Source organism: Helianthus annuus, chromosome 8 (genome assembly GCF_002127325.2).
Source record: "Helianthus annuus cultivar XRQ/B chromosome 8, HanXRQr2.0-SUNRISE, whole genome shotgun sequence".
In the NCBI taxonomy this organism is placed as follows: Eukaryota; Viridiplantae; Streptophyta; class Magnoliopsida; order Asterales; family Asteraceae; genus Helianthus; species Helianthus annuus.
In genome coordinates this window covers 81,323,268-81,395,356 of record NC_035440.2, presented here as the reverse complement: position 1 = coordinate 81,395,356, position 72,089 = coordinate 81,323,268, and the positions used below count along the sequence as shown (strand labels likewise).

The 72,089-nt window shown below is 38.8% G+C and overlaps 5 protein-coding genes across 7 annotated transcripts; 4 read left to right on the top strand and 1 right to left on the bottom strand.

Annotated features, from left to right (window-relative positions):
• The first annotated feature begins 25,328 nt into the window (after window positions 1-25,328).
• Window positions 25,329-25,938, top strand: LOC110873182 (histone H2B). Its single transcript, XM_022122110.2, has one exon. It carries the CDS (start codon window positions 25,404-25,406, stop codon window positions 25,827-25,829), a length of 426 nt encoding a protein of 141 aa, XP_021977802.1. The 5' UTR covers window positions 25,329-25,403; the 3' UTR covers window positions 25,830-25,938.
• Window positions 25,939-55,271: 29,333 nt separating this feature from the next.
• Window positions 55,272-60,149, top strand: LOC110873177. The gene is made up of 9 exons (XM_022122101.2): window positions 55,272-55,414; window positions 55,749-56,325; window positions 57,105-57,628; window positions 58,689-58,739; window positions 59,161-59,268; window positions 59,351-59,446; window positions 59,520-59,618; window positions 59,689-59,748; window positions 59,827-60,149. The coding sequence occupies exons 2-9, from the start codon at window positions 55,788-55,790 to the stop codon at window positions 59,890-59,892; spliced, it is 1,542 nt and encodes a 513-aa protein (XP_021977793.1). The 5' UTR covers window positions 55,272-55,414; window positions 55,749-55,787; the 3' UTR covers window positions 59,893-60,149.
• A 454-nt stretch (window positions 60,150-60,603) lies between these two features.
• On the bottom strand, window positions 60,604-63,380 carry LOC110873178 (premnaspirodiene oxygenase). Its single transcript, XM_022122102.2, has 2 exons — window positions 62,537-63,380; window positions 60,604-61,282 (listed from the first exon to the last, which is right to left on the bottom strand). Exons 1-2 carry the CDS (start codon window positions 63,149-63,151, stop codon window positions 60,785-60,787), a joined length of 1,113 nt encoding a protein of 370 aa, XP_021977794.2. The 5' UTR covers window positions 63,152-63,380; the 3' UTR covers window positions 60,604-60,784.
• Window positions 63,381-67,316: 3,936 nt separating this feature from the next.
• On the top strand, window positions 67,317-67,995 carry LOC110873181 (histone H2B). The gene has a single exon (XM_022122109.2). It carries the CDS (start codon window positions 67,386-67,388, stop codon window positions 67,809-67,811), a length of 426 nt encoding a protein of 141 aa, XP_021977801.1. The 5' UTR covers window positions 67,317-67,385; the 3' UTR covers window positions 67,812-67,995.
• Window positions 67,996-68,093: 98 nt separating this feature from the next.
• On the top strand, window positions 68,094-71,497 carry LOC110873179. 3 transcript variants are annotated; one of them, XM_022122105.2, is made up of 6 exons: window positions 68,094-68,213; window positions 68,300-68,571; window positions 68,831-69,133; window positions 69,270-69,371; window positions 69,471-69,582; window positions 69,674-71,497. In XM_022122105.2, exon 6 carries the CDS (start codon window positions 70,039-70,041, stop codon window positions 71,350-71,352), a length of 1,314 nt encoding a protein of 437 aa, XP_021977797.1. In that variant the 5' UTR covers window positions 68,094-68,213; window positions 68,300-68,571; window positions 68,831-69,133; window positions 69,270-69,371; window positions 69,471-69,582; window positions 69,674-70,038; the 3' UTR covers window positions 71,353-71,497. The 3 variants fall into 3 exon arrangements, with proteins under 3 accessions (XP_021977797.1, XP_021977795.1, XP_021977799.1); XM_022122103.2 differs by having other exon boundaries at window positions 69,245-69,371; XM_022122107.2 differs by having other exon boundaries at window positions 68,937-69,371.
• The last annotated feature ends 592 nt before the right edge of the window (window positions 71,498-72,089 follow it).

Here is a 72,089-nt window from a genome sequence, read left to right as displayed (position 1 = left end):
GCCTTATTTGGATAAATCTGTCATTGTCTTCATCGATGACATCCTTATCTACTCGAAGAGTCAAGCTGACCACGAAAAGCATCTTTGATGTATCCTTAAACTGCTTCATCAAGAAAAGCTTTATGCCAAGTTCTCTAAATGTGACTTTTGGCTACAAGAGGTCCAGTTCCTTGGACATGTAGTCAGCGAGTGTGGTATGCAGGTGGATCCCGCTAAAGTTAAAGCCGTCATGAACTGGCAGGAGCCGAAGACACCTACGGAAATTCGCAGTTTCCTAGGTCTAGCAGGATACTACAGACGCTTCATCGAAAACTTTTCAAGAATTGTTGCACCCCTAACTTCTTTAACTAGAAAGAAAATAAAGTTCAATTGGGGCCATAAGCAGCAAGAAGCTTTTGATATCCTCAAACAAAAGCTGAGCAATGCTCCAGTGTTGTCATTACCAGACGGAATGGAAGAATTTGTCGTATATTGCGATGCATCGCACACCGGTATGGGTTGTGTGCTTATGCAGAGGGGCAAGGTGATTGCCTATGCTTCACGACAATTGAAAGTGCATGAAAAGAACTACACCACCCATGACTTGGAGTTGGGTGCCGTTGTATTTGCACTAAAGCTTTGGAGGCATTATCTTTATGGCATTAAATTTGTGATCTATTCTGATCACAAAAGCCTTCAGCATCTGTTCAATCAGAAGGATCTGAAAATGAGGCAGCGACGTCGGATGGAAACTCTGAACGACTATGACTGTGAAATAAGATACCATCCAGGCAAGGCCAATGTAGTCGCGGATGCCTTGAGCAGGAAAGAAAGAGTGAAACCAATAAGGATCAATGCCAAGAGCATTGAAATCAAGAACAGTCTGAATGAACGATTGTTAGCTGCACAGAAAGAAGCTGTGTTAGAAGCTAACTATCCAAACGAAAAGCTAGGGGTAACTGAGGAGCAGTTATCTTATGGCAAAGATGAAATTCTGAGATTGAATGGAAGGATATGGGTTCTTGTTTATGGAGGTCTTCGTGACGTTATTCTTCAGGAAGCCCATAGTTCCCGATATTCCGTTCATCCTGGTGCTGATAAAATGTACCAGGACTTGAAGGCGAATTTTTGTTGGATAGGCTTGAAAAAGTCTATAGCCACCTATGTAGCAAAGTGCTTGACTTGTGCACAAGTAAAAGCCGAGCATCAAAAGCCGTCAGGCTTGCTACAACAGCCTGAACTTCCCGAGTGGAAATGGGAAATGGTGACGATGGATTTCATCACCAAATTACCAAAGACAAAGAAGGGAAACGATACAATATGGGTAATAGTTGATAGACTGACCAAGTCAACACATTTCCTACCCATAAAGGAGACTCATAGCTCCGATATATTAGCCCAGTTGTTTGTAGACAAGATTGTAGCCCTTCATGGAGTGCCTGTGTCTATCATCTCTGATAGAGATACCAGGTACACATCACACTTTTGGAGAAGCTTCCAACAATCTTTGGGTTCACGTTTGAATTTCAGTACGGCTTACCACCCTCAGACAGATGGACAGAGTGAGCGTACGATCCAAACGTTAGAAGACATGCTTCGTGCATGTGCAATCGACCTAGGTGGCAGTTGGGATAACCACCTACCCTTGGTCGAATTCTCCTATAACAACAGCTACCATACAAGCATTAAGGCTGCACCTTTTGAAGCTTTATATGGTAGAAAATGTAGAACGCCCGTTTGTTGGGCAGAAGTTGGAGATGTCCAGATGACAGGACCTGATATAATAATTGAAACAACGGACAAGATTGTCCAAATTCGCAATCGATTGAAAGCTGCCCGAGACAGGCAGAAGAGCTACGCGGATTTGAAACGTAAGCCTTTCAATTTCGAAGTAGGCGACAAGGTATTACTTAAGGTATCACCCTGGAAGGGGGTGATGCGATTCGGTAAGAAAGGCAAACTAAGCCCGAGATATATTGGACCTTTCGAGGTAATCAACGTGTCGGATCGGTTGCCTACAAATTAAACTTACCGGAAGAGCTCAATGGTATCCACAATGTGTTCCACATCTGTAACCTGAAGAAGTGTTTCATTGACGAATCACTGGTTATACCGCATACAGATGTACACATCGACGAGAGCTTAAAATTCGTTGAGAAACCTGTGTCGATCGAGGATCGACAGGTCAAGAAACTTCGCAGGAAGTATATACCGATTGTGAAGGTGAAATGGGATATCCCGTAGAGGTCCCGAGTACACGTGGGAGGTAGAGTCCACGACGAAGGAGAAGTACCCTCATCTATTCCAATAGATCTAGAGGTCGAGATTTCTTTTAAGGGGGTGAGGATGTAACACCTCGAAATTTTGCATCCAATAATGTATTGACACGTGTCTTGAGTTTACACGTGGTGGTAAATACTAAATAAAGGACTAAAGTTGACAAACATTGAAAGTATGTAAATTCAAGGGTTAAAAATGTCAACAAAGGATAAATACACTGTACAGTAACCCTAAATAATGCTCGTACCTTCAAACAGATAAATCATGGATCGTACGGAACGAAATGCGGAAGAAAGTGAGAGATTACAAACTACAGGGGTTAATTGTGTCAACATGTTTAAGTTATACCTCTGAGTGACCCTTTAACATACCCGAGGCTTTCTAACAGTAAATTACGCTCACTAGAATATACGATATAAATTTCGCGAAGTTCCGTTTTAAACGAGAAAGTTATGATCAATTTCGTATGCGAGGGGTTAGAAGCGTTAACAATGAAAGTTAGGGCTTTTCGGATAGTGATTAAACTAACCGGGGACTTAACGATGCGGGTAAAAGTCGCGAGGCCCTTATTCGTAAATAAACAAGGCCCAAAACGCAAAGTTACCCCTTCGGAACCGAAAGGTCAGGCTAATAATGGCAAAAGATTTGAAAATCTTGAATTACAGGCCTCAGGCGGGCCGCGTTAGAGAAACAAGGAAGCTCACGCGGGCCGCGAGCCATGTGAAGATCCGGTTCCTGACATAAGGATTCAGGCGGCCCGCGTAAGGGTAGCCTGATCCTTAATGCGGGCCGCGTCAAGGTGCCAGATGCAGAAAACGGGGACAGGTTCACTGTTTGCTAATTTAACCGACTTATATGGCAATTATGGCAGCATGGGCGCCCCCTAAACGTCCCCTAGCACTCAGGGACACATGTTGATCATCCATGAACAATTATAGCCCTTGTTGTCATGATCTAATGCACAATTTTTCATTATAATAGGCCATGTAATGCACACATTTGAAACACACCTCAAACCTGTTTTCTTGATCACTTCTGGAGCTCAAGAGCATTCTTCTAACATCTCTGGTCGTGCACCAAGCTTCTGTAAGTTTGCCTAACCCTTTGTGGTTTAGTTTTTACATAGTTTTCGCTTAAAAGTCAATCCGTCGTAATTAACGATTGACTTAGCGATAAATCACAAATGGTCCATTGGTTTGTCGAATCAAAGGTAGTTATATGTTGGTAATCATGTGGGCTTCAAACCCCTAAAAGGGCACCCTCTGATTCCCACTCTAACTAGTCCGAATGTCGAGTCAAACTTGCTTAGAAAAAGTCAACAGAATGCTATTTTGCGATTTTATGCATAATCAGTAATGTAGATGGCGTGTAACCTGTTTTAACACTCATATAACATGATAATAAGTATATTAACTAGTCTAAGCTTGTTTGATCCGACTGTTTTCTGTTTGACCCGGTTCGGAACCGAAAGTCGCAAAACTTTGACTTTTGCTTTGACTTCAGTTCTGACCCGTTTTGGTATGATTTAGATATGCCTTAGGACTCTCTTAGGACCAGGTTACATGATGGTATAACCCTCTGTGACCGGTTCGTTGTTTGTCCGAGTCTTTAGCACATTTCCGTTAAATGCTTAAAAGTTGACCGTAACGCCCTTTTCACTTTAAAACGAGAATTTTGGACATGTGAAAGGACAATAATCTTAGTTACTGATTTCTAAGCATGTCCCTAAAATTTCACGTCAATCCGAGGTCTAGAATGGGAGTTATGCTAAATAGCGCAATTATGAAAACTTTAGTAATTAAATGGCGCAATTAGCATAACGCCTATCTAAACCCAGATTTTGACACCAAACCTTTTACACACTGATGTAAAATAATATTTTGGAATTTTTAAAGATTTTAATTATTTTTAACCTGCTCATAACCTGCGGTTATGGCATCGGGTCGGTAAATACCGAATATACCCTTTTCGAGCATAACTTGAGTTCTACAAGGTATTTTGACCCGATTCCAGTTGCTACTGATTTTAAATAATAAATAAAGTATTTTGGACTTTATAAACTATTCGGAAAACTAAATTTCCTGTAGAACTCAGAAACCTCTTTTATAATCTTTAAAAATGACCGAAATACCCCTACGGGGCATATAATGGATTTAAACTCGTTACGGGCATTATGGAAGGTATCCTACTGATACCACAACCTCTTTAAAGCACATTGACTTAGGAAACCTGTGTAGGACTCTTACGGTTACCCGTTACGCCTTTTGCGCGCACGGTTCGGTTTATGTAACTAGTTTACATAAACAAGCCGAAATGGGTCAAACCTTATCGTTTTCACCTCAAAATCCAGAGTGTGATTATATTACCCATATGAAACAAGTCTTCAAACTTGTTGGGTCCAAATCACATTCCATTCCCGGTTTTCGCCTTTCACGCGATTAAGCCGTAATTATCCTTTGAAATCAACCGGCCTAGCTAAGGCTACATTAAAGACCCGTTAGGATTCTAATAGGTTGTTATAAACCTTCGTTCCAGAGTAGGAGACCAGTAAAAGATACTTGCATTTATTTGATTGAGGATATTACTTGCAGAGGTAAATACTTTTAACTTATTTTCCGTTATACGGGCTTGGGTTACGGTATATAAAATACCGCTTGGTCGGGCATTAAATCTTCCATCGTTTGGTGGTTAATTGAATAATTTGATCGGCTCGTTTAAACAGTTTTGTTTGCTTAAACGCCTTTGGGGGGTTAATGACCATGTCCTGGATATCCTTGGCAGCATTTTACGAAATGGCCACGACCTAAGCGCGGAGTGTAGGCGTACACTCGTCAGTGCATAAATAGTTGATGTGGTGTGTCTATTGATCTTTAACCTGGTACGTCCGGGCTACTGAACGCATAAGGAACATGTAATTCGTTCACAAGATTATAAATTTAAATAATTCTCCCAAGTTATAAAGAGTTTGTGCCTTGTGCATTCAAATCAATTTTTATTAAACCTTTTACAAAAAGTGTCGGTTGAATGTATTTACCAGTGTAAATTGACGTATTTTCCCAAAAAGATTAAATGCAGGTACTAAGCGTAATTGGCTGGATATTTCTCCTTAGCATCAATAAAGAGTCTCGCAAGCTTAAGATGCCTACGTCTGTTGAACAATACTTATATTTTATTTTGATCCTCTATGGATTATATTTCGACGATTGTGATACTTTGATATTACATTCAATGGTTGAAATATAATTATCTTTATGCTTCCGCTGTGCATTCATATTTTGTGTGGTTTGACTATATTGTTGCCAACTACGTCACGGTAATCCTCCACCGGGCCCACCGGTGAAACACGTGGAAATCAGGGTGTGACACAAATGCACCTGCCGCATTCATGGATATCATGAATCGCGTTTGTAAGCCTTATTTGGATAAATTTGTCATTGTCTTCATCGATGACATCCTCATCTATTCAAAAAGTCAAGCTGACCACGAGAAACATCTTCGATGTATTCTCAAACTGCTTCATCAAGAAAATCTTTATGCCAAATTGTCTAAATGTGAATTTTGGCTACGAGAAGTCCAGTTCCTTGGACATGTAGTCAGCGAGCGTGGTATCCAGGTGGATCCCGCCAAAGTTGAAGCCGTCATGAACTGGCAGGAGCCGAAGACACCTACGGGGATTCGCAGTTTCCTAGGTCTAGCGGGATACTACAAACGCTTCATCGAAAACTTTTCAAGAATTGCTGCACCCCTAACTTCCTTGACTAGGAAGAGTATAAAGTTCAATTGGGGCCCTAAGCAGCAAGAAGCTTTTGATATCCTCAAACGAAAGCTGAGCAATGCTCCAGTGTTGACATTGCCGGAAGGAATGGAAGAATTTGTCGTATATTGTGATGCATCGCACACCGGTATGGGTTGTGTGCTTATGCAGAGGGGCAAGGTGATTGCCTATGCTTCGCGATAATTGAAAGTGCATGAAAAGAACTACACCACCCATGACTTGGAGTTGGGTGCCGTTGTATTTGCACTAAAGCTTTGGAGGCATTACCTTTATGGCATTAAATTTGTGATCTATTCTGATCACAAAAGCCTTCAGCATCTGTTCAATCAGAAGGATCTGAATATGAGGCTTGAAAAATGTATCAGGATTTAAAGGCGAACTTTGGTGGATAGGCTTGAAAACGTCTATAGCCACCTACGTAGCAAAGTGCTTGACTTGTGCGCGAGTGAAAGCTGAGCATCAAAAGCCGTCAGGCTTGCTACAACAGCCTGAACATCCCGAGTGGAAATGGGAAATGGTGACGATGGATTTCATCACCAAGTTGCCAAAGACAAAGAAGGGAAACGATACAATATGGGTAATAGTCGATAGACTGACTAAGTTAGCACATTTCCTACCCATAAAGGAGACTCATAGCTCTGATATATTAGCCCAGTTGTTTGTAGACAAGATTGTAGCCCTTCATGGCGTACCTGTGTCTATTATCTCTGACAGAGATACCAGGTACACGTCACACTTTTGGAAGAGCTTCCAGCAATCTTTGGGTACACGTTTGAATTTCAGTACGGCTTACCACCCTCAGACAGATGGACAGAGTGAGCGTATAATCCAAATGTTGGAAGACATGCATCGCGCATGTGCGATCGACTTAGGTGGTAGTTGGGATAACCACCTACCCTTGGTCGAATTCTCCTATAACAACAGCTACCATACGAGCATTAAGGCTGCACCTTTTGAAGCCATATATGGTAGAAAATGTAGAACGCCCGTTTGTTGGGCAGAAGATGGAGATTTCCAGATGACAGGACCTGATATAATATTCGAAACAACGGACAAGATTGTCCAAATTCGCGATCAATTGAAAGCTGCCCAAGACAGGCAGAAAAGCTACGCAGATCTGAAGCGTAAGCCTTTCAATTTCGAAGTAGGTGACAAGGTTTTGCTTAAGGTGTCACCTTGGAAGGGGGTGATGCGATTCGGTAAGAAAGGCAAGTTAAGCCCGAGATATATTGGACCCTTCGAAGTAATCGAACGTGTCGGATCGGTTGCCTACAAATTAGACTTACCAGAAGAGCTCAGCGGTATCCACAATGTGTTCCACATCTGTAACCTGAAGAAGTGTTTCGCTGACGAATCACTGGTTATACCGCATACAGATGTACACATCGACGAGAGCTTAAAGTTCGTTGAAAAACCTGTGTCGATCGAGGATCGACAGGTTAAAAAGCTTCGCTGGAAGTATATACCAATAGTAAAGGTAAAATGGGATGCCCGTAGAGGTCCTGAGTACACGTGGGAAGTAGAGTCCACGATGAAGGAGAAGTACCCTCATCTATTTCAATAAATCTCGAGGTTGAGATTTCTTTTAAGGGGGTGAGGATGTAACACCTCGAAATTTTGCGTCCAATGATGTATTGACATGTGTCATAAGTTTACACGTGGTATTAAATACTAATTAAAGGACTAAAGTTGACAAACATCGGAAGTATATAAATTCGAGGGTTAAAAATATCAACGAGGGATAAATATACTGTACAGTAACCCTAAATGATGCTAGTACCTTCAAACGAATGAATCATGGATCGTACGGAACGATTTGTGGAAGAAAGTGAGGAATTACAAACTGCAGGGGCCAAATGTGTCAACATGTTTAAGTTATACCTCTGAGTGACCTTTGGGCATACCCGAGGCTTTGTAATGGTAAATTATACTCGCTAGAAGGCGTGATTCAAATTTCGCGAAGTTCCGTTTTAAAACGAGAAAGTATGATCAAATTCGTTAAAAAGGGTTGAAAGCGTCAAACATTGAAAGTTATGACTTTTCGGGTAATAATAAATTAACCAAGGGTTAATAATCTGGGTAAAAGTTCCGAGGCCCTTATTCGTAAATAAACGAGGCCCTAAAACGCAAAGTCACCCCTTCGAAACCGAAAGGTCAGGGCAATAATGGCAAAAGATTTGAAAATCTTGAAAATCAAGTCTAAAGCGGGCCGCGTTAGAGTTGCAAGTGATCTTACGCGGGCCGCGAGCCATGTGTAGATACGGTTCCTGACATTAGGATTCAGGCGACCCGCGTAAGGGTAGCCTGATCCTTAACGCGGGCCGCGTCAGACCGCCAGATGCAGAATACGGGGACAGGTTCACTGTTTGCTATTTTAACCGCCTTAGAATGCCATTATGAGAGCATGGGCGCCCCCTAAACGACCCCTAGCACCCAGGGACACATGTTGATGATCAAGGAGCCCTTGTAGCCTTAGTTGTGATGATCTTGTGCTTCCATTTTCACTATAAAAGGCCATGAGTTGTACACTTAGTAAACACACCTCAAACCTGCTTTCTTGATCACTTCTGGAGCTCAAGAACACTCTTCTATCATCTCTGGTCATGTACCAAGCTTCTGTAAGTATTCCTAACCCTTTGTGGTTTAGTTTTTACATAGTTTTAGCTTAAAAGTCAATCTGTCGTAATTAACGATTGACTTTACGATAAATCACAAATGGTCCAGTGGTTTGTCGAATCAAAGGTAGTTATATGTTGGTAATCATGTGGGCCTTAAACCCCTGAAAGGGCACCCTCTGATTCCCACTCTAACTAATCCGAATGTCGAGTCAAACTTGCTTAGAAAAAGTCAACAGAATGCTATTTTGCGATTTTATGCATAATCAGTAATGTAGATAGCGTGTAACCTGTTTTAACACTCATATAACATGATAACAAGTTTATTAACTAGTCTAAGCTTGTTTGATCCGACCGTTTTCTGTTTTGACCCGGTTCGGAACCGAAAGTCGCAAAACATTGACTTTTGCTTTGACTTCAGTTCTGACCCGTTATGGTATGAGTTAGATATGCCTTAGGACTCTCTTAGGACCAGGTTACATGATGGTATAACCCTCTGTGACCGGTTCGTGGTTTGTCCGAGTCTTTTACACATTTCCGTTAAAAGCTCAAAAGTTGACCATAACGCCCTTTTCGCTTTAAAACGAGAATTTTCGACAGGTGAAAGGACAACAACCTTAGTTACTGATTTCTAAACATGTCCCTAAAAATTTCATGTCAATCCGAGGTCTAGAATAGGAGTTATGCTAAATAGCGCAATTACGGAAACTTTAGTAATTAAACGGCGCATTTAGCATAAAGCCTATCTAAACCCAAATTTCGACACCAAACCTTTTACACACTGATGTAAAATAATATTTTGGGATTTTTAACGATTTTTAATTATTTTTAACCTGCTCATAACCTGCAGTTATGGCATCGGTTCAGTAATTACCGAATATACCCTTTTCATAACATAACTTGAGTTCTACATGGTATTTTGACCCGATTCCAGTTGTTACTGATTTTAAATAATAAATAGAGTATTTTGGACTTTATAAACTGTTCGGAGAACTCAGATTTCCTGTAGAACTCAGAAACCTCTTTTATAACCTTTAAAATGACCAAAATACCCCTACGGAGCATATATTGAATTTAAACTCGTTACGGGCATTATGGAAGGTATCTTACCGATACCACAACCTCTTTAAAGCATATTGACTTAGGAAACCTGTGTAGGACTCTTACGGTTACCCGTTACGCCTTTTTGCGCACGGTTCGGTTTATGTAACCACTTTACATAAACTAGCCGAAACGGGTCAAACCTTATCGTTTTTACTTCAAAATCCAGAGTGTGGTTATATTACCCATATAAAACAAATCTTCAAACTTGTTGGGTCCAAACCACATTCCATTCCCGGTTTTCGCCTTTCACGCGATTAAACCGTAATTATCCTTTGAAACTGACCGGTCTAAGCTAAGGCTGAATTAAAGACCCGTTAGGATTCTAATAGGTTATTTTAAACCTTCGTTCCAGAATAGGAGACCAGTAAAAGAAACTTGCATTTATTTGATTAAGGTTACTACTTGCTCAGGTAAATACTTTTAACTTGTTTTCCGTTATACGGGCTTGGTTACGGTATTTAAAATACCGCTTGGTCGGGCAATTGACCACAACTCATTAGTAGTTGGGTGTTTTCAATGTGACCCGTTTAAAAAAATGGCCGCGACCCCGGCACGACCCGACAATGTGTCTATATTATTAAAGGTATAACCGTTGGTTTTCCCGCCACAGATTTATGCTTTGTGGCGTGTCTATTAACCTTAAACCCGGCACGACCCGGGCGACCGAACGCATAGTGAACATGTAATTATTTTACAAGATTTAATTATAAATTATCCCAAGTTATAAGAGTTTGTGCCAGGTGCATTCAAATCAATTTTATTAAACATTTTACAAAAGTGTCGGTTGAATGTATTTACCAGTGTAAACTGACGTATTTTCCCCAAAAAGGTTAATGCAGGTTCTACTCGTAATAGGCTGGCCACTCCTTAGCATCGTTATAGTATCGCAAGCTTGGGATGCCAATATCTGTTGAACAATATTTTATATTTTTTTTGATCCCCTGTGGATTTGTTTCGACTACTCGTGATACTTGGATATTACAATCAGTGGTTAAAATATAATTTGTCTTTATGCTTCCGCTGTGCATTTAAATGTTGTGGTTTGACTATATTGTTGCCAACTACGTCACGGTAATCCCCCACCAGGCCCACCGGTGAAACACGTGGAAATCGGGGTGTGACAATCGTGCCCAATCCGCATCCGAATAACCTAAGATAGAAGGCGTAGTGGGACGCGTAAATAGTAACTCGTGAGAGATAGTTCCCTTGACATAACGAAGTAGCCGCTTAACCAGTTGGAAGTGTTTTTCGGTGGGTGAATGTAAGTGTTGGCAAGCTTGATTCACTGCATAGGATAAATCGGGTCGAGTGATGGTTAAGTATTGAAGCGCACCAACAAGGGAGCGATAATTTAGTAGCGGAGTCCAAGCTAGCAAGTATCTCCGCAAGGAATACAACGCCTTCTTGGCTAACATTGTAGTAGCGGAGAAGGAAAAGAAAAAGAAGGTTGAAGTCAAAGACATCCCAGTGGTTCGTGAATTTCCTCAGGTGTTCCCTGATGATCTTCCCGGACTACCGCCAAGTCGTGATATCGACTTTCGTATCGACCTTATTCCTGGAGCTAACCCTGTTGCTAAAGCCCCTTATCAACTCGCGCCATCCGAAATGAGGGAACTCTCAAACCAACTCCAGGAGTTACTTGAAAAAGGCTTCATTCGCCCGAGCACCTCTCCTTGGGGCGCGCCAGTCCTTTTCGTTAGAAAGAAGGATGGGACGTTCAGGATGTGCATCGACTATCGAGAATTGAATAAGCTGACCATCAAGAACCGTTACCTTTTGCCTCGAATCGATGACTTATTTGACCAGCTGCAAGGTGCCAAGTGTTTCTCGAAGATCGATCTACGTTCAGGCTATCATCAGTTGCGCATACAAGAGGAAGATATACCCAAAACAGCCTTTCGTACTCGTTATGGCCATTATGAATTCGTTGTTATGCCTTTTGGTCTAACCAACGCACCCGCAATTTTTATGGATCTGATGAATCGCGTGTGTAAGCCTTATCTTGATTGTTTCGTCATCGTGTTCATCGACTATGTCTTGATTTATTCCAAATCGAAAACTGAACACGCGCAACATCTACGTTTGGTTCTCGAGTTACTCCAGGGGAACCAACTCTACACCAAGTTCTCCAAGTGCGAATTCTGGTTGGAGGATGTTCAGTTTCTGGGTCACATCGTGAATAGTCAGGGTATTCATGTCGATCCCGCGAAGATTGAAGCAGTCAAAAGCTAGATTACGCCAAAGAACCCGTCTGAAATCCGATCATTTCTTGGATTAGCGGGCTATTATCGACGATTCCCCAAGCTGGATTACGCCAAAGAACCCGTCTGAAGTCAAAAGCTGTAAGATCGCTGTGCCGCTTACCGCTCTTACCCAGAAAGACAGGTCTTTTGTTTGGGGAACCGAACAAGAATCTGCTTTTCAAACCCTTAAGCGCAAGCTCTGCAATGCTCCCGTTCTCACGTTGCCGGACGGAAACAACGATTTCATTGTCTACTGTGATGCATCCAACCTTGGTCTCGGCTGTGTTCTCGTGCAACGGGACAAGGTTATAGCTTACGCATCTCGTCAGCTCAAAATCCACGAGAAGAACTACACAACCCACGATCTCGAGCTAGGCGCAATTGTTTTTGCACTGAAGATTTGGCGACACTACCTGTATGGTACCAAGTATACGATCTTCACCGATCACAGGAGTTTACAACACATCTTTAATCAGAAAGAACTTAATATGCGTCAACGCCGATGGGTAAAACTTCTTAACGATTACGACTGTGAGATTCGTTATCACCCAGGCAAGGCAAATGTTGTAGCCGACGCACTCAGCAGATAGAGTTATTTGCTCAGTATTCGTAATACCCAAGCCCAGCACAATCTCAAAGCTCTCATCCGCTGTCACACCCCAACCAATGGCGGAAACATCGGGATGAGACGAAGTGTGAAGATTGCTCGAGACATCATAACGCTAATAATTGTGACAAGCATTTAAATAATCATTTCATTCCATTTCTAAAGAATCAATTACAAGGTTTTGAAACAAAATACAACAACATGAATGATAAAATAACACAATATGAATACAATTCTTTTTAGGTGTGTATCTAAGCATCCTACTAGATTCCATGCATCGTCAACATCCACCTGTAACATGTTAAAATAAAGTCAATGCAAAAGCAAAGGCGAGTACACAAGGTTTAAATAGTATAACATAAGTATAAAAGCGTTTTACTCGAATCCACATGGCAATTTGTAAGCAAGGTAATTAGCATGCATATCATTACATTTAAACCCAAAGTGTCCACTAGTATTTAGCATCCCTCGCCACAAAAGTGACGAGACCGTATAGTATAAAGACCTAACAATCCCCCGTCGGGTGGTGTGCTACTCCTATAGCGCTATAATTGTTAAGCGAGGGTATAACATAGTAATGGCATAAAGCATGTATTATCTAGCATAACAAGTAGCATGTATAACGGATTGAGTTCATAAAGCATGTTTATGTGTGTGAAAGTGTAATTTTGTATGGTAACATGTTACAACCCAAAAGTGGTTTAAAATGTAAATGGGTCGAGTGTACTCACATTGGTTGCGTTGCGATTTCTTTTAAGATAACGCACGAATAAATGGATAAGGATTTGGGAACTTGAAACAATGCGGGTTATCCTAAAACAAGAGTTTGGAATGCGCTCAATAAAATACATAAGTTTAATAATAAAATTAATCCTATTTTATATTCATATGTTGGGTACGACTTGTGACACCAAGATATCCTAGATCCGATGGACAGGGGTGAGATCAGAGGTCGTCACCACTTATGAGGTTAGGGGTTTTCCCGACCATATTCCGTTACGTATATATATAAGATTATTTTATAAGATACCGACATCATTTATTGGGTATTTTATAATAATTTAACGTTTTTTTTATTCCAATTGTAGGGATTGTAATAATGTATGAATTGACCAGGAATATACAATTATAAAGTCTGATCTATGTATGTATATAAATGTAACCCTGTATAAATTAGTTTATATATCTTAATATATATAAATATATATAAATTGATTTTTTTAGGTAAAAATATAAACTGGTTTGTATACACATAACAATGTATAATCTGTTTTTAAATGTTAACATATCTGAATAATAGTATAATATGTTTATATATATATATATATATATAGATATTACTGATTTATAAATGTATAAATATATAATTTGTTTTACATGTCACTGACTTATGTATTAATAACAAAAAAATAAAATAAAATTGACAAGCATGGGGTAGGGTCGAACCCCTGACCTCCTTTGTTTTTGTTTAACCAATCAACAACATAACTAACCAAACTTTTGAATAGGCATTATTTATCATCATCTTCAACAATATAACCAAACCAAAAATGGTAACCCACTGTTAGAAATTATTTTTTTTTTGTTTGGTTAATAATGTCTTGAATCCTTATTTGATTCATGAATAGAAGGGAAATAAAGCGAAAAGATTCAATGGCGAAAGGTATACCGACACTACGAATAAATCTCTGGCGGCAATACGAGTTCCGGCTACATCGATGTATGCCTCTGGCCACCGTTGTGGTTTTCCCCGGCTCCTCTCGCTCTCCAATGAAACTTTCGACATGTTCCTTTCTTCATCATTCACAGGAACGGCCCCACAGCCGTTAGTTTATTTTCTCATCTTTCGGTTTAAAATCGTAATGTCGTGAACCCGAACCGGTTTCCGATCTCCGGCGAGGTCGGAACGGCGACAATGTGTCCCGTTGTGATCTCCGTACGGCTCCTTGTGACGTCTCTGGTGAGCTCCGAACTCTGGCGTTTTGCGGGTTTTTCCACAGTACGAGCGTGATGTATTAGAGAGTGGGAGAGGGAGATAGAGTGCGGTTGAGAGGTGTCCGAGGCGGATTTGTGAGGGGTGGTGGTTGTCGTGGTTGTTTGTGGCGGTTCAAGAAGGGAAGGAGAAGGGTTGCGTTGTTTTTAAGAATGGAGAGGGGAGTGGTTTATGTGCTTGGAAGCCATGGATGTCAAGGTTTAGTATTTGGGCGGCAACATTTTAAAAGGAAACCTGCTGTACTAAATGAATGGTGTGAGCTTTAATAGATTAACATAGAAATCGGTGAGACCAGGTGTGCGCGTCGTTTGGTTAATCGGGAGACCCGAGTTCTGAAATTTGGACAATAGTCCCTGTGGTTTATTTTAGTAATTTGCACAAACAATCCTAACTTGGCTTACTAACTATTATTATTATTATTATTATGATTATTATTATTATAGTAAAAAAAAGATAAAACTTTTAATTGTATCTTTAGTTAATTTAATAAATTAAAGTAATGAATTTATAACGAACTAAACGATTAATTATTTTGCGACGCTCTCGAGCCTCAAGGGTTAGGACCCAAAATTCATAATGGGTCGGATTTCAACAATCCATTTTTTTTTACGGATGTTACAATCTCCCCTATTTTAGGAGATTTCGTCCTCGAAATCTAAGAGGAAGAATATTGAAAGGAGGACATCTAAAGATTCAAAAAAAAAAAAAAAGAATGGATGAGACTTGATCATAATGTTTGCTTAAGAAAATTTGTTTTCATGAATGCTAGCACATAATTTCGCATAGCATATAAAAGGTTCAAAAGGTCTGCAAAACACTGAATTTCTCATGGCACGTTTTACGAAAGTTCAGTAATATGGTGAAAACACTTATATATAGGATACCAACGGCGTATCCACCATGTTTTGACCATCTGACATCCGTTTCGTTATTTGGTGTCATGTTACGTTCCGTGTCTCACCATACACAGTAGTACACTCTATGGTTCTCATACGCTTATCACTATAATCTCGTGTGCACCCGTGATTATATTGATCGTCGCATGATCCGCATAGCTTGTACTAGTTGTGTATGAATTTGGGTAGGTACACAAAAAAAAAATAAGAATGTGTTCGTATAAGAATAAAGTATGTAAGCAAGTCCATGCTTAAGTATGTATAGAACCCACGTAAGCGAATCCCTCGGATTCCGCTCGTGTATGGGTACGAATGTATGAATCACTAGTATGAATGAATGTATGAACCTAAGTATAAGTGCAAGTGTAAATACGCATGTGGGTATAAGTATAAATATAAAACATATGGGTATGAGTGTAGGTACGAATAATGAAAATTGTGTATATAGTATATGTTGAAGCATCGCGAATTTAGACATATAAAGTGTTTGAGAAATTTGAGTACATAAACGGATAAATGTGAATATAAACTGTAAATCATATAGATGTGAGTATAAATATTAGTACGTATATAACATAAATTGTATAAATGAATATAAGTGAAGACATAACATGTATAAGTATAAATGCAAGGAATAATGATTTTGCTTATAGTATAAATCGAACTACACGAGTTTATGTGCGTAAACGTTTAAAAGTTTTGAGTATGAAAGAAAAGTGAACGAGTGACACGCGTGAGATTGTTGTGAGAAATTGACTAAAACGTGTAAAATGGTATGCATATGTAGTTGTTTGCGTAAAACGTGAAGTTAAATAGATTGAGTTGTCATGAAATGCAGAATCTAGTTTGTGAATGTTAGGGATTATAAAACAGCGGTTGGTTACGTGAAACGTGCTTTGTAAAAAGAACGGGAATGCTACTACGGTTTTAAAAGAGATTACATAACTTGAAAATTTGTCGGTCCTTTTGAAGTTTCCTTGCCCACGTGTTTTGAAGTTAATTGACGTATCGAGTGAGGTTTTGAAAAGTTCTAGAGATTAATAAGTCTGCGCCGTTTTAAGTAACTTTGTATTAGAAAGTTTCGAAGTTTACGGATTTTCGTGAAAAGTTGATCCTTAGGAAAAGGAATTTGGTACATGAACTTAGTGCTTGTTGAAAAATATTTCATTGGTTTTGAAAAGGAGTTTTAGCAAATGCTTAAATATTACTGGTAATGTTTTATAGGTGTGTGCGAAAATGTTGATTTGATTCCCTATTGAAAATATAAAATCTCTAGTTTAATGATATGTAATGAGCTTGTTTCAATAGTTATGTTGAATACAAAATTTCGTGGGCAATGGATTTGTTAGACCGACTAAGTTAATGAATAGCATTTCGTGAAGTTTTGAAATTTGAGGAACAAGCGTCCGTGGAAATGTTAAGAATTTCATGTGTGTGAGCTATATAAAGATAGATTGTAGGGTAGGAAATTCGTTTATATTAAACAATGCATTTTGAAATAATTAGAGATTTGACTAATGATAAATGATTTAGATGTATAAATGATCGTGTTTACATAACATAGTCCATTAAAAGAAAGTATCAGTAACGATCACCTAGGTAAGGGAATCACCCCTAACCCATTGGTGAGGTCGTTGCAAGATGAGAAAAAGAAGCGGAGTTAATCGTCAAGTTAAGGAAATCACTCCCATCTCGATGATATGTCTCTGCTCGTTGTTACAAAAGCGTAAATAAAATTACGTGAAATCATTCATGCTAATAATGTATAATCGTATGAAAAGTAAGAGTATGATGTTGCGCAAAAAAAAATGAAATCTCGAAAAATTGTTCAAAATTGACAAAAGATCGAAAATAATAAAGCGTGAGCTCGAATAAAACTTGGATTGTTCCAAACGGAACATTGACTAACCAAAGTGGTCGAAAAATCTTTCGAGCTTGGGGAGCATGCTTTGGCCTAATAGGTGGAATACTCTCGCCGACAAGTCGGTTAACGGTATTTACCCTTCCGGTTACTACATGTCCCCATTCAATCGAAATTTCGAGACTTGGCGAGATTAAAAAAAAATCAAGGAGTGGAACTAGTCGACAAGGTGCGGGTTTCACCCCTAACTTGGCGATTTCGTATCCTAAGTGTGGTTGGTACTCGTCGGGTCAAAATTTAATTTCAACACTTTGACGAGGGTCCACTAGAATTTGAGATTTGAAATTTCCGTTAAGATGTGGATTTCACTCCTAACTTAATGGTGAATTTCGTGCAAAAATAGAATCAAGCGGGGTGAGAGTCGTTTACCAAATTGTGGGTTTCACGCCTATTTTGGTAAACTCGTCTCGTTCGTATAATATGAGTGTTTTCGAGTTTAAGAAAAGAAAAAAAAATCGAGTAAAATGCCTTGTGAAAAGGCGTAGATTAAAGGAAATAGCGAACAAGTATAAGCACGTAAAAGGCATGTTGAGAATAACACACAAAGAATAGATCAATAAATCAAAGTATCGACACATAGTAAACGAGTATTGACACATAAGAATAGCAATTCAAGTATTAACACACAAGCGACCTACATGTTTAAAAGTCAAGGCGAATAAATGGGAAGCGAGTAAAGTAGCATGCAAGTAATTTCAAGCGATACACGAGAATAAAGCTCTTAAAACTATAAACTAGGTTAAAGCATTCCTACTTTTCCTAATTCCCTATAGTTATGGCTCTGATACCAATCTGTCACACCCCAACCAATGGCGGAAACATCGGGATGAGACGAAGTGTGAAGATTGCTCGAGACATCATAACGCTAATAATTGTGACAAGCATTTAAATAATCATTTCATTCCATTTCTAAAGAATCAATTACAAGGTTTTGAAACAAAATACAACAACATGAATGATAAAATAACACAATATGAATACAATTCTTTTTAGGTGTGTATCTAAGCATCCAACAATGTGTCCCGTTGTGATCTCCGTACGGCTCCTTGTGACGTCTCTGGTGAGCTCCGAACTCCGGCGTTTTGCGGGTTTTTCCACAGTACGAGCGTGATGTATTAGAGAGTGGGAGAGGGAGATAGAGTGCGGTTGAGAGGTGTCCGAAGCGGATTTGTGAGGGGTGGTGGTTGTCATGGTTGTTTGCGGCGGTTCAATAAGGGAAGGAGAAGAGCTGCGTTGTTTTTAAGAATGGAGAGGGGAGTGGTTTATGTGCTTGGAAGCCATGGATGTCAAGGTTTAGTATTTGGGCAGCAACATTTTAAAAGGAAACCTGCTGTACTAAATGAATGGTGTGAGCTTTAATAGATTAACATAGAAATCGGTGAGACCAGGTGTGCGCGTCGTTTGGTTAATCAGGAGACCCGAGTTCTGAAATTTGGACAATAGTCCCTGTGGTTTATTTTAGTAATTTGCACAAACAATCCTAACTTGGCTTACTAACTATTATTATTTTTATTATTATTATTATGATTATTATTATTATAGTAAAAAAAAGATAAAACTTTTAATTGTATCTTTAGTTAATTTAATAAATTAAAGTAATGAATTTATAACGAACTAAATGATTAATTATTTTGCGACGCTCTCGAGCCTCAAGGGTTAGGACCCAAAATTCATAATGGGTCGGATTTCAACAATCCATTTTTTTTTACGGATGTTACATCCGCGAAGCCCAGCATGCTTGTTTTAATGAACGCACCTTGAAGAAGGAGAGAATCTACCACGATGGAGCTCAGCTTGTAAGCAAAGCAGATGGGATTTTCTATTATCTGGATCGAATTTGGATCCCTAAGCGGACCGATTTGCAAAAGATGATAATGAACGAAGCCCACAAGTCCCGATACTCTATTCATCCCGGTGCCGATAAAATGTACCAGGATCTTCGTTACAAGTACTGGTGGCCGGGTATGAAACGGGATATCGCCCTCTATGTTGGAAGTTGCCTGACTTGTGCGAGAGTTAAGGCTGAACATCAAAGACTTTCTGGCTTACTCGAACAACCTCCAATCTCATATGGAAGTGGGAGAGTATAGCTATGGATTTCATAACCAAACTTCCGCCCACGCCATCAGGTCATGACAGCATTTGGGTTATAGTGGATCGTCTGACCAAATCAGCCCACTTTTTGCCAATACGGGAAGACTACAAGGTGGAACGACTAGCCCGAATCTACACCGACGAGATCATTTGTAATCATGGTACGCCTCGTGACATCATCTCAGACCATGACGCTCGGTTTACTTCGTGATTGTGGGAAACGTTTCAAGCGGCCCTTGGTACGTCGCTTAACCTAAGTACTGCATTCCATCCTCAAATTGACGGACAGACTGAAAGAACGATTCGTACTCTTTAAGACATGCTCCGTGCGTGTGTCATAGACTTCGGTGGTAGTTGGAACAAATACCTACCGTTAGTCGAATTCTCGTACAACAACAACTATCATGCCAGCATACAAATGGCACCATTCGAGGCTTTATATGGAAGAAGATGTCGTTCGCCTATTGTGTGGCACGAGATCAGGTCACTCGCAATTAACCGGTCCCGAGTTACTACAAGAAACGACTGACAAAATCCTGTAGATTCGAGACAACTTGGCAAAGGCCAGGGATAGACAGAAAAGTTACGCCGATAGAAGACGCAAGCCCCTTGAATTTGACGTTGGCGACTACGTACTCCTAAAGGTATCACCTTCGAAGGGTGTAGTCAGATTCGGCAAGAAAGGGAAACTAGCGCCTCGATATGTTGGACCTTTTAAGATTCTAGAAAGGATCGGAAAAGTCGCCTACAAACTCGAACTACCGGAGGAACTCAGTAACGTCCACCCGACTTTCCATGAGTCGAACCTCCGAAAATGCCTAGCTGACCATGATTTGATTGTACCCCTCGATGATCTGCAGGTCAACGAAACGCTACACTTCGTGGAAAAGCCTGTCGAAATCATGGATCGCCAAACCAAGCAACTCAGGCGCTCGCGCATCCCTATAGTGAAAGTCCGATGGGAAGGCAAACGAGGCGCGGAGTTCACTTGGGAACTCGAAAGCGACATGAAGGCCAAGTACCCGCAGTTGTTCAAATAAAGATCTGGAGCGTCAAATTGGTAATTCACGGTGCCATGCGGCTTCGAGCCTAATTTCGGGACGTAATTCCCTAAACAAGGGGAGGCTGTAACACCCCGTGTTTTCAAATGTCAAAGTCAAAGTCAAAGTCAAAGTCCAAGTCAACTTTGACTTTCTTTGACTATAAGTAGCCTATTTTTGTGTTTGTATTATGTGGAGTAAGTGTTGTAATCAAGAAAGAATCAAAGTAATTGAATGTTTTATCGACGCGAACCGATTTACGACTGTGAATAATAGGAAGTAACAACGCGATAAAGTTAATCAATCAGTAATCAAGCTAATCAAGTTATCAATCGAACTCGACTCTCGAACTATGCGAACTTGGTGTTATATTACTTGTGTGTGTGCCTTATGTGTTACCTGTGCGTGCTTACTTTATGTTTTGTGTGGTATTCAATCGAATCAATCGAAACTCGAATCCCAAATCAAATGCAATCGAAATCGAAGTACGGCGAATAGTAATGTAAGGATAGGATGAAATATAGATAATTGTATATTAGATATAGTAGTTGGGACTGAAAGTAATTTGAATAGGAAACTCTATCGCATTCGTACCATCTTCAATCGAAATCGAAATATCAAAAATCGTCGCACCGAACACTCGAACCAGGCTGTGATCGATCAGGCTGTCAGCCGATCGAACAGCCCAGCCGATCGGACAGACTGTCCGATCGAGCAGGCTGTCCGATCGGGATGCCTGGCCGATCGGCCAACCCTTTCCTCTTTTGGAGCCTATAAATAGGGCTGTCATTGTCATTCTTTCCACTTTTGGAAACTCCCTGACCGACTAGCTCGTGCTCCTCACTTTTTCTCAGATTTCTTCCGATTCCGGTAAGTTTTCATCCTAAATCTTGTACTTTCTTGATCAAAACATGCTCCTACACCTTTCTATCTTTCAAATCTTGATTTCTAACCGTGAAATCATCAAGATCTAAGCATTCTTGGATGATGTCATCATGGTGTTCTTCAAGAACATCATGTTTTGGCTTCAATCCACCATGAATAGCTCGGATCTAACCGATTTCCACATAAACAAGCTAAGATCTATCAAGGATCTAAATATTTACATGATGTGAAGGATTGAAAGAAGGAATTCCAACTTTCTTTCAACTCTTTTACACTCAATGCCTTCAAACCGGTAGAACGGAGCTTGAGTCAACTCACCAAAACATTCTAGTGGATGAGTGGTTCAAGATTCGGATTCTATCTACAAGGTTCACCGACTTCGGGTACGTGAAACTGCCATCCCGAACCGTTCACCAGCCGGACTTGGGTGATTCCTGTCCGAGCAGGAGAAACAAGTAAGGACGAAGGTTCCCCGGTTAAGCTCGTTGTCAAACTACCTCAACATAACGTCAAATAACCAGAACAGCCAAGTGTTAGACGAACAGGCCGACCAGGTCAGGATGCTGGCCAAACGGTTAGGTTGTTCGAACGAACAGCCCAACCGATCGGACATGCCAGCCGATCGACCAGGCCAGCCGATCGGCTAGCATATGGCCCCACACTTTGACAATTTCATGAAGTATGGTATTGAACGAGATGATGTTCGATCGAACGAGCTGTTTGATAACATTACTCATCGGATCATGAGATACTATGCTTCAACACTTATTCGATTTTCAATTCGTTGGACGTATAGGAATGCCACCCGATCGAGCATGCTGTTCGATCGAGTATGCTATTCGATCGAGTATGCTGTTCGATTAAGTGACATCCTACTGAGGACTACTACTGAAGTTCCTAACCGATCGGTTAAGCCGGCCGATCGAACAGACCGTTTGACCGATCAACCTGAAAGGTAAGAACACTTCAGTGTTCTCAAATACTACAACGAAAACTTCAAAAGTTCAAACCATCATACACAAACACATCCTACTCAAAGGAAGAAACAATCCACTCGAACAGTCCAGCCGATCGAGCCTACCGGCCGATCGAACGGACTGTCCGAACAAACTGTCTAGCCGAACGAACAACCCATTCGATCGAACCTACTGTTCGATCGACCAGGCTGTTCTACCCACTTACACTCATTCTACGTGTTACTCATCGTCATGCTATCGAACTGTTCAGGCTAACCCTACTCTCAAGCGCCCCCTTCAATCCATCAATCAATCGCTGTGAGTGTACTCGATCCCTTTTTTCTTTTAGCACTTTTGGGTGTTACATACGTTACTTATATCAAAACACAATCGATCACGCTACTCAAACTATTTGAACACTAACCAATGTGCATGTATTACGTGACTAAATGAATGCTTGTTGATTGTGTTTACACGTGGAATGTTGTCTACCTGTCTTAACGACGTAGTACTATAGTTTGGACTCAGCACCCGTTCACACGGGGGTTGTTAAGGACAATTACTTGCATGGATTACGGTGGTAATCATGTATTGCGAACCATCTCGGACGGTCAACCCGCAGTCATTGGTATCGATAGGTCCATGTCGATAATTAACATGCTTCGTTTTCCTCTGTGTACGTGCTGGTTATGCGTAAACTATTCGAACTCTATTATGCTATTATCAAACTTGTATGCTCACCTTTACATTATATGTATTGACTGTATTTTAACGTATGTTACAGGTGTTTAAGATGTTTGCTTGCTACGAAAGCGAGGCTATAATAAAGCTCTAGAGACCCCCAACAAATAGTTGTCTGTCAGGAAAAAGCAACTAGAGCATAGTTGTCTGTAGATCTTGTCAGTCTGGGTCTTTAGGAGCATTTAAACAATTTTCATTTGTCTTATTTAAATCTGAGTTGTCGGAACAGAATATTTGACTAGTTGTTATCTGTAATAATTTGTTTGTTATTTGGGACACGGTATGGGACGTGTTATTTAAACTAAATAGTGATGATAATTGTTATGGAAACTTCTGGACAATCTGTTTCGCTCAGTGCCATGCCCCGATGATTCCGCCATTGGTTGGGGCGTGACAACATCAAACAGGACAACCAAAGTGAATCTTCTCCAACGGTGGGGGGAGGGGGTCTGTAATGGGGGTTTGGTTTTGGACGAGGTGTGTGTGTAAGTCGTTGTTGATGCTCTAAGTCTAATCTTCACATATTATATTCTTGTAGCATAATGTTTTATATTCTTATAGCACATGGTAATAAGGTGTTGGGAATGTGTTATTGCTTATAATTTTGAAAGTGCTAGTCTCGTAATAGAAAAAATGTGTAAATTTAAGAGTAGAATTAGTTGGTCTATAAGTTAACCGTTCTAAAAAAATTTATTCTCATCTTTGTCACTAATTTTACCGACCATCTGATGATCGAAATTGTTTGTGAAAATGGGTTTTCATCGTCTCTACTTGCCATTGTTGGAATTGGTGTCCAATTATCGATTATTAACGTTGTTATTAAGGTACGATCCAAGGAGTTACACCTTGAACGATTAATTAATTATAATATTTAAGGGTTAAATATTATAAATCGTAAAAGGCGATTAATTGTGGAAGACAAAGTATTTAGTAGTATAATGAAAGAATTAATTGTTTACGAAACAATTAGTTTAGCGGGAACAGTTGGTGACGTTTAAAACGAAGATGAAAAAAAAATCGAACTTAACCACGAAAGTTGAGGAGTATCTTAGACTACCCCTGAGTCCCACATAGATCTGCCCCTGGGCCCTCTACTGTTTCTATGGTTATACGGGTTTATATATAAATTGTTCAGGTGTTCGTATGGTTATACGGGTTCGTATGTATATATATATATATATATATATTATTCGTGTGTTCATATGGTTATATGGGTTCGTATATATTGTTCGTGTGTTTGTATGGTTATACAAATTTAAATTTGAAAGAAAAATATTTTTGGTAAAATGCAAAGTTGTAAAATCTATACTGTATAATAAAAGAAACCAATGAGTGGACACATGTCATTCATTAGGAATCTGATGCCGTCTGCCTAAAAGAGTAAAAGTGATATAACCACAGGGGCCAAAATTGTAATTTACTATATAAATTAATATAATATAAAGAGTTAAATGTCATTTTAGTCCATGTGGTTTTGGTCACTTTGTCAGTTTAGTACAAATGTTTTATAATACACATGGTTTATAAAGATATAACTTTTTATTGAATGGTATATAAAAGTACACGTGTTCAACCCATACAATACATAAGGTTCTTAAAAATGTAATTTTTTTTTGTATTATTTAATATATAAAATTAAATTTACTCAACTCATACAATACACGGGGTTCTTAAAGATATAATTTTTTTATTATTTAATATATAAAATTATATTTATTCAACACATGTAATAAACGGGATTTTTAAAGATATATTGTTTTATTATTTGATATATAAAATTACATTTATTCAACCCGTGTAATAAACGAGGTTTTTAAATATATATATTTTTTATTATTTGACATATAAAATTATATTTATTCAATCAGTGTATTATACGGGATTCTAACTTAGGTTTGTAAAAGAATGATAAGCTTTTAGCGGTATTTTTATAATGATTTTTTTTCCCCATACCACAAAGTTGCAATAGGGGTTTACTCTAAAACTTTTATAATTGCCAAATTACGAAAAAATTAAATAAAAATATATTTGATATCCGTTTCGATTGATGGGAGATCAGAGATGCAATCCACGCTTCACAACAAATCTGAACAACACCACCCATCCATTCTCACGCCACGTCACCGATCCGCGTAACAACCCAATCATCCAATTAAAACCCATTCACGTCTACTTTATAACCGGATCCCTTAACCTCTTTCAATCACACACAGTCAATCAATCAATCCCCCCAAATTACAAACCCTACAATTTCAATTTCCCTCAAAAAACCTAATGGCGCCAAAGGCAGAGAAGAAGCCCGCCGAGAAGAAGCCAGCGGAAGAGAAAGCACCGGCGGAGAAGAAGCCAAAGGCCGGAAAGAAACTGCCGAAAGAAGCCGGATCTGCAGCCGCTGATAAGAAGAAGAAGAGAACGAAGAAGAGCGTGGAGACTTACAAGATCTACATCTTCAAGGTGTTGAAGCAGGTGCATCCTGACATCGGAATCTCCAGCAAAGCCATGGGAATCATGAACAGTTTCATCAACGACATCTTCGAGAAACTCGCTCAGGAGAGTTCCAGACTCGCACGTTACAACAAGAAGCCCACCATCACGTCTCGGGAGATCCAGACTGCTGTGCGGCTTGTTCTTCCTGGTGAATTGGCCAAACACGCTGTTTCTGAAGGCACAAAGGCGGTTACGAAATTTACAAGCTCTTAGGGTTTCAAAATGTTAGGTGTTTTATGACTCATAGTTTTAATCTAGATTTGTTTGAATCTGTTTGTCCAATGCAAAGTTAATGAAATATGTTTGTTCGAATTTTGTTTTACCAGTGATATATAATTTGTTTCTGTTCTTCACAATTTGTTCAATTGGTTTGGCTGTTCTTGATCTCAAGTTTACAGAGCGGATTAATGTTGAAGCCAGCTGTAAATCAGTTGTTAATTTCGAACATTATTTATTTTTTCCATCAGATGTACACTGTGTTTATTAATTTGATTAAATGAGTAGGCGTCTGGTCGGTGCCATGTGTTAGGATAAATCCGGGTTGTCAAGTTAGCCACAACGGATAGTCTAATCTGTTTGTTCTCTATTCATTATTTTCTTATCGGTCATTGCCGCCCAATCTGCAATCTCCTGCTTGCCGTTGTAAGTTGTTACAACTCCGATTTCAGTTTTTATTATACTACTTCTATGTTAATATTGTGCATTTAGTTAACAATTTTGAGATTTGATAGTTTGTGTTTGTGGTCTGGTAACACTTAACAGGTGGTAGTATCAGTTTCGGTTATGATTCTCCAGAAGCTAAATTTGAACCAGAAGTTAACCGGCACTAAACTCAGATCCGAGGAATTTATCTTCGAAGGTAATAATATTCCATGTTTTTTTTAATTACTCGCTTGAACGAATCATTTTCTTTCGTTTTGACTGTCAGCTTCATTTTTAAGAATTTTGATTTTATTGCTTTACAATGTAGAATTTTTAACATAGGTTGCCATCTTCCTAATGTTAATTTGATACATGACACTTAAATACTAACAATTCAATGATATATCAGTGATATATCGCAGAATATTGTTACCGATATTCTAACCAATATTTGACACTGATATTTTACATTGGGACCGATAACTGATATATCACCGATATTAACTGCACAGATCTCAGGTATATTTTGTTGCATATAACACAGAAGAAACTTATGCGAGCTCAAAGTAAACTATCTTTTACTTATGGCGCATGATATTACCCTTGACAAGGACTTCAGGCTCGTTTTCATGGTTCGTTAAGTATTTTTGATATCCAATGCGCTGATAATTTATGATATTTCTTTGTAACGTATAGCCTTACTTACTTCTCTATCACTAACTTTAGAAATTAGGTTGTGTTACTTTGAAGAGCATTTTACCTGCAAATCTGCAACTAAAACCTACTGAAGGGTTGTTTGGACTTTGGAATGTGATTATGTGATACTAAATAAGTTTAGATTCATAATCAGATTGTCAGTTGCAGTAAAAGGGATAGCGGTCAAAAAAGATAATCAGAAGAAAAAAAGAAATGTCTATTCAAATGGGAATGAAGTCTCCCATATATACCTGCAAAGTTGTTCATGATTTTAACATAAATGCGATATGTAGAATATACTTCTGAGGTTTCAAATCTTGTAATGTTTAGTTACAACACAAGCTCAAAACGGGCTCCTCCTAATCAGTGGCGGACCCAGGAATTTTTCCATAGGGGTGCGGAACATTTTTAAAAATTTTAGGCCCCTAGGTATATAAGTAAAAAAATCGGTTAGTATCAGGTCGGGTCGGGTCATGTAAAATAAATGAACATCAAACTAAATTTATATAATCATCAAAAATATGTCAAACCTTGTTACAAACATAATTAAAACGTCGACGCCCTACGGGTTTTCATTTTTTGAAATCTATCCAAAATATCATCTAAAACTAATTTCTTAAGCAATTCTTTCTTTATATAACATAAGTTCATCGCTCCATAACATAATGTTTCAATTTTAGCTTTCAACTATTCAAGCCCTAGAAATCATAACGTAAGTTGTAATCATCCTAAAAAATATATAAACAACATAATCACCCTAAAAATATATAAACAACATAATCACCCTAAAAATCATCTAAACAACCATAAACAACGTCAAAACACATAAAATTTCAAACCTATTTAACAACTTTATTACCTTTTTTTCTTCTATAATATCAACCAAAATCATCAAAATAACAAAGAAACTTACCCGTGTTCGGATTCCGATTAGATTTGGTGTCAAACGACGGTGGTATGGTGGCTGATTACGGTGGTTGCTGGCTGCTGGACTGTTGTCGCTGGGTGATGTTGTTCGTTGGCAGTGCAGGGACGCAAGAGAGAGAGAGAGCGGGAGAGAATTTCTAAAGGTTTTGAGCTTTAATTATTTTATTATAGTTTGAAATATTGTTGGGTTTGGTTAATGGGCTAAGACTTAGTGGGCTAACTAGTTAGGAATTATAAGTGGGTAAAGGTATGGGTATTTGGGTTTAAAATATAAATTGATAACACTTTTTACCTAAGGGGTGCGGACGAAAAATTTCAAGGTTGCGGTCGAAAAATTCCAAGGGGTGCGGACGGGATTTTCGACGGAATTTAGCACTAAACTTTTTTTTCCCCGGGGGTGCGCCCGCCCACCTTGGGTTGACTTTAGGTCCGCCCTTGCTCCTAATATGCTATGCAAGGATAAGTTTTTGCTTCAAAGTGCAGTTGCACGTCTTGGAACTGCCCCAAAAGATATTACTCGTGTGCCGGACGCCGGTAGTTAATTAGCTCATTAGATCGTAAGGTTCAAATAGAAAATAGTGATAACTAAGGTTCATTATAATGGAAGTTTGGTGAGGAAGTCTTTATTTTTTTTTATGAAATAAATAAGTTGATTAAGAGCTGTAAGATTTGTTGGTTGTTACAATGAGGTCAGTTACAGGTAGGTGAGTCGTATCAGAAACTTGACCAAGGGATCATTACTTACAAATCATCAGTAGTCACATTGTAGAAATGTATCTATTGGGAACCCTAGAATATAATTGATTCTATTGGCATTCTAATTTTTACCTCCATTGTTTGATTTGGTGTGGTATTTTCTCTATGCCATCAGGATACCGTATAATAAGTACTTGATTATCTTGTTTGTAAGTTCAAATAGAAGATGTTCATTCTCTTGTTATCACCATGATCATAGTCACATGGTTCGTTGTCACACCCCGATTTCCGATGGGCCCGGATGGGTACAATCGTGACAGTTGGATAAAACTTATCACAATAAAATAATATGCAACGGAAGTATTGGATTAAAAATATTAAAATAAAGCTTGAATGTATAAATATATTACAAGCGTTCGATACAGGCCCACAGGCAGGATCCAAATAAACAGAGTTTCGACATCATAGGCCTTAAGCATCAGGAGTGCAAATTCCTTAGCCTTCATTCTAGCCGACCCGTAATCCCAGACTATAATAAGGTTCGGTACCTGCTGTTCAATCTTTTGAAAATACGTCAACCAAAGCTGGTAAATACAATTAACTGACTCTTTGGAAAATAATTTTTTAAAAAGAGTTTTTATACATATAGATAACCCGTAGGTGATCCTTCAAATATATCTTGGGATTATTCTTGTTACGAAATTATATACTTGATTATCCCATTGGGTTGTCCGGACATGGTATCAATAACCCACCAAATTACAGTAATTATCAAGCAAACGGATTAAACCGTATTCCTACACTTTTGCGCAATCATAGGCGACTTACTTGTGTGATAACCGTCCCAAGAGGCATATTTGCCATCCCAAGTTTACACTAAAATAAGTCAAGAGTATTTACCTTATTGCTAGCTTCCAATCAACAAGACTATATTTGGTAAAAAGCCGCAAGTCTAAATATATTGACCCAAGTCCGATTATCTAGGGGGGGGGGGTACTATAGTCTGGAATGAACAGATTTATTATCTCTTAGAATGTATACGGGCCAAAGGTAGTTCCTTTAGATATGACCCGATACTTAAGAATAGGTTCGCTAAATTAAGCGTATACCGAATAGAATGTAGTTTAAACCCAACAAGTACTAGGACTTGTATGATATGGGTAAACATAATACATTCTGGATTTTGAGATCAAAACGATAAGGTTAAACCCCTTTTCGGTAAACTTATGTAAACTAGTTACGTAAGTTAGGGCTGGCATATCGTGTATACCCGTACACGATAAGACACGACACGATAAGACACGACACACGAAATCCCATACACGAACACGACACGATATACACGAAAATTACCTGTTAATACCTGTTAACATGACTATTCGACTGTTATACACGAAAATTACCTGTTAATACCTGTTAACACGAATAAAAACACGAACACGACGTGCTATCTGAGAGTTACAGAGGGAGTTTAGGGTTTTATTTTTTTTTTAATTGAATGTGGAATGAAAATAGAAAGGAATTAAGGAACCCACACGCACATGGCTGATGAGTTTTATTTAATTTAATTTAATTTAATTTCTTATCGTGTATTAACAGGTATTAACAGGTAAACAGGTATTTAACATGTTTATACACGAAAATTAACAGGTAATCTCGTGTCTACCTGTTTGGTACACGATACCTGTTAAGGCCATACACGATACCTGTTAAGTTCGTGTAGGTTCGTGTCGTGTGTTCGTGTAAAATTGTCGGCCCTAACGTAAGTCTAACCGTACGCGTATAAGCGATAACGGGTAACCGGATGAGTCATGAACAAGTTCCATATGCCAATACACTTTAAACAAGTTATAATATCAGTAGGATATCAACTTGTATGCCCGTTAAGGTTTTAAAAATCAAATATGCCTTATAAGGGCATTTTGGTAATTTTACAATTTATAAAAGGAGCTTGCGAATAAACTGATGCTATGGTCATAAACATTCTGTAGAAATGGTTTAATTATGATATCATATCAGTAGGATATCAAATATATGTGTGGTTTACACTTTAAGACCAAACTATGCACCATAGGGGCATTTTGGTCATTTCACACATACTTTGAGAATTTATTTGGGATTCTGAGTTCATGACTTATACCTACTGTGAAAATATTTAAAATGATCTATAAAATCAGTAGGTAACAAATCTTTGTTCATAAATATGGTTTAAAACCATATTATGCGCCTAAACGACGTTAAAGTCGTTAAATGACAATTTATGTGAAGATTTATGAAATCTGATGTTATAACCAGCTTTGAGTAGTTAAAATATTTTATTTTTCATAACATGTTAGTAAACAAAAGGTTTGGTTTGAATATTAAGCTTAAAACGCATTTTATGTGCCATAAGGGCATTATCGTCATTTATCGGCATTATTTACGAAACTGAAGTTAAACTCAGTTTACAATCTGACTTAGTATCCCAAATAATCCTAATAATAATATCACATCAGTAGGTAATTGAGTTTTATAACAAAATTATGTTTAAAACTCATTTTAGACTTAAAAGGGGCATTTTAGTCCTTTTAAAAGCCTAGTTTACGATTATATGCGTAAACTCAGTTTATGACAGATTATAAACATCAAATAAACATGTTAACATATCAGTACAAAATTCAATTGCAAGCTTATTTGTGTCTAAAACCTTATTTTTGCTAAAAAGGGCATAAAGGTCAAAGTATGGCATAAATACGGAAACTTGCATAAAACTCAGATTCCTAGTCTGATCGTGTAATATAACCTTATAGGATTATACTACATTATATTTCAATCATAACGGAACCTAAAATCAATAGCATACTAGTCTAATTCGGTTTATAACCAAAAGTCAACGTAGAAGTCAAACTACGCAACTTTCGGTTGCGAACCGATCCTAAAACGGGAATTGACGAACCGAACATGTTTACACATGTTCTAATAATTATTACCGAGTTGTTTAAGTGATAAAACATATTTTAGAACATTTCTAAACTCATATCGTAATTATTTTAAAAACTGACCCGTTGACTTTTTAAATTAATATTACTTTGACTCGTCAATTAACCAAGCAAACGTGATTCTTAAGAGGTTCCCTTTTGAGGGATTAACACCTACCTAATTACAATCATGTAGCCATGTTCGTTGCGAACAATGGCTTGACCGTTTAAGGTCTAACTAAAAGTCAAAGCGTTATTACGATAACGCTTGACTTTTGGCTTAAAAGCCTATAAAACAGAAACTAGTGGCTAAGGACACTTAAAAAGGGTCCTAGCTTGAATTTTGAACTGAGGTGGAGTCCCCTTTTATGCCAGGAGTCTCCAAGAATGAGATAGAATGAGGAAAATGAGAGATGCAAGGATTCAAGGCCACCCATTGCACTTATTTATACTTGAAGGTGACACTCTAGGATCAACACAAGTGTTTAGGAGCTCTCTAGGATCATTCCAAGTGTATTACCAGATGTTCAATACCATTAGAGAGTCCATAGTTTCGAATTATGTGAGTAGAAGTGGTTTGTTTGGGCTGCAAGGAAGAACCTGCAGCTGTAAGTTGAATTCTGTGAAAACCATGTCGTCGCCGTACGCCACGGTGAAACCCTTTTGTCATCGTGCGACGCCACGGCTCCAAAGAGGTTTCAAAGTTTGGCAGATTTGGTCCCTGTACTTAATTTGTTGTGTTTTGACACTTTTAACCCCTTTTAACCCACTTTCTAGGTTGCGTAAAGGCGTTAAGGCAAAAATAACTTGGTTTATGCCCGAAAATGTCGTGGATGCTGGTTCGTTCGGCTGTACGGTCGTGTTTTTCGCTTAATTGCGACAAACGCCTTAACGAATGCGAAAACGACCCAAATTGCGCAACGAATGATATTTTTGCATCCTTATCAATAACATACAAGATATTAGGTATACCCGGGATATAACCGAGCATCAAATGTTCCGGGTTCGTTAAAAGGTCACTCAGAGGTATGAATTAATATGTTGACGCTTTTAACCCTTCAATATCACAACTTCTTGAATTAAATCACAAACGGTTTCGTACGTCCAACAAGTGGCTCTATAAGAGAATACGAATACCATGTAAGGTCATTCAGAGGCTTAGTTTAAGCATGTTGACACTTTTAGTCCTTGCACATTCAAAGTTTTCTTTGTTTGGCAATAACAGTCCCTCCTAGTTAACGTTTGACTTAATTAGGATTAGGGACACGTGTCGATACATAATTGGACACGAGTTTATGAGGTGTTACATTCGTGGTACGCTTCGGTACGGGAACGTGAAACACGTTCGCAATTCGCTAGGTCTCTAAAATTCGGTACGAGCGGGGGTAGGCTCATTTCGGATCGCTTCGGTACGATTTACCATATAATATGGTATGACGTACATGTTGAAGTTAACTATAAATAAGTTAGAGGTTCTTAAAAGCAAGATTTTGACATAGTTTGGATAAGCAATACCAAAATCCTTCAAAGCAAGATTTTGACATACATGAAGAGAAAACTTGAAAACAAACTTGACAGAATTTGGCCAGATTCTCTTCAAAGTTTCTCTATGGCACAAAACGCTCTGAATTAGAGAAAATGGACCTCACCATGGTGTTCGGAACGTCGAAATTAGTAGAAAAAGTGTACCTTTGGCCAGAAAACGGTCGCCGAAAGGTTCGCCGGAAAACCGCCGCCGGCATGTGCCGCCGTGGTCGGCTGCCGCCGCCGCCACTCCGCCGTGTGGTAGCTGGATTCTGGTCGACGGATCTTGTCACACCCCAACCAATGGCGGAAACATTGGGATGAGACGAAGTGTGAAGATTGCTAGAGACATCCTAACGCTATTTGTGTCAATATTTAATAAACCGATTTCATTTCATAAAGTAAATTGTCAACATTACAAGAAATTCAAATACAACAAGTTCAAAGAAGTACATAACAACATAAGCAAAATTGGTACAACATATTAAACCTAAACGTCTATATGTGTATCTAGGCATCAACGCTACTTCTTTTCATAGCATCGTCATCATCAGCCTGTAACATGTTTAAAATACAATTCAATGCAAAAGCAAAGTCGAGTATACAAGTTTGATACGTACATAACAAAAGATAAGTTTTAAACAATTCCTCATAGCAAGCATGCGATTCAAGATAAACAATAAATTTGGCATGTGTCTAACATATCAAACCAATAATGAAACGGAAGATGCTCATGACATAACCACAAGTTTACGGGCGGGTCGTTAATCCTATAGCGCTACAAATGTCACGGTTAGGCTTGTACGAAGTTAATGATAAGTTTAACACATAAGTATCACCCAAGTTTAAAGTATCAAACAATCACGTATACAAGCACGTTATAGGAATGTTTGTGTGTTTAAGCAAAATGTTCATGTGTAAGTTTTTAATAAGTAACATGTTACACCCCAAAAGTGGTAAAAGTAAAAGAGGCGAATACGAGTATACTCACATAATTGCTAAGTCTTCCGATTGTCCAAGTATGACGAGTTGATAAGATAGGAGGACGGAACACCGAGGGCACGCTATAGGGCAAACGATGGTGCATGAGTAAACGGGATTATGACGGAGGATTTGAAGTGGAATATAAAGTATAACCAGTTGATATAAATATATATATGTATGCACAGGTATTTTATATAGTTTATGTAAAAAAAATTCTAAATTAAGTCTATCGAAAATATTATAGAAGTATTGTCAAAAATAAATATACATTTATAATTATTGTTATAAAAGTTATTTGAATCCGATAGACTTGGTTTTATAATTAAACGCGTTACCGTTTCACGGATTTTTTACGAAAAACGGGCAGAGTTTCCTCTATTTTGGACGATCCCGACAAAACAAGTTGTCGATATATTTGTTAAAGCTCAATAAGTAAACAACAATATATATAAAATTCACGTCAAATGCTAAAATAGATTTAAACGTCATGTGAAAGGGTTCGAGCTTGTTTAGTATAAATATTTATAAACAAAATACTAAAAAGAATAATTGTGTCGTAAATGTTATACCAAGTCTCGCGAGTAACCCGTGTTGACCAGTTGACTGGTTTGACCGAAGGTTTGACCGTTTGACTGCCTTGACCAAGGTTGACCGACTCCAAAACGGACCAGGCTTGAACCCGAATCGGCTGAACTGAATATGACCCGAACAAGTATGACGTTGACCCGAGCCATTTGACCAGTTCTGACCATTGACCCAAGCTAAACCTGAACTAAAACACTGAACCGAGTCGAGTCCCAAAACTGAACCGAGCTGAGACCCAAACCTGAACCGAGACCCGAACATTCTGACCGTGAATAAGTGGAGAGCCGAGACTAAATCGAACCAAACTGGATCTTAAACGCCCGAACCTGAGTTTGAACTAACCAAACTCATTTGCCCTGCTAAAACCCCAACACGAATCTGTTCACCACCATCGTCGGCTCCTCACACAGCGGTGCCGTCGTAACCAGTCGCCGGAGACAAGAGCTCGAGGAGATAGAGAACCGAGTGGATGGTTGGGTGTGCGACTCGCCGGGATTCACTCAGGTTTCCGGTTAGAGAACGAGAGGGGGGAGGGTATGTGTCTGGTCGGAGAACCGGCACAGGGAGAAACCACCGCCGCCTGCGGTGTCTCCCGTCGCTGCTGTAGTCGCCTGACGCCTCCACCACCTGTGGTGGTCGGCCGACCTTCATAGAGAGGGAGAGGAGGCATGTAGAGCAGATGGGTTGATGTTTGCAGTAGAATAGAGAGGGAAAAAGGCTGTTAGTGGGTAGATATTAGAGGAGATGGACTCTGTGCTTGTTCATAGGTGAGTGTGTATTTGAAGATAAGGGTTTCTATGTGTATTTGAAAAATGAGAGGGAAAGAAAAGATAAGGGTTTCCTTGAGTCTGTAAGAACAAATCGAGAAGGAGGAGATGATTTAGTGTGGGTTTGTAATGGATAAGGTACAGACAAATTGAGAGGAAAAAGGAGTTAAGCGGCTGGTGAATGAAATGAGATTAGGGTTAGTTTTCTTTATATACTTAGGTTTAGTGTTGGTTAAGTGAACTTTGGGCTTGGGCCCGAGGCCCACAAGCCCATCTCGTGTGTTAAGCGGCCCGAAAGCTTCTACGAACTCGTTCTCAAAACCTGAACTCCAAAAAGTGTCGTAAATTAGTGTTTTAAAATAAATAAAAATAAAAATAAAAAAAACGTAAGATAGTGTCGGTTCTCAATGTTGGACACGTTCGTTGGTTGGTTGCGTAAACAGCGCGTAAATTGACTCAATTGTCGTTTTTAACTTGTTTTTCGGTCCGATATCAAGTATGATTCCAAAAATAGAGAGACGGACATGTATTCTCTAGAAACATGGAAATTCGAAAATACGGGGCATTACAGTCTCCCCTCCTTTAGGAAATTTCGTCCCGAAATTTGTTTAGAAGGAAGACTTGAACGGGTTTTGGCAAACAGAAGGGGATTGTTTAAAACTGAGGCTTTGGAGTTTGAGACAACGGAGAATAATCGAGGTATAAGGGTGAACGATTGATCTAATAAACGATTATGAGTATAAGAGTAGCATAAGTAACGGATAAACGAAAGTAGCGTGCTAAAAATGAAGTCTCGTCGTGGATAATCGGATATAATGCGTTCGTGAGTTGCTTAAAGTTTGAATTAGGTCTAAAATGTCACACCCCAACCGATGGCGGAATCATCGGGGCGCGGCACTGAGCGAAACAGATTGTCCAGAAGTTTCCACAACAACTATTATATAAATTCAGTTTAAATGACACGTCCCATACCGTGTCCCAAATAAATAACAAGCTATCATAGAAAACAGCTAGGCAAGTAATTCCGTTCCGACAACTCAGATTCAATTATTACAGACAAATGTTTATTGTTCCTAGACTCCCTAGCCTTGATTTCATCACCAAGCGCCTAAGCATCCTAGCAACTTAAGCACCTGTCACATACGTTAAAATAAAGTCAATACATATAATGTAAAGGTGAGCATACAAGTTTGATAATAGCATGTAGAGTTCGAATAGTTTACGCATAACCAGCACGTACACAGATAGCAATGATGCATGTAAATTATCGACATGGACCTATCAATACCAGTGACTGCGGGTTGACTGTCCGAGACAGTTCGCAATACATGATCACCACCGTAAATCATGCAAGTTGATTGTCCTTAACAACCCTCGGGTAAACGGGTGCTGAGTCTAAACTATAGTACTATGTTGCTAAGGCAGGTAGACAGCTTTCCACGTGTAAACATAATAACAAGCATACATTTAATCACGTAATACATGCAATCGGTTAGCGTTCAAATAGTTTGAATAGTGTGTTCGATTGTGATTTTGATAAGTAACGTATGTAACACCCAAAAGTGCTAAAGCAAAAAGGGTTCGAGTATACTCACAGTGATTGATTGTGGATTGAAGGGAGCGCTGAGAGTAAGATTAGCCTGAATAGTTCGATAGCACAACAATAAGTAACGCGGAAAGGTAAACAAGTATGGATGGATCGAATGGGCTGGTCGATCGAACGGCAGGTTCGATCGAACGGCCCGTTCGATCGGCTGGTATATCCGATTGGACAGTCCCATTCGATCGGCCGGTAGGCTCGATCGGCTGGACCATTCGAGTGGATTGTTTCTTCCTCTGGTGTGTTTGTGTTAGAGGATTTGAACTTTTGAAGTTTTTGTTGCAGTATTTGAGAACACTGAAGTGTTCCTACCTTTCAAGTCGATCGATCGAACGGTTCGTTCGATCGGCTAGCTCACTCGATCGGCTAGCTCACTCGATCGGCTAGGAGCTTCATGGTTAGTCCCCAACTGAATGTCACTCGATCGAACAGCCTGTTCGATCAGCTGGCATTCTCTACTACGAACGAGTTGTGAAAATGATTAAGTATTGAAGCATAGTATCTCATGATCCGAACAGTAATGTTCACCAATCGAGTGCCATGTTCGATCGAACACTACTTCGTCAATACTATACCTCATGAAATTTTGAAAGTGTGGGACCATGTGCTAGCCGATCGGCTGGCCCGGTCGATCGGCTGGCATGTCCGATCGGCTGGGCTGTCCGAACAGCCTAGCCGTTCGGCCAGCATTCCTGACCTGGTCGGCCTTTCGTCTAACACTTGGCTGTTTGTTTATTTGTCATTCTTTCAAGGTATCTTGACAACGTGTTGAACTATGATAACCTCCGTTCCTACTTGTTTCCTTGGCTCGAACAGGAATCACCCAAGTCCGGCCGGTGAACGGTTCGGAATGTCGGTTTAGAGTTTGACCCGAAATCGGTGAACCTTGTTCATAGAACTCGAATCTTGAACCTTTTAACTATTTGAATGATTAGTTAGCCGGTTCAAGTTCCGTTTCTATTGATTTGAAGGCATTGAGTGTAAAAGAGTTGAAAGAAAGTTGGAATTCCTTCTTTCAATTCTTCACAACTTGTGGATGTTTAGATCTTTGATAGATCTTAATTTGTTTATGTGGAAATCGGTTAGATCTAAGCTAATCATAGTGGAATGAGGCCAAAACATGATGTTCTTCAAGAACACCATGATGACATCACCCAAGAACACTTAGATCTTGGTGATTTCACGGTTAGAATCCAAGTTTTGAAAGATAGAAAGGTGTAGAATCAAGTAATGATCAAGAACGTACAAGAATTAGAGTGAAAACTTACCCGGATTGAGAGAAATCTGAGAAAAAGGTGAAGAAGATAGCTGGTTCGGTCAGAGCTTTCCAAAAATGGAAAGTATGACAATGACAGCCCTATTTATAGGCTTCCAAAAGAGGAAAGTGGCAGCCGATCGGCTGGGAGTTCCGATCGAGTGGGCTGCTCGATCGGCTGGCAAGATGCTAGCCGATCGGCTGGCCTGTCCGATCAGGATGCTTCCTGTTCGATCCGCCACACACTTCGAGTATTTTGCGACGATTTTCGACGTTTCGATTTCGATGGACGATGATACGAATACGATAGAGTTCCTAGTCAAATTACTTTTAATCCCAACCACTATATCTAACATACAATCTTCTATAAGTCACGTTTCGATGTCGTTTTCGATTAAATTTGATTGCTTTTCGAGCTTCGATTCGATTTTCGATTGGTTTGCTTGAATACCACACCAAACATAAAGTAAACACGCACAAGTAACACATAAGGACACACACACGTATAACAATACCACAATTCGCATAATTCGAATCTCGAGTTCGTTGATTGATAGATCGGTTTGATTACTGATTAGTTATCTTTATCGCATTGTTATTTCCTATTATTCACAGTCGTAGATCGATTCGCGTTTAAATACATTCGATTACTTCGATTCTTGCTGATTACAACACTTACTCCACATAATACAACTAAAACATAAAATAGACTATCTATAGTCAAAGAAAGTCAAAGTTGACTTGGACTTTGACTTTGACTTTGACATTCTAAAACACGGGGTGTTACATAAAAGGTCTTCAAAACACTGAGTTTCTCATGACACGTTTTATGAGAGTTTGGTAATGTGGTGAAAACACTTATATATAGGAAGTACCAGCGGCTTATCCACCATGTTTTGACCACATTACGCCCGTTTCGTATTCGGTGTCATTTTACGTTCCGTGTCTTACCATACACAGTAGTACACCCTATGGTTCTCGGAGCCAATCACTATAATCCCGTGTGCACCCGCGATTATATTGATTGTCGCATAATCCGCATAGCTTGTACTAGTTGTGTATGAATCAGGGTATACATAATCTAAAAAAATAAGAATGTGTACGTATAAGAATACAGTATATAAGCAAGTCCATGCTTAAGTATGTATAGGACCCACGTAAGCGAATCCCTTGGATTCCGCTCGCGTACGGGCATGAATGTATGAATCATGAGTATGTATGAAAGATAAGTATGAGTATAAGTGTAAGTTATGAATACGCATGCGAATGTATGTATAAACATATGACGTATGAGTATGATATGAACATGAGTATAAGCATAAATGTATTGTCATGAATATGAATATTAGTGTAAACGTGAGTGTAAGTATAATTCTAAGAATATGAATATAAATTTGAATATAAGTGTAACATATGAGTACAAAGTAAAATGTATAAATTGCGACTATTAGTGTATGAGTTAATGATTTTATATATGGTATGAATTTAAATACGTATAAGATCAAGAGGTTTGAGTATAAAAGAAATAAAACTGAGTAGTACATGTGAAGTAGTCGTGAGGTATAAACTAGAACACGTGAAATGACGTGCATGTATAGTTGTTTGAGTTTATCGAATCAAAATAGATTGAGTTGATTGGGAAGGTAGAGTATAGTTTGTAAATGTAAAGGAACATAAAGTACTCATTGGTTATGCATAACGTATTTTGTAATGATTGAAATTTGGGAAATAAAACATTTTAAGACATGATTTAGAATCCCGTGTATATGAGTTGAGTGAAAAACAGATTGTATGATAGAAAGTACGCTTGATAAAACAATGTATTTTGAAATCGATATAAGTAGGTATTTTGAATAATGATAAACAATTTATGTACAAAATATGACCGAGTTTGCATAATAAGATATTTTGAAGAGGCGTTTTGGTAACGATCACCTAGGTAAGGGAATCACCCCTAACTCGTTGGTGAGGTCGTTTTTAAGAAAAAAAAAAAGGGAAGTGGAGTCAATCGTCAAGGTAAGGAAATCACTCTTATCTCGATGTTATGTCTCCACTTGTCATTACAAGGAATATGGATTTTAAATTACATGAACTGATGCATATGTATAAATGTATGGAAAAGATTCAATATGTTATGTGTGCGAAAAGAGAATATCGGAAGTGAATTTTGAATTTGAAAGGTTGCATCGTATAAGATAAATAATAGAAACACATATTTGATTAAAATTTGGATGGTTCCAAAACGGAACTTTGACTAACCAAAGTGATCGAAAAGTCTTTCGAATTTGAGGAGCATGCTTTGGCCTAATAGGTGGAATACTCTCGTCGACAAGTCGGTTAACGGTATTTACCCTTCCGGTTACTACATGTCCCAAATCAATTGAAATTTCGAGACTTGGCGGGATTTATGAAAATGAAGGAGTGGAACTAGTCGACAAGGTGCGGGTTTCACCCCTAACTTGGCGATTTAGTATCCTAAGTGTGGTTGGTACTCGTCGGGTCAAAATTTAATTTCAACACTTTGATGAGGGTCCACTAGAGTTTGAATTGGAAATTTACCATTTAGATGTGGATTTCACTCCTAACTTGGTGGTGAATTTCGTGTAAGAAAAAGATAAGTACAAGGATTGAGACTCATTCACCAAATTGTGGGTTTCACGCTTATTTTGGTGAAGTCGTCTCATTTGTGTATTATGAGTGAGTTGTGAATTTAGAATAGTCGAGTAAAATATATGAGAAAAGCGTATGTTGAAGATCACACAAACAAGTATAAACATGTCAAGAATAGCACATAAAGAATGACATATTAAAACAAATATTAACAGATAATAAAACATGTATTAACACATAAGAATAGCATGTCAAGTATGTTACATAAGGATAAATGACATATATGTTTAAAGGCTCAAGAGAACGTATAAGAAACACATAAAGTGGCATGCATGTAGTTTTAAACAAAACATAAGAATAAGGCTCTAAAACTATAGACTAGGTAAAAGCATTCCTACTTTTCCTAATTCCCTATAGTTATGGCTCTGATACCAATCTGTCACACCCCAACCAATGGCGGAAACATCGGGATGAGACGAAGTGTGAAGATTGCTAGAGACATCATAACGCTATTTGTGTCAATATTTAATAAACCGATTTCATTTCATAAAGTAAATTGTCAACATTACAAGAAATTCAAATACAACAAGTTCAAAGAAGTACATAACAACATAAGCAAAATTGGTACAACATATTAAACCTAAACGTCTATATGTGTATCTAGGCATCAACGCTACTTCTTTTCATAGCATCGTCATCATCAGCCTGTAACATGTTTAAAATACAATTCAATGCAAAAGCAAAGGCGAGTATACAAGTTTGATACGTACATAACAAAAGATAAGTTTTAAACAATTCCTCATAGCAAGCATGCGATTCAAGATAAACAATAAATTTGGCATATGTCTAACATATCAAACCAATAATGAAACGGAAGATGCTCATGACATAACCACAAGTTTACGGGCGAGTCGTTAATCCTATAGCGCTACATATGTCACGGTTAGGCTTGTACGAAGTTAATGATAAGTTTAACACATAAGTATCACCCAACTTTAAAGTATCAAGCAATCACGTATACAAGCACGTTATAGGAATGTTTGTGTGTTTAAGCAAAATGTTCATGTGTAAGTTTTTTAATAAGTAACATGTTACACCCCAAAAGTGGTAAAAGTAAAAGAGGGGAATACGAGTATACTCACATAATTGCTAAGTCTTTCGATTGTCCAAGTATGACGAGTTGATAAGATAGGAGGACGGAACACCGAGGTCACGCTATAGGGCAAACGATGGTGCATGAGTAAAAGGGATTATGACGGAGGATTTGAAGTGGAATATAAAGTATAACCAGTTGATATAAATATATATATGTATGCACATGTATTTTATATAGTTTATGTAAAAAAAATTCTAAATTAAGTCTATCGAAAATATTATAGAAGTATTGTCAAAAATAAATATACATTTATAATTATTGTTATAAAAGTTATTTGAATCCGATACACTTGGTTTTATAATTAAACGCGTTACCGTTTCACGGATTTTTTACGAAAAACGGGCAGAGTTTCCTCTATTTTGGACGATCCCGACAAAACAAGTTGTCGATATATTTGTTAAAGCTCAATAAGTAAACAACAATATATATAAAATTCACGTCAAATGCTAAAATAGATTTAAACGTCATGTGAAAGGGTTCGAGCTTGTTTAGTATAAATATTTATAAACAAAATACTAAAAAGAATAATTGTGTCGTAAATGTTATACCAAGTCTCGCGAGTAACCCGTGTTGACCAGTTGACTGGTTTGACCGAAGGTTTGACCGTTTGACTGCCTTGACCAAGGTTAACCGACTCCAAAACGGACCAGGCTTGAACCCGAATCGGCTGAACTGAATATGACCCGAACAAGTATGACGTTGACCTGAGCCATTTGACCAGTTCTGACCATTGACCCAAGCTAAACCTGAACTAAAACACTGAACCGAGTCAAGTCCCAAAACTGAACCGAGCTGAGACCCAAAGCTGAACCGAGACCCGAACATTCTGACCGTGAATAAGCGGAGAGCCGAGACTAAATCGAACCAAACTGGATCTTAAACGCCCGAACCTGAGTTTGAACTAACCAAACTCATTTGCCCTGCTAAAACCCCAACACGAATCTGTTCACCACCATCGTCGGCTCCTCACACAGCGGTGCCGTCGTAACCAGTCGCCGGAGACAAGAGCTCAAGGGAGATAGAGAACCGAGTGGATGGTTGGGTGTGCGACTCGCCGGGATTCACTCCGGTTTCCGGTTAGAGAACGAGAGGGAGGAGGGTATGTGTCTGGTCGGAGAACCGGCACCGGTAGAAACCACCGCCGCCTGTGGTGTCTCCCGTCGCTTCTGTAGTCGCCTGACGCCGCCACCACCTGTGGTGCTCGGCCGACCTTCATAGAGAGGGAGAGGAGGCATGTAGAGCAGCTGGGTTGATGTTTACAGTAGAATAGAGAGGGAAAAAGGCTGTTAGTGGGTAGATATTAGAGGAGATGGACTCTGTGCTTGTTCATAGGTGGGTGTGTATTTGAAGATAAGGGTTTCTATGTGTATTTGAGAAATGAGAGGGAAAGAAAAGATAAGGGTTTCCTTGCGTCTGTAAGAACAAATCGAGAAGGAGGAGATGATTTAGTGTGGGTTTGTAATGGATAAGGTACAGACAAATTGAGAGGAAAAAGGAGTTAAGCGGCTGGTGAATGAAATGAGATTAGGGTTAGTTTTCTTTATATACTTAGGTTTAGTGTTGGTTAAGTGAACTTTGGGCTTTGGGCCCGAGGCCCACAAGCCCATCTCGTGTGTTAAGCGGCCCGAAAGCTTCTTGTAGGTCCCTTTCCGGAGGATGACGAACCTAAACCTTGTTATACAAACCCACTAGCGAGTGCGGAATCCAAGCTAGCAAGCAAACCGGATTGAGACAAGCATAAACACAAACACACAAGGGTTCACCGATTAACACCACTGTATTAATACGAATGAAGGTTCCAGTTACAAGCACAATGTTTACAAATCTAACTTGCAAACTCTCTAGTGTGTGTATGTGTGTTTTGATAGAATGCTCTCAACTCACTATGTGCATCTATCTCACAAGTCTCTCAAGTCCCTTTTTAAAACAACACACTACATGGGTATTTATATACCCAGCACAACATGTCTGACCGAAGGATCAAACAGAGTGATCGAAAGATCATCTGTCGATTACAATTGCCTCGAAGGATCTATATTTACCTCGAAGGATGGTATATCCTTCGAGGTTCAACAATATCCTTCGTGGACATCTTTCGAGCTCATCTTAGGATATACATTATCCTTCGATGTCCCACCTTTCGACTCAGACACTTTACAAACATATTTCTAACTGTTGGTCCAAGTCAAACCAGGAGGACGGTTGACTTGGTCAACTTACAGGACTGACAAGGACATCGTTTACATATAGACCGAATACAGACAAAGTACAGACACAAGTGCATCAACAAACTCCCCCTTGGCTGTAGCTTTGTCTTTATTCTCCATAGTTGTAGACTCATCTCGAACTTCGATGGTCTTTGGTCTTCGAGTTCTCAAAACTCTGATGTCCTTTCAAGTCTTCAATGTCGGAGGATCTTCAAAGTCTTCACGTATTGAAAGCAGAGAGTGTATCAACAAACTACCCGTATCATGTAGGAAGTGTGTTAACAAACTCCCCCTTAACATAAGCTCCCCCTTGAGTTATGCTCGTGAAATACTTTATCTTTATGAAGTGAGATCCTTGTGGTGTTGACGAAGGTCCGGACAACTCGATCATCTTCATCATTTGAGTGCCTTCACGTCGTGTCTTCATTCCGAAGCTTGTCATCGACCATGTTCTCCTAGCCTTTAGAATCTGCACATGCAAGAAATCTAAACGCATAATGAGAACAACTGCTTGGAATATAGTTAATCATAAACAAGTGACACACGGATGACCATGTCACAATCAAACACCGTCCGACAGTTTGAAAGTTTTTCAAATTTATCAATTTCAGATTTCAACTTTCAAAACATGCAAATTTCGACCGTTTATGAAGATTTAGTCATTTCGGTTTTCGTTCAGGTTTCAGGCAACGAAGACTCGAGTTCCAACATCGTACGATCGAAAATAAAATAGAAGTAAAATATTTTTTTGGCTTTTATAAAGTTTAAATTAAAACACACCTAAAATCTTTTTGGTATTTTTGACTTTTCTAAATGTAAATACTGAAAGCAGTAAATAAATATATACATACATTCTTTTTGCGAGTTTCGAGGGTAAGAGAATCATATCAGTGTACGGTCATGCCAAAACACTCTTGTTGTTCAGTTAGTTAACATTAAGATAAGCATCCTATAACAATTATCGGTATTGTTGTCCACTTAAGCTCAACTTATCATATGTAATCATGTTTAGAGGATACGTTAATGTATGATTTATACTTACCGACCGGTGTTCATCCACATCACGACACATTCCCGTATCAAGGTATGCACGAGAGTTCATCTTACCGGTGAGTATACCGATTATCATCTGTTTGACCGTATATGATGTGAGATTCTCACTTATTTTGATTTGAAAACAAGCCCTATGTGATAGAATCACTTATTGATGAGGAACTTGAGTTTCAATGCATGAGGGCACAGGAGCAAGTCCGTGAACAGGTCAGTACTTCCGTACAGCAGAGAGACGAACTTGACTCCCGGATAAATGTGATATTTTATCACTTATTTGTTTTGGACATGTGATTGTTTATCACTTATTGAGGTCGAATGCAATGTGTATTATGTACACGTATGTATAGTATCATGGAAGATCTTAGACTTAGTCTATTTATAGAAGCAACCATGATACCAAGATGATAAGCAGCATAAAGACCGAATATCTCAGAACCTCGGCAATCTATCAAACGAAATTTCGGTACTAAGACCATATGCCAATGAGTGGTTCCTACCTGGTCTTCAGTCGGTTTAAGATTTATATCACCCTGCACACTTTAAAATGATTGTGAGCCTACCGATACATCTTATATAGAGCTGCTTATCGTTTTTCATTTAGGTTTTAAAGAGGCTTGGATAGACCACTGATGTACTATCACTTTCTCTTTTGCTCGCCAGGAAACTCATTTTTGATTTTCTATTGTTTTTGTGTTTTTGAAATTTTTCGATGTTTTTGGATTTTCATATTTTTGGATTTACTCCCCCTAAAATCAATAAACTAAGAGAAATTTAAAACACAAAGATATTTACAAAAATGATTTTCCGATGTTGGTTTTACTCTTGCTTGACCTTAATGCCGTTTGCCAAAATTAAGATTTTATCAGAAATGATTTATCGAATTTTGGAAAAATCAGTTGGCACGTCGGTAAGCGGTGCGAACCATAGCAACATTGACGGGTTTCATAAAGAAACAATCACGTGTGAGGTGATATTCGAGATCAACGTGTCAGGCCAAAGAGTGCTGTACGAGACGATATAATTCATATAGCAGCTTAAAAATCAACAGGTATAGGAGAGATTAGAAATTTAAAAACCGTATCCTGCAACTGCTTCGTGCATTGCAAGGAATCTGAGCACTCTCTCTAACTGGATATCCACCCGGTGTGGACTTCAAAGTCAATTTTGTAGCTACTGAGAAATCTCTTGACAGCAACAAGATCATAAACCTCCCGGTCCGGCTGGTCTTCAACATTGCACCAGCGAAGGTCTCTGTCTTCCTCTTTCAGAAGCGGTGTGCGGATGTTCAATCCATGCCAAGACTTCTGCACACATTTCATTGTATTCTTTCCTGAGGACCCGAACAAAAACCATAACAACCAACTTTTGGCATGTTCTTCATTTGGTCGAATTCTGCAACTTCATACAACCACATTCTTTCACCAACATCTCTTTTTCTTTCCTCTCTCTCTCCATCAATGACAACAACATTCTCCTAGATATAACAATATTTCGGAGTAATATGTCGCCAATCTTGTGCATGGACGCTCCACTATCAACAATCCTAAAACTATCAATAGTTCCTCCTGGAACATCCTGCACACTCATTCAGAGATTAGTTGGAGAGGGGGACCCAAGCCTTCACAGACTTGGGTCGTCCGTCATCATCGAGAATTGTAACATCCATTTCCCGATGATTCGGAATTGATGTAGCTCCCCCTGAAACAATTACCGGTTTTGGTATCCAAATTTGTTTCTGTTTTTCATGTTTAACATCTGATTTAACAGATTTTGTTTGGATGACCTCCGGTTTTAAAACTTTTTCAACTTCTTTTCTTTGTTTCTTTTTCTGTTTCTTTTCTCGTTGTTTAACAAGACGAGGGTCCTGTTTTGGTGAAACAGATCTTTTATGGTAATTGTTACCATGGGGGGCATCAATTTTTGACTTTCTCTTGGTGAGATATGGACAATTCTTAATGATGTGTCCATACTCACAGCATTCAAAGCATGATCTCCGCTCAACAAACCTTGGAGTATCACAACTGCAATAGCTGGATGATAAACTTCGTGATCTTGAGGTACTTGGTCCTATATCACAACCGTTTGTGTGTTGTGTATAGTTGTTTTGACTGTTTCTTTTCAAAATTTTACTTTGTTTAACAAAATCCTTATTGGATTTGTTTTTGGAAGTATCAATTTTATCAGTCCCTCTTGATTTCACGAGGTTTATCTTCCGAACCTTTTTCTTGTTTTCGCCCTGTTTGCCTTTTCTATTCTCTTGGGCGGCATGATGTTGTTCATGGGGATCATCAACCTTTGCTTTCAACTTATGAAGATATGGACAATTTCGAATTATATGTCCAATTGTACCACATTCAAAACACATTCTCCGCTCTACAAGCCTCGGAGAAACATGTTGATGACCAGACGGAGAACCAGACACTGAACTTTGTGATCTAGATGTGCTTGGACCTAAGTCACATCCATTTGTGTGTTGGGTATAATTGTTCTGATCATTTCGTTTTAAAATTCTAACTTGTTTTACAAAATCAATGTTAGATTTATTTTGAAATGTTTCAAGTTTGTCCGTACCCTTTGATCCAACAAAGTTCACTTTCTGTTCTCTTTTCTTAGCTGGAGCTCTTTTGTTTTGCACCCTTTGAACCTTAGGTTGCCCAACCTTAGATTGTTGAATTTTAGGTTGTGTAGCCTTAGGTTGAGTAGCCTTAGACTGCTCAACTTTAGGTTGTTGAACCTTTGGTTGTTCAGTCTTAGGCTGCTGAATTTCTGGTGCTTGAACATTCTTGTTCTGAGCCTTCTTTCCCTGCACCTCGCCCTTACCTTTTCCAGAATTCACTTGTTGTTTTCGCTCAACTGGCAGTTTTTGGTTTCCATATTGTTTTCTTATTTGTTCACATGGAATTGGTTCACATTGAGTGACCGTCACTTTGTTACCTTTGTTTCCCAAAAACTTATCAGTACATCCTTCAAAAACTTTCTCAATTAAATCTTGATTTACATTTTTAATTGGAAAATCTCTGTCAGAATAGATTTTGCTGTCTCCCTTGAGCGTATACAACAAGTTATTCCCTTTAATGCTAGGTACACTAGGCTTCATTGCCTTTGGTGTTTCAGTCTTACTCGGTTTCACTGGTGGATCACACAAGATGTGATTCTCAATTGGAATGTCTGGTGTAACCGAGTTAGACTGTGGCTTCACAATTTCTTCAGATTCATCGTCTGAAGAGTCAGCATCCTCAATGATGGGAGGACTCTGTTCCTTTTCACACGATGAATTTTCCACATTCTCAGAAGCTGATTGTTCCGAGGAAGATGTATCAGTTTTGAACCCGAGGCCTGCAGCAAAGTCATCTCGCGCAAGTGGCACAGTAGGTTCAAAACGGGGCATATCCTCGTCATCAGGCAGTTTTGAATAATTGTGGCTCATTGGGGGAGGACATTTTTTGTATCCAATACACTTGGCGTCCCCCTTTTTCTTTTGAACACTGATGATGTGATCCAAAACAAAGCGGGAATTGGAATAACTGTCCAATTTCTGCTTAATTGCATCACATTCGCATCGAGCTGTAGCTAACTCCACCATTTGTTTCTCAATTGTGTCAATTAAATTATTATTAGCATGTTGTTTTCTCAAAACAGCCTTTTGTAATTCAGAAACATCATGTTTTAATGACTTAATTGTTTCTTTAAATTCCTTTTCATTTTTGGTTAAAAAGAAGTTAGCTTCAGATGCTTTAGCAAGATCAACAATCAATTCTTGATTGTGTTTTTGTGTGATTTCAAACAGACTTTCCTTTTCTGCATATTCTAGACATTTAGCACATTCAACAACAGCAGAAATAGAATCAGGTTTAGAATCACATACCTGACTGGAATCACTCTCAGGTGTTGGCCTTTCTGCATCAGAATTAATAGCCTCCCTTGATGATTCACATTTAGATCCATCCTCGCTCGAACTTGAACTTGAAGTTGTATCACCCTCAACTGAAGTTGAGACATCTTCATCTGAACTTCTGTCATGTTCAGAACTGTCATCATTTCCCGAGGATTCACCATTGCTTGCATCTTTGACAATTTCAGCATACAACGCCGATTTTGTCTGACTACTGTTCTTTGGATCAAAAGATGATGGTTCTACAGTAGAACGATGGTGTTGTAAACCAACTAGGGTTAAGGGATTTCCATACAAGTCTGTGGTTGAAGCCGGCTTTACAGGAACTTGTATTGGATTGCCAAAACAATCTGTTGTTATTTTCGGTTCACTTTGCCTTTGATTGGTAACTGATGCCCACTGATTTGCAGATATCATGGCAGCTGAACGTGGGGCCATAGCCTGCATCCAAGCAGTCTTGAAATCTATTTCAGATTGAGAAGCAGATGGATCAAATGATTGCGAGGCTAAGGATGTTGTAGTCCACGCGGATGGATCCCATTGACCGTTTGTTCCCATTTCTCCAGTAATTCGAGGTGGTGTGGGAGATTCGGCCCTTGATGGAGATAAAATTTGTACACGTGTATTTTTCACTGTCGAAGATTTGGCCCTTGGCAGTTATCACAAACAACAATCAACAATTTTATTGGCCAATTCGGAGGTGCCTTGGGCGGTGATCACCAACCAACAGAAGGCAGTCCCTTTGGGCGGTGATCACAAACAAAACAACCGAATTTTATTGGATGTCTTGGGTGGTACATTGGGCCTTGAACTCCTCCATTTAATTTAAGCACATGGACATTGCTTTGGACAGTTTTAATTGAACCCCAACAACAAATAAATAAAAGTGCCTTGGGCCGAGAACCAAAACAACAACCAATCAAATTTAATTGGCCAATTTGGGGCGGTGCACAATGGCCGATTGAAACTTCATTCTCTTAGTGGGCGGTGGAATGGTCGGTGATCAAATAACCAACAAATGGCAGTCCCCTCTTTTTTTTTATTTATTTGTGACGGTGCACTACAAACAATAAACAACAAAAGTATTTGACCACTTGGGTGGTGCACACAAGCAATAAAGTTTATTGGTTACTTGGGGGCGGTGCACCACACTTCAACAAAACATCCTTCGAATGGTTGATCAAAAAATTTTTGAGTTTTGTGAGATCCTTCGAAATGAAAAGAAAATATCTGATCTTTCGATGGTTGTTGATATGATCCTTCGAATATTAATCCCACAAATATCTTGATCTTTCAAAATTTGTTTGTTGACCCTTCGAAGTTTTACTTGATCTTTCGAAGAACAAAAAGTGTGACCCTTCGAATTTTAGCTTGATCTTTCGAAAAACAAAGATTGACCCTTCGAAGTTGTTTAACTGTGAAGACGACCCTTCGAACAAATAGTTTTGACCTTTCGAAATCAGGTTTGACCTTTCGAATCAGTTGACTGGAAAAGATGATCCTTCGAAATATTATTTTGATCTTTCGAGATATGAAGAAATCAAGAACATTATGAACACAGCAAGAACACGGCGACTGTAAGTTTTCCAGATCTGACGAAACCTGACCCAAGACTTGAACAAAAACCCGGTTTTAAACAAGGTAAAGAGCCTTAGCTCTGATACCACTTGTAGGTCCCTTTTCGGAGGATGACGAACCTAAACCTTGTTATACAAACCCACTAGCGAGTGCGGAATCCAAGCTAGCAAGCAAACCGGATTGAGACAAGCATAAACACAAACACACAAGGGTTCACCGATTAACACCACTGTATTAATACGAATGAAGGTTCCAGTTACAAGCACAATGTTTACAAATCTAACTTGCAAACTCTCTAGTGTGTGTATGTGTGTTTTGATAGAATGCTCTCAACTCACTATGTGCATCTATCTCACAAGTCTCTCAAGTCCCTTTTTAAAACAACACACTACATGGGTATTTATATACCCAGCACAACATGTCTGACCGAAGGATCAAACAGAGTGATCGAAAGATCATCTGTCGATTACAATTGCCTCGAAGGATCTATATTTACCTCGAAGGATGGTATATCCTTCGAGGTTCAACAATATCCTTCGTGGACATCTTTCGAGCTCATCTTAGGATATACATTATCCTTCGATGTCCCACCTTTCGACTCAGACACTTTACAAACATATTTCTAACTGTTGGTCCAAGTCAAACCAGGAGGACGGTTGACTTGGTCAACTTACAGGACTGACAAGGACATCGTTTACATATAGACCGAATACAGACAAAGTACAGACACAAGTGCATCAACACTTCTACGAACTCGTTCTCAAAACCTGAACTCCAAAAAGTGTCGTAAATTAGTGTTTTAAAATAAATAAAAATAAAAATAAAAAAAATGTAAGATAGTGTCGGTTCTCAACGTTGGATACGTTCGTTGGTTGGTTGCGTAAACAGCGCGTAAATTGACTCAATTGTCGTTTTTAACTTGTTTTTCGGTCCGATATCAAGTATGATTCCAAAAAATAGAGAGACGGACACGTATTCTCTAGAAACATGGAAATTCGGAAATACGGGGCATTACAGATCTTGTGTTCTAAAGAGAGAATGTAGAGAGAGGTTAGAGAGAAATGAGGCAGAGAGATAAAATGTTTGTGAATAATGAAGGATGTGGAGGTAGATAGGGGTTTATATACCTAAGTTTTGGTAGAGTGGGTTTGAACTTTGAAGCCCATCAACCAAGCTCATCCTTCTTTAGCCCACCATTGTCTGCACACAACTCCGTTCCAGCTTGTTCTTGCATCAGAATTCTCGTTTTCTCGCGTAAATTTCAATACAAATTAGTTTATAAATTAAAATACTTATTTTTATGCTCAAAATATTAGTATTTTGCTGATATGGCATTAAATGTCGCGCACACGCGCTCTGTGTTGAAATCGCGTAAGTTGATCTACCTGCTGATTCTTGTCGTTTCAATGACCCGAAAGTTACTGTAACTTATAAGCATACTTTTTCAATAATACATAAGTATTTTATACATATTTATTACGATTAACGAACAAATTCTTGTTATCCCATGCACATTGTTGGTCGTATACACGTCAAAACACTATGTATCTCTCCTAATTGCTAACTTTTAAATCTTAAAGATACAATTTCTTTCTTAATCATAAAGTTTAAAATAGAGAGTCAAACATTTGTCTTGAGTTATATTTTCGGTTGAGTCTTTGTTTTCCTGTACACTAATCGGCTTTTTCAATGTTAGTGTGTTCTTAAATAATCATTAGTTTTTATCTACATCTTATTTTAAGATGGTGTTTGTTTTTCTAAAAAAATATATGCATAGGCTCTTCTGTCTGTTCCACGCATACATTGCCATCTGTGTTTGTTTTTTTAAATAAGTTTCATTAAAAAACATTTTCGCGAGCTCTTGTTGGTGCAGACTTGGACCAACCACTTTTAAGATCTTCTAAGGTTTGTAGAGGATTAAACACCACCACCGTCCATCACCATCACCACCACCACCGTCCACCACCCTCGTCCAACACCACCACCCATCATCCACGTCCACCTCCCACAACCACCGCCACTAGGGATGGGATTGGTATCGTACCGGTACCGGTACCGAAAATACTGATATCGAATTTGAACAAAACTGGGTACCAAATACCGTACCAAATATATAGGTATCGTACGGATACGAGTATTTTCGATACAGTACCCGCTTTGGTACCATTTTGTTTTATATAGTTTTTAAGCACTTGTACAGAGTACTAAACAGGTAAAATTGACATGAGTACCAATATAGTACGGGTGCCAAATATGTAGAATTGGTACGAGTACGAATACGATACAGGTACCGTATAGGTAAAATCAATACAAGTACTATAAATACCATAACACGAAATAAAACATAATATAAAAAACTTTTAAAGGTCTATATAAAAATGAGTACCGATATATGTACCAAATACCTAAAATTGGTATGGGTACATGTACGGTACGGGTACGAGTACGAGTATTTGGGAAAAAAGCTCGTCCCTAACCGCCACCACCATTGTCCGTACACCACCCACCAGTTTATATGTGTGTGTGTGTATATATATATTAAGGCCCTTTAGCTATCTTTCAATGATCTCGTGAAGTCCCCCTAGGTATTAGCATGTGATTCTTCCAACTTAACAATCTTCTTCACCGCAAGGCGTGTGACGTACCAGGATCCAGCCACTAATCACATTGAACTAACATTAATACAATAAATAAAAATTCCCATTCAATGTAATTAGAAAGTTCAAAACATTTGTTCAAAACATGTTTACGTTCAGCGGAAGCATAATTCGTTGTTTTAGTAACTCAAAACCAAAGTATGTAAAAACAATCAATACTCCTTGTCTTTACACTGGTCACGACCCATGACCACTCCAGCTCCCTAGACTGCAAGTCCCACATCAAATACCTATTGACCTGCAAGCATGCAGAAAAAGTGTATCAACATAAAGCTGGCGAGTTCACAGTTTTGTAAAACGTTTAGTTGCCAAGTGTTTAGTTTCAAAGCATGTTGATAATAACCCGATGCCGCAAGACAGCTGTTGTTTGCCCTTCCCCAATGCCTATCAACATTGGTCGAGTGATTAAGGTCATTAGTTCACTCACGTCCTATCCAGGTACGTCGTGAGGGTGTCAAACCTAATAGCGCTATCAACTAATAACCCCATTGCCCTCCAAGCAACTAGTTCGGTAGTAAGATGGGACTTAAGGTGATAGTTTTGAGTGTATTATCCAACATCAACAGTTATAACGTATCCCCTCCAGGGATAAAAGTGTGTCAAGTATCCCCTACAGGGATGTAAGTTTGTTTGTTTGTCCCCACTAGACGCATGCTTGTGAAAAGAGCAGTAAACTCACCTTAGTTTGTCCCCACTAGACGCAAGAATAAACCATGTATGACAATCAGGTTACATCTAATGTATTCATCACATAACACATATAACATGCAAGTTAGGCTAGTCACATAGCACATAAAGTATGTGGGCCAGGCTTAGACTTTTCAACAAAAGCCCAATGTGTAAATCAGTAAACAGTGTACGACCCAAGTTCTGCTGATGGGCCAATGATCAACGTATGGCCCTAGTGGATGTTAAAGTTGGTTTCGAGTGAAACATCAGTCGAAACACAAGATCTTGAGTCGAAACCGATGATCTCAAGTGACAAGTTCATTAGTCGAAACCTCAAGGTTTCGGGTCACGTCCCGAGTCGGAACCGAGGTGGTCTCGAGTCCTATGGTGTTTAGTTTTGTGTCAAAACTGAGAGATTCCGAGTCAGAGGCAGATGGTTGCAACTCGCAACCTTGGTCGAAAACTCGTCCCATTCAACTGGTCAAATATCTTATTAACTTCTATTCCGAAAAATCAGTTAACACTTTATCACATTCCTAATCAGATCAAACAACTTTTTTTATTACTATTAACATGTTCATCTCTATTTGACATATAAAAGATGTACCATCAAATGCTTTTTAAAAGTCTAATCTTCATGTTAGCTCTTCACCACGCTTCTCTAGCTTGTCTTTAGCTTCTCTAAGGGCCCATCCTTCAAAAAGTTTAAAACTTTTGCAGATAAATTATGAGTAGGTTACGCTCCAGTAATAAAAAGAAAATACAACGCTTTACGGAAATAAGAACTTCCTCTGAAGAAGGAAGTGACTTACGAAAGCCATGTTTTGCAAAATGCAGAAGGAGTTAGGCAGGTGGTGGGTTTTTTATGATAAAATAACATTATCGAACTAATGAGAAATATGATAGAGAAATGTGTTTGATCTAGAAAAAGAAGAAGACACGTAGGATGAAAACCATGTTAACAGCAAAAAAGAGAGCATGTAAAAAAACTCAAAATAATTTAACTATATTGGGTAAAAAATAAAAATCATGTTAACAAATAACAACAAAGATAAAGTAAATAAAAAAACCTTAAAATAATTTAATTATGCTAGGTAAAAATAGATTAAATTTATTTTACCATCCATTGGCTATTGGCTAATAACAATAATATATATATAGTTAAAATAAAAATAGAAATAAAATTGAAAATTAAAAGAACCCTAAACTAAACTAAAGCAGCCGTCCTCCTCTTGTCTATCTCCCTGTTGGCTCCGCGATCTTGTAAACCTAAAAACCAAACAGCCGAGCCGAGAGATCTTCTTTCTTTCATTCTACGATTCAGCAGGTCAGCCAGCAAGCAGGTAAGCTTCGATTAGCCACCATTTCTTCTCTATTACATTTCAATTGTTGCCATTATCGTCGTCCCTTGCGAACCCGGATCCTGTTCGTACCGCGGACGAACCAAAACGAAAATCACCAGCGAATTATGTGACTATGACCAGCAGGATACTGTTAGTAAGCCATGTCTTGAATTTTATTAAGATATTTTTTTTGTTTAATCTAGACCAGTATCCAATATGCCTTCTCTTAGACTGGTAACTTGAATCGAGTAATGTGATTTCATGTCTATTTAGTTGGTTTGATTAATAATTTTACAGTTGTAACTCATTTCTAGACACGATTCAATCTTTGCAGTACCCGACATGGCTCTGCTGCAACAGTAAAAAAAATAAAATGTCTACAATCAACATCATGAGCAAATCACGAGTGTCAAAAGCCATTCTCAACCGGCTGAAGAAACCTGCTCATTCTTTTTCCCGAACATTTTCTACATCACAACGGTGGCAGCAGTATGTTCTTGCTAACCAAACACCAGTTTTTACTACCAATCATAACGGGAACGGAAATAGGCTATTCTCATCCATGCCCTCCTATGCCGGTGATAGAGTTGTACGTGAGCTTTTAGCTGAAGTCGAGCGCGAAAAGCAGAGGGAGAGAGAGCAGAGAAAAAAGGCCGGTTTGGGTACGGCTGATATAGATGCTGAGGACGACGAGGATTACATGGGTGTGGCCCGACTCATTGAGAAACTGGAGAAAGAGAATCAAAAGCAAGTTGACCCCCGTATACTTAACATGAGGGAAGAACCCACTGATTCCGAAAGTGAAGAAGACGACCATAGGTTCACTCATGAAGCAATTCAACAAAGACAAGAAATCTTACAGAAGAAATTCAGACGTCATGAAGAGCTTCTTGATAACTTCACTAAATCCGGTACGTTTTCTTGTTGCCTAACCTTTTATTATTATTATTATGCTGCTGCTAGATGTCGCGATTTCGACACGTTTAATTATGAACCAGTGGATTTCGTAATAGCAACTTAAAAAGGAACAATAAAATACACGGATGGTCCCTATGGCTTGCACTTTGTAACACATCTAAAGGTTTTAGCATGTCCAACTTAGGGACTAAATGCGTTACAAAGTGCAAACCATTGGGACCATCCATGTACTTTTAGAAACCGTTGGGGACTAAATGCGTTCCAACCACAGGGACCATCTGTGTTCTTATCTTGGTTTTAAATTGCGTGATGCGTTTAGTCCAAAAATCTGATGCGTGATGCGCGACATCACGTATGTGATGCGTTCTTTATAAAAAAATAGTTAAAAATTATTTATACATAAAAACTTATAAAAACATACTTAAAGTAAAACAACTGACGTAATTAGAAGATAAGAGTTGTGTTTTTTTGGTTCAAATCAAGCATACTAAGATGTTAATTATGGAAAAAACCGAACACAGTTCATAAAATCTGGAAAAAAAAGCATAAGAAACAATGTTGCGTGCATCAGAGCGCATTATGCGAAATGCGCGCAATATTCTCGCATCAACTGTTGCGATGCGCCCTCATTAGCGCATCGGGCGCATCACGCATTATGCGCGCATAATGTGCGTATTTTAAAACCAAGCGTACCATTACTTGTTGTTGTCACATACTTGGTTTATAAACTTATGCTCGTTTTTTTTGAAACGGTAATATCACCTTTGGTCAGATGACATTGATGATGCTTTCAAGTGGATGAACAAAATCGACAGATTTGAGGAGAAACATTTAGCCCTGCGGCCGGAGTATCGCGTGATCGGTGATTTGATGAATCGGCTGAAAGAAGCCACCGGAAAGGACAAATTTCTTCTTCAACAAAAGCTTAATAGGGCGATCAGATTAGTTAAATGGAAGGAAGCGTATGATCCGAATAATCCTGCTAACTACGGAGTCATTCAAAACATGCAATCGCAACATGATCCTGCTGAAGATGCCGATGCTGAAAGGAAAAAACTGTTGATAAAAGGCGTGTCAAATGATGAAGAAGAAGAAGAAGAGTTTGATGAGGCTAAAAAGACTGATGATTTAGTGTTGGAAAAGTTAAATTTTATTGATAAGATGCTTGAAGAGAAATTAGCACAGTTGGATCACACTTTTGGAAGAAAAGGTAAGGTTTTGGAGGAAGAGATTAGAGATCTTGCTGAAGAGAGAAATTCGTTGACCGAGAGGATTAGAAGACCGCAATTTAGAAAAGTAAGCATTTTTTCTTTCAAATTATTTTATGAGTAAATTACAAAAAACGTCCTTTATGTATGTCACTTATTGCAAATTGTGTCCTTTGTCTTCAATAATTACAGAAAATGTACTCGATGTTTGCAAACCCTTGCAAGTTATGTCCTTTAGCCCTAACTCAGTTAATTTTTGTGGTTAAATCTGACCAAATGGACCCCACATGAGAGTAAAATGACCAAAATACCCTCATGTGGGGTCCATTTGGTCAGATTTAACCACAAAAAATTAACTAAGTTAGTGCTAAAGGACATAACTTGCAAGGGTTTGCAAACATCGAGTACGTTTTCTGTAATTATTGAAGATAAAGGACACAGTTTGCAATAAGTGACATACATAAAGGACGATTTTTGTAATTTACTCTTATTTTATTTTAGAGTAAAGTACACGGATGGTCCCTGTGGTTGGCTAAAATTTTGGATTTGGTCCATAGCTTTCCAAAAGTTCATGGATGGTCCCCATGGTTTCTACTTTATAACACATTTAGTCCCCAACTTTTACCAAAAGTACATGGATGGTTCCTGTGCTTTGCACTTTGTAACGTATTTAGCCCCTAACTTGGTGCAAACCACATGGACCATCCATGTGACCAAATCCAAGATTTTGATTAACTACAGGGACCATCCATGAATGTTATGATGAATTATCCTTGATAATATTAAAAAAAAAAAAAAACATTAACATAATGGTATAAAATCAATGATATTAACTTTAATATCACTGTTTAAATGACCAACATATAACTAGTAACTACATTTTTCTTGACGTGGCGTCATTTAATAAGCTTTAGGATTTTGGAATCCTCAGCATTAGATACAAGAATTTTTAGTAACAAGTTATTAGCTGTTTTTATGTAAATGTGATACCGATACTTCTTCTCTTTAAGTTTATGAAATTTACAATTATTAACCATCTTTATCAATTACCATACAGTGAATAATTATACGTTTGTTAAATAACATGGGACTTTGTGCATATTTCTCCCATGTTTCTTATATTTAACGCTCGTTTAATTCAATGACAGGGTTTTGATGTGAAACTTATCGATGTCAATCGAACATGTAAAGTTACAAAGGTAAGCCATTACTAGTTTCTATAATTTATTTGTTATGCTTAGACTATGGGGTATGGGGCGTGGGTTGGTACAAACGCCCAAGTCAACACCCCGGGTGGGCTTGGGTTTCGGCGTGGCTCCTTGGGCGGGGGTTTCAGCCCAGGCGTTGGGTGGGCCTAGCGGTCTTCCGTGGCCGGCTCTCATTGGCTGGGTTGGCTAGGCTATAGGTGGCTAGGATTTTAATAATAATTTTAGGTTTTTTTTTTTTTTTTAAAATTTTGTGTGTATTTTTATAATAATTGAAAAAAAAATTATAACACGTGGCCAACCCACGCGGGCTAGCCATACCGACCCAACATGCAACTGCTCGAAGTCCACGTGTCACCATACGGGCCCCACGATCTTAGGAAGTTTTTGACAATTGTGATTGTTGTTTTTACAGGGAGGGCAGTTGGTTAAATATACAGTAATGGTTGCTTGTGGTAATTATCACGGTGTCATTGGTTTCGCCAAGGCAAAAGGCCCAGCAGTCCCCACTGCGTGTCAGAAGGTAATTTGTTCTTCTTCTCATGTTCTTTTTTTTTAAATAATAATAATCAACAGCACAACCTACGTCTTTTGTACCGTGACAGGCTCATGAGAAATGCTTTCAAAATCTGCATTATGTCGAACGACATGAAGATCATACAATTGCACATGCGATTCAGACTTCTTATAAGAAAACCAAGGTTTGTGTTGTGACCTTTGAGAAACGGAATAGATAAATGAGTTTGGTTTGGTTTAATTAAGTTTCTGTTTTAGGTGTATCTTTGGCCCGGCCCGACTCAGGGTGGCATGAAGGCTGGCAGAACTGTCCAAACTATCTTAAATCTAGCTGGTTTTAAGAATGTGAAGTCTAAGGTAAAAAAAAAAACACAAAAGTCATTTCGCTTTTAGGTGATTGTGTCCTTCCTAACTTTTGGTGTTTTAGGTTGTTGGGTCCCGAAATCCTCATAACACAGTGAAAGCTCTTTTCAAGGGTCTAAATGCGGTAAGTAGGACACTAGGAAATGTATATTATTTCAATATTAACATGTATATGATATGATATTTGTCCTTGAATCAACAGATTGAAACGCCCAAAGACGTGCAAGAGAAGTTCGGGCGTGTCGTTGTGGAGTCGTATTTGCTATGATGCGATGATTTTGATCAGTCAATGTGTTGGATGCCATATGATGTGGACCATGAAAAAGCAGCAACTAGAGTAGAGCACATTTACAAAATTAATAATGGGACATTTTGCTAGTTGACATCACATTTATCATAGATAGACGTCCTGTCAACTTTACGGCTATACGCCAAGACCGTTTCTTTTCTTAAAACCATGTTTAAAAAATGTGCTTTACATTCAAAATATTAGTCTCTGACCGGGTACAAGTCGCCGTACTTATATTTAGACTTGGTTATAAAGTCTTCTCTAAAAATACGAGGGATCTCTTTTCATCTCATGAATGGATTCTAGGAGACTTCGTAAATTCCACCAAATCAAAGGAGTTGACATTTTTGACATCTCTTGACACCCCTACTTTTCATAGGGGTCTTGCCTCATGATTTTCTTGGCAAGCATTTGGCTGTTGACGTGTCCTCCGCACCCACTTGAATGAGCTTGTTCAACAATGTATGCTCGAGTATGCACACCTTCCCAATATATACTAAAAAGGGATCTATAACTCACTTGCTAAGCACTACTGTTATGATAACCTTGCGGGCATTGCATGGGATTATCTTTCTGTAATTTATGTTTGCGTTTTCTTTTATGGTGTATGCCCCACTTGCGGTATGCACATATAATTTATGTTTGTGTGTTCTTTTACAAGTTCATTATTACTATAAAGGTGCCAACACATATCAAGGAACAATACATATCAATATCAAATATCAAATATCAAACATAAAAACATAACTGTCGGTCACAAATTTGTGTTGTAAGCACTTGCAACTAAGTACAAGTCATTTTTTAGTTTTAGAGTGGCTCCAAGAGTCTCACTTCTATCAATATTCTCTAGATTTACTCCATTTGGAAGCTCCTAGTTGAAGTGGTAGAGTAGCCTAGTAAGAACAAGCTCTACAATGGCCAAACCCATAGTTAAGCCTGGACAAATTCTTCTTCCGGCGCCAAATGGGAGATACTCAAAATATGTTCCCTTAAAGTCAATTGAACTCTCGCTAAATCTTTCTGGTATGAAACTCTCAGGATTATTCCAGTAGTCTGGATCACGCCCTATTTTCCATATATTGATAGTAATTTTGGTATTCACGGGAATATTATATCCACCAATTTCGCACTTTTCCCGACACTCTCTAGGGATTAACGGAATAGGGGGATGCAACCTCAACGTTTCGTTGATCACTAGGCTTAAGTATTCAAGATCTTCAATATCCGACTCATAAACCTTTTTCTTACCCTGGAAAACCCGCCTAATCTCTCCTTGTAGTTTATGCATTACCCTTGGATTTAGCATTAGTTCAAACATTGCCCACTCGATTATCACCGAAGCTGTATCTGTACCGGCTGCAAACATATCCTATATCAATATTCAATAGCATGAAAAGAGGATTAGCTTAAAACATTAACATTTCAGTTTGTTTATGTCAAGAGACACAAGATGCAAGTATTTTATGATACCTTCGACATAAATGAGCCAATGTCCATTAAAAGGAAAATAGAAGTTTCTTTTAAGTTTTAACAGATTTTCTGATATAAATATATCTTAACCCACATCATACAAGTTTTAATCTTCTAGGTTGTAGAGCACACCACTTAAATCACCAAAAAAATGGAAGTAAATGGCATAGAGTTGGTTTTTTTTTTTTTTTTTTTGAAAGGAACACTTCATTAAAAAACACACCCACACCCGAAAACTGGGGGGGGGGGGGGAACACAAGAAGCTACATATAAACAAATTTACACCAATCCGACCAAGAAATAGAACTATGCTTCGATCTATGTTTGAACCATAAAAAACCTAACGATCTAACTTCACTGAAAACGTCTTCCACCTTGACTACGACACCTGAGAATACCGCCCTATTCCGGACCAGCCACAAACACTAACATGAAACATAAATAATACCTTGAATGATTGCTTTGTCCTTGGCCTTAATAGAGTTCCCATTATGAATTTCCACCAAATCTTTAAACAAAAAGCAAAAATGGGAGGGATTCGGCACCATCGACTAATTTTTTGCCACAAAAGTAAAAAAAAAGGGTAATTGCACGGTACCCCTGACCGCGGGAGGGATCCCCCTCCCCAAGCTAGCGACCCGACAACGCTGCCTGACGGTGACTAAATGGCATAGAGTAATGATCCATCTATGGCAAGCATATGTATTTTTAACGAGTCAACGTATGGTTGTTTTAAAAGTTCGTGGCTCGAGACTCGCTCAAAGGTCATCTTACTTGTTTGACTCATCTAAACTATAGCCTAACTTTTATCATATGTTAATTACTTAATTATAATCCAAATTTTACATTAGGCAAACTTATGCATTAAACTTAGGATCATAAATTCGGTAGTTGTAAATTATGCATTATGTGTATGTTAAAAATATTGCTTATATACACACACCAATACCAATATGGGTAAAAAAATACAAAATTTAAAAACTAGACGAGTTAGTGGAGTTTTTTTATGAGTCGAACTCGAGCTCAATATTTTTGCTCGTGAAAAAAAAAACGTGCGAAGCCGAGCTGGCCCGTTTAACTTCGAGCCCGAGCCCCAACCCAAACCGACTGTCTCGAATCTACTCTTCACAGAGCAAGTTAATGGAGTACTGACCAGAATTACTGCTTTGATGTTATCATAAGTCAACGGAAACTGAAGCCCTCCATCATCTTTAAGCCTCAACAAAACATCAAGCAGATCCTCATTTTGCTCAGTCCGACCGCCACCGGCACGACACTCCTGGTGGTCGGAGATTATACCGTCTAACATCTTATCAATCTTGCTATGAATCCTCATCAACTTTCCCCTCATTCCAGTCACCAAATGCAGCACTTTAAACGATGGAAACAAATCACACACATCAAACCCACCAGACAACGACACAAGCTGTTCAATCAACTCAACAAGCATCCCATGATCCTTGCATCTACTTCCAACCGCCACCCGAGTTGCAATAACATTAATTGTAGAAAAAATCTTCTCAGTAAGATTAATTGTCACCGGTCCTTTGTTAACCATGCATTCCACGAGGCTCCATGACTCCTGATCACGAATGGACTTGAAAGACCCGACTTTCTTGGCACTTAGCAGCTCCAAGATGCAGATTTTACGCATTTGTCGCCAGTATTCACCGTAAGGGGAGAAGATGACGTCGGTGTAGTTGTATCCGACTATTTCAGCACTCAGAAGCTTGGGTCGGTTTGCTAAAGATAAGTCGTTGGTTTTCATGACTTGTTTAGCTAAATCAGGTGAGGAGATTACGACGAAAGTGAATTCGCCGAGGCGTAGGTGAAAGATTGGGCCAAGGTTTTGGGATAAGTTTGTGAGAGCAATATGTGGGAGTGATCCTAAGAGGTGGTGTAAGTGGCCTATTAGAGGGAGCTTCCATGGTTGTGGAGGGAGGTTGTTGTTTGTATGAGGTGAGGTGGAGGTTTTGAGTTTGGTGAATAGGTAGAACAAGGTAAGGAAGAAGATGATGAGTGAAAGAGAAATATGGTGCTCCATTGTTACTTCAAGTGCTTGATTGGGATCATAGAGGTTTTTATTTTGTTTAGTTATTGTTTATAGAGTTGACAAAGTTAGCATGTGGGAAGGTTGATTTGTAAACTATTTTTTATTTGATTATTTCGTTATTTTAGTAAATGAGATTAGTTAAATTAAAAGTAGGATCCACTCTAGTAGGTGTCATTTTTGATGTTAGGCAGAGGCGATTTTGATAATTTACGTACCATGTTCGAGCTCAAAAAAAAATGTGTTCTTTCGTAATATTTTATTATTACTAAAAAAATCAAATTAGTATTGGGTTTGGTAAACCTAATGCCAAGTGAGGTAAATTCTAAACCATAAAAATAATTTGTAAACGGGCCTATATTGGAATTGGTATGTGTTTACTATTTAAAAAAATAACATATATATATATATATATATATATATATATATATATAGGACAAAGATCCGTTAGGAACCACCCTTTATTGCGAGAACCGCGAGAACCAGTGTGAACACAAACAGTAATAGCTAAAAAAATCTAAAAAACACCCAAAAAAATTTTTTTTTATTTTTTTACTATTTTTTATATAAAAATCGCTACTTTTAGTATCCAAAAAAAATTTTTTTTTTTTTAAATTTTTTTTTTTTTTTTTTAAATTTTTTTTTTTTGACTACTAAAAGTAGCGATTTGAACATAAAAAATAGTAAAAAAATAAAAAAAAAATTAGATTTTTTTTTGATTTTTTTTTGATTTTTTTAGATTTTTTAGGGTTTTTGGGGGTTTAGTTTTTAGCATTTTAGCTTGGGGGGGGGGGGGGGTTTAGGTTTTTGGGGGGTGGGGGAGGGGGGTTTAGGTTTTGGGGGGGGGGTGGGGTGGGGTGGGGGGTTAGGTTTTTTTTAGGTTTTTTGAGGGTTTTAGTTTTTTAGCATTTAGCTTGGGGGGGGGGGGGGGTTAGGTTTTTTTTGGGGTGGGGGGTGGGGGGTTTAGGTTTTTGGGGGGTGGGGGTTAGGTTTTTTTTAGGTTTTTTGAGGGTTTTAGTTTTTAGCATTTAGCTTGGGGGGGGGGTTAGGTTTTTGGGGGGGGGGGGGGTTAGGTTTTTTTTGGGGGGGGGGGGGGGGTGGGGGGTTTAGGTTTTTGGGGGGTGGGGGTTAGGTTTTTTTAGGGTTTTTTTAGGTTTTTTTAGCTATTTTAGCTTGTGTTCACATTGGTTCTCGCGGTTCTCGCAATAAAGGTGGTTCTCGCATGAACCTTACCCTATATATATATATATATATATATATATATATATATATATATATATATATATATATATATAGGGGAAGGTTCAAATGAAAACCACTAGTTATTGTGAAAACTAACTAAAACCCACTAAAAAGGAGGGGGGGAAGACTTTTAATGAAAGAGGGGTAAAATTGGAACAAAAAATATATAACTTTTCAAACATTTCCCATTTCTCCATACATTATCATTTTAAAACAAAAATGGCACCATAAGATCACAAATTTTCTTATCTTTCATTCAAGTATATTCGAGCATATTTTTTATGACATAAAAAAAGATTTATGGTGTCGTCTTGTTTTCAATACTATTATTATAGTAGTGCACATGTGCAATATAACATGTACTACAATGTGTATTACATGCTTAAAATTAGCTTTTTGATTCTAGTTTTAGCTTTTAGGGTTAGTTTTTTTGGAGGTTTAGGATTAGGATTAGGTTTTTGGGTGTGTGTGGGGGGGGGGTTAGGTTTTTGGGGGGTGGGGGTGGGGGGGTTAAGTTTTTTTCGGGTTTATGTTTAGGGTTTAGTTTTAGGTTTTCGGGAGGGTGGGGGTGGGGGGTTTAGGTTTTGGGGGGTGGGGGGTTTTGGGTGGTGATACATGTGGCGGCTGAAGATCTACGACGTTGAACCCTATCAGATCCTACCTCAAATCTGAAACGGCGGCAGTGAGGGTCACTGGTGGTGACGATGGTGGCACCTGTTGTCGGTGTAAAGTTGGTGGGGATGGTGGTTGTTGGTGGTGGCTGGTTATGGTGAAGAGAAGGAGATAGAGAGTGATGGAAAAGATACAGAGAGATGAAAGACTGAGAGTGTATGTATGTTATATATATATATTACTGAAATACCCTTGCTTTTATTTATAAAATTACTGAAATACCTTTTGAGTTAACAAATATTTTAGATGGAGTTAGAGGCGGGGAGCAAAATGGGAAAAATCATAGTAAACTATTAGAGGAAAATGAGTGTTTTTAAAGTATTAGAGCAAAAACATTAAAACGACCAAACCATAGGGAGGGTGGGGGGTTAGGTTTTTTTTAGGTTTTTTTTAGGTTTTTTGAGGGTTTTAGTTTTTAGCATTTAGCTTGGGGGGGGGGGGGGGGGGTTAGGTTTTTTTTGGGGTGGGGGGGGGTGGGGGGTTTAGGTTTTTGGGGGGTGGGGGGGTGGGGGTTAGGTTTTTTTTAGGTTTTTTGAGGGTTTTAGTTTTTAGCATTTAGCTTGGGGGGGGTTAGGTTTTTTGGGGGGGGGGGGTTAGGTTTTTTTTGGGGGGGGGGGGGGTGGGGGGTTTAGGTTTTTGGGGGGTGGGGGTTAGGTTTTTTTAGGGTTTTTTTAGGTTTTTTTAGGTTTTTTTAGCTATTTTAGCTTGTGTTCACATTGGTTCTCGCGGTTCTCGCAATAAAGGTGGTTCTCGCATGAACCTTACCCTATATATATATATATATATAGGGGAAGGTTCAAATGAAAACCACTAGTTATTGTGAAAACTAACTAAAACCCACTAAAAAGGAGGGGGGAAGACTTTTAATGAAAGAGGGGTAAAATTGGAACAAAAAATATATAACTTTTCAAACATTTCCCATTTCTCCATACGTTATCATTTTAAAACAAAAATGGCACCATAAGATCACAAATTTTCTTATCTTTCATTCAAGTATATTCGAGCATATTTTTTATGACATAAAAAAAGATTTATGGTGTCGTCTTGTTTTCAATACTATTATTATAGTAGTGCACATGTGCAATATAACATGTACTACAATGTGTATTACATGCTTAAAATTAGCTTTTTGATTCTAGTTTTAGCTTTTAGGGTTAGTTTTTTTGGAGGTTTAGGATTAGGATTAGGTTTTTGGGTGTGTGGGGGGGGGGGTTAGGTTTTTGGGGGGTGGGGGTGGGGGGGTTAAGTTTTTTTCGGGTTTATGTTTAGGGTTTAGTTTTAGGTTTTCGGGAGGGTGGGGGTGGGGGGTTTAGGTTTTGGGGGGTGGGGGGTTTTGGGTGGTGATACATGTGGCGGCTGAAGATCTACGACGTTGAACCCTATCAGATCCTACCTCAAATCTGAAACGGCGGCAGTGAGGGTCACTGGTGGTGACGATGGTGGCACCTGTTGTCGGTGTAAAGTTGGTGGGGATGGTGGTTGTTGGTGGTGGCTGGTTATGGTGAAGAGAAGGAGATAGAGAGTGATGGAAAAGATACAGAGAGATGAAAGACTGAGAGTGTATGTATGTTATATATATATATTACTGAAATACCCTTGCTTTTATTTATAAAATTACTGAAATACCTTTTGAGTTAACAAATATTTTAGATGGAGTTAGAGGCGGGGAGCAAAATGGGAAAAATCATAGTAAACTATTAGAGGAAAATGAGTGTTTTTAAAGTATTAGAGCAAAAACATTAAAACGACCAAACCATAGGGAGGAAAACGGAAGTTTAATTTTTTTTTTTTAACTAAAATGGTTGTGAAATGATTTTCAAAAAAGCAAAATACGTCACCGATCCACGTAATACCCAACCATTTGAACAATAACAACCGTCCATTCTCATGCCATGTCATCGATCTGAAAAACAACCCAACCCTCCAATAAAAACACACTTACCTCTCGTATATAACCAACACCCGTAACCTCTTTCAATCACACACCTTCCCCCACATTACTTTACAAACCCTAGAATTTCAATTTCCCTCAAAATCAATGGCACCAAAGGCAGACAAGAAGCCCGCCGAGAAGAAGCCAGCGGAAGAGAAAGCACCGGCGGAGAAGAAGCCAAAGGCCGGAAAGAAACTGCCAAAAGAAGCCGGATCTGCAGCCGCTGATAAGAAGAAGAAGAGAACGAAGAAGAGCGTGGAGACGTACAAGATCTACATCTTCAAGGTGTTGAAGCAGGTTCATCCTGACATCGGAATCTCCGGCAAGGCCATGGGAATCATGAACAGTTTCATCAACGACATATTCGAGAAACTCGCTCAGGAGAGTTCCAGGCTCGCCCGCTACAACAAGAAGCCCACCATCACGTCTCGGGAGATCCAGACTGCCGTACGCCTTGTTCTTCCTGGTGAATTGGCCAAACATGCTGTTTCCGAAGGCACAAAGGCGGTTACGAAATTTACAAGCTCTTAGGGTTTGAAAATGTTAGGTGTTTTATGACTCAATCTAGATTTGATTTAATGTGTTTGTCCAGAGTGCAAAGTTTATGAAATATGTTTGTTATGCAATATAATCTGCCAGTGATACATAGTTTGTAACAATTGCTTCTGATGACCTTATATGTTAAGTCTTAATCATCAAATTTATATTGTAGTTATATTGTGTCAATGGTAACATTATATATTTTACACGCATTCTCTCCTGGAATTCTGTTGTTTAGGATTGTTTATGGTAATGTGATGCTTCACTGACTGTAGGTGACATAAGATGGATGGTTTATATCCGCAACAATTACCATCACTCGAGGCTGGTGCTATTAATTTCTCCGATAAACCTAGGGGCATGAGAGTGTATATTGATAACATGTCATACGAGGTTTATTTTCTTGTCTTTGACTCTAGTATTCGTTTTTAAGGTTGTCCTGGGTTTCTTACCATTGTATTTTCTTTCCATGTTCAAAGCTCCAATAAAATGATCGATAATTATCGCAAGATCAACTGGGTCGCTTGGCACAAGGTGTTCATGCCGAAGAATTATGGGGGTGGGCTGCCTTAGAACGATGAACATGGCGCTTATATCTGAATGGTGGTGGCGTTGGAGGACTATATCAGTTAATCTTTACTCGTACTCTGTTTTTTTTTTTTTTTTTCTTACAGGAACTACTCGTGCTTTCAAAGAGAAAATGGGTACCGTGAGCACAACAACATTATCTAAAGGGGAATTGTCAAAACAGGTATGTATATATCTATATACACTATATAAAGCATTTCAGTGGGACAAAAATGGAATTGAACAAAACAATTTTAAGACGCCATCTGAGGTCTCAGACTAATATATCCCCCATTTTTGTCCTCTGTTTCCAAATATGCCCCCTTGAAACCCTACTGTGTGCATCGTGCCTTCCGTCTTCCATGGCAAATGAAGCATCGCAAACTTGTCTGTCGGTTCAATTTTCCAGACACTAATTGTATTCAATGGGATTGAATGCTCAGGTCGGTTGAAATGGATCTGAGATCGTGGCTGTTTTTATACCTTTCTTCCATTCCTACCCAATTCATCCACCTTTTCTTCATACTCTTTGTACATTCATCAATTCAGAAACCAGAGGCCGGACCACCCAAGCAGCACAACAATCAACACTGATGTCTGTTGCTTAAGGACTCAATCAAGTTCAATCAAAATGGTTCCCCTTGTTCGGAAATCTGCTAAACTGGTGTGTGCTAATCGATGCAATTTCTTAGAGGTTATAAGTTCGACCCACAAGGGTAGCGCCAAGTGAGTGCAACTATAGCCAGGTGGAAATATATTATTTCAAATTGAATTCGAGTTTAGATTTAAAATTTCAGATTTTGTATAACCCAATTCCATTATCTTAAGTGATAAATGATGGCATGAATTATTCATAGAAATTACGATTTACTCCTTCGTCAGTCGCACATTGTTGGTGAAGTGCAGTTGATTGTTAATCACTGCCTCTTGGGTGTCCCCGGAGTAAGAAAAGAGGAGCTAAAGCGCGTTTTAAGCCACCCTCAGGTTTACTTTAAAACGAAAATTACTTATTTACCCATCATCAATTGCATAATGGGTCAAAATAAGGCACCTTTTATAAATTCTTCTTATTGCTTTGTCCAGGATGATTTAGATAACATTACCCGTTTTCTAATACTACCAAGAGAACCTATCATTGTTTTCTAATACTACCAAGAGAACCTATCATTCCGGGGGAACAGACAAACCCCATAAGGTAAAAAGAAAATAATTAACTTTTTTTTTAATCTTTTCAAACATGTTATTAATGCCAAAACTTAATTCTTTTTTTTTTTTTTATTTTCAAGACGAGCATTGTCTTTACATTAGAAGAAGGGCCGGGGTGTTGTTTAAAGCATTAGCGGTGTTTGCTCTAAGGGAGATCAACTTCTCCCATTTCAATTCAACATATTGAAACTGTCAAGAATTCAAATGGTTGTTTGAAGGTTAAACATCACGAGAATAAACTGCATAAAAACAATAATTATACAGTGATACGCATCAACCCAGTGGAAGCGGCCCAAACGTACTAGAGGAAGATAGCCCAGTCGATGAGCCCAAGACCCGACCCAAGAGGCAAATGAGGATTCCTAAAAAGCTGCAAGACTAGGTCGGCCAGATTGCTTGGAGTTGTTAGTTACCATTCCATTATTCACGTTTCCCATTTTCCAGCATGCATTTAGGATGTCTACCATTATCCATACATTTAGGAATCATGCATCCATGTTCATCCTTTATTTCTGCATTGCATTTGTATTTAATCACGTTTGGTTTTGCAATAGAAAATCATCAGAAAATTGCCCCAAGGCTTGATCTTTTCTCTCTACTTGTTCTTGAGTTTGATCCACTTACGGATTACTTACCAATTGGTGCTTTCATTCCCGAATCACCTCCCCACCATGCCATGCCGCCCCGCAAAGACACCACCGGAGACGACCTTCCCCCCACCGTTTCCGATCAACTGTCACAACTTATTATCGCCACTAACAGCTCGTCCTCCCATACTGCCGCCCAGCTCACCGCCCTCATCGAGACCACCACTAACCTAGCCACCCAAATCACAAAACTTACCGATAACATCACCACTGATTCATTTCGCAACGGCACTCCCAAATCCACCGATGATAGCTCTTCATCCAACAACCGTCGCCCCACTCCTAAACCTCCAAAAATTAACCTTCCGTTATTTGATGGATCGAACCCGTTGGGATGGATCTTTCAAGCCGAAAACTACTTTTCATATTACAAAGTCCCACCCGAAGAACGCATTGAACTCACCGCCTTTCACTTGGTTGGTGACGCGTTGTCATGGTATCAAAACCTGGCACACAACGACCTTCTCGGTACATGGCCGACCTTTAAGAGGGACCTCGAGTTGCGCTTCGGACCGTCGACCTATGAAAATCACAAAGCCACCCTCTTTAAACTACAGCAAACAGCATCTGTTTCCGAGTATCAAACGGAATTCGAACGTGTTAGCAATCGCGTTACGGGTCTCTCACGAGAGGCTTTACGAGATTGTTACATCTCCGGATTACGTGCCGACATTCAGAATGAATTAGCCTTGCATAAGCCGGCATCTCTTCATGCAGCATGTGCACTCTCTAGGTTAATTGAGGATAAGTTAAACCCGAACCCAAAGCCCAAGACTTTTTCCTATAACAAACCCACCTATACTTCCTGGGCCCCATCCTCATCGTCATCTTCCACAATAACATCCCCTCCCCAATCAAACCCTAAACCATCACCGCCGCTACTACCCACACCCATGAAATCATCGTCGTCTCTACCGGTTACCCGCCTGTCGCTGGAAGCCATAGCCCAACGTCGAAAGGACGGCTTATGTTTCAGGTGTCCTGAGCGCTACACCCCGGGCCATAAATGCTCGCCTCCGCAGTTCCTTTTTATCGTCGACAACGACGACACGGACCCGATCCTACCGAGACGGAACCAACACCAACCACCGATCAACCACACCCTAAGATGATGTCGTTGTCAGACGCCGCTTTCTTCGGTTTAGCTTCCACCCAGACACTGCGTGTAACGGGTTACATAGCAGGGAAGCCGGTAACCGTCCTCGTGGACTGCGGCAGTACCCACAGCATCCTTCAACCTCGTGTCGCTTCACAACTACAACTGGAATCCAAGTCCATAGTTCCGTTTTCGGTTATGGTTGGGAACGGTCAATTTATTCAATGCACCGGCTATTGTATTAGGTGAGGTGGAGGTTTTGAGTTTGGTGAATAGGTAGAAGAAGGTAAGGATGAAGATGATGAGTGAAAGAGGGATATGGAGCTCCATTGTTACTTCAAGTGCTTGATTGGGATCATAGAGGTTTTTATTTTGTTTAGTTATTGTTTATAGAGTTGACAAAGTTAGCATGTGGGAAGGTTGATTTGTAAACTATATTTTATTTGATTATTTCGTTATTTTAGTAAATGAGATTAGTTAAATTAAAAGTAGGATCCACTCTAGTAGGTGTCATCTTTGATGTTAGGCAGAGACGATTTTGATAATTCACGTACCATGTTTGAGCTAAAAAAAAATGTGTTCTTTCGTAATATTTTATTATTACTAAAAAAATCAAATTAGTATTGGGCTCGGTAAACCTAATGCCAAGTGAGGTAAATTCTAAACCATTAAAATGATTTGTAAACGGGCCTATATTGGAATTGGTATGTGTTTACTATTTAAAAAAATAACATATATATATATATATATATA

What these genes read in the sequence shown, in the direction of transcription:
- LOC110873182 (XM_022122110.2), top strand. Translation starts at nt 25,404, where the DNA reads ATGGCGCCAAAGGCAGAGAAGAAGCCCGCCGAGAAGAAGCCAGCGGAA.
- LOC110873177 (XM_022122101.2), top strand. Translation starts at nt 55,788, where the DNA reads ATGTCTACAATCAACATCATGAGCAAATCACGAGTGTCAAAAGCCATT. An exon ending in GAAGACCGCAATTTAGAAAA is followed by an intron (nt 57,629 to 58,688) that starts GTAAGCATTTTT and finishes ATTCAATGACAG; the next exon opens with GGTTTTGATGTGAAACTTAT. An exon ending in GAACATGTAAAGTTACAAAG is followed by an intron (nt 58,740 to 59,160) that starts GTAAGCCATTAC and finishes TTGTTTTTACAG; the next exon opens with GGAGGGCAGTTGGTTAAATA.
- LOC110873178 (XM_022122102.2), bottom strand. Translation starts at nt 63,151, where the DNA reads ATGAAAACCAACGACTTATCTTTAGCAAACCGACCCAAGCTTCTGAGT. An exon ending in ACATCAAAGCAGTAATTCTG is followed by an intron (nt 61,283 to 62,536) that starts GTCAGTACTCCA and finishes ATATTGATATAG; the next exon opens with GATATGTTTGCAGCCGGTAC.
- LOC110873181 (XM_022122109.2), top strand. Translation starts at nt 67,386, where the DNA reads ATGGCACCAAAGGCAGACAAGAAGCCCGCCGAGAAGAAGCCAGCGGAA.
- LOC110873179 (XM_022122107.2), top strand. Translation starts at nt 70,039, where the DNA reads ATGCATTTAGGATGTCTACCATTATCCATACATTTAGGAATCATGCAT.